Below are 72,089 nucleotides of genomic sequence, written 5' to 3'. Positions count from 1 at the left end.
GTTAAAGGTGGGTGCTCCACCTTTGCCCTTATGATTGTTCCTATTATCACCATTGTTTCGTTGTGAGAAAAAGGACAAATAGGTGCTTGGGATAATGCTCAAATTTCACTTATTACATAACTCGTAGCTTTGAAGTTGTGGGATCACTTCTTTATATAATGGAAGAGGAGGTCTGAACATAGTCATTTTAAACGACTCATATCTATCATCAAGGCCTTCAAGCAATCTGAAAACCTTATTAGCATCCAACACAAGTTCACCAATGGCATACAGTTGATCGCAAATAGATTTAAAAATTCGTGAAGATAAATAACTAAAGAATTATTCCCTTTTCTAATGTGTTGGAGCTGAGCAAGGAGATCGAACTCTCGGACGATCGAGCTTTGCTTGAAATGATCAGTAAGGGCTTTCCATACCCCCAGTGCCTTTCGGAGTTCGACGGTATGTCGAAGGACTTCTTCTGAGAGTATGCCTATGATCCATGACTTTACGAGGTGGTCAGTATGAACCCATGAGATATAGTTTGGATTGGTGGTCTTGACTCTATTTTCTGGAGTCAGAGTCTATGGTGATGCAACTATCTCTCCTCTGAGGAAACCAAGCAAGTCCTAATATTTAATCAGAGACAGTATTTGTGTCTCCCAAAACAAAAAATTATTATCATTGAGTTTCAATGTGACAAAGTTTGCCACATTGATGGTTGAAGAGAATGGAAACTTCAAGTTTGAGAAGGTAGACGGCATGATTGTATTTTTTTGTGTGAAAGGTCTCGTATCCTAGTGTGGCTCTGATACCATAAAAAGATTCTTAAGAAATAATTTGAGGTGCGATATTTGAGGGAAGAATGCCACACTTAATTCATTCATTGATAGTAAATTTATAGTACATAGGGCAATCATTATTGAAAAAAATACTTTGCAAAAATAGCATACATTCATATTGAAAGGAAGTATTTTGAATTATTGCACTATATGAAAAAATCTCTTGGTTGGTTTGATTTCCATGATCTTACCAATAAGGAAAGGTTTTGAATTATTGCACAATATGCGAGATTCTTTTAATCAATATAATCCTCCATGATTCTCTATACTAAAAAAAAAATGAATTATTATATTATATAAAAGAATCTCTTAATTGGCTTGATTTTCATGATCCTTGGTTGCATGATCTTGCCAATAAAAAAAAAATTTGAATTATTGCACAATATATGAGATACTCTATGATTCTTGCCAATAATATGGACTATTTTTATGATCTAATTTTTTGGCTTCAATAGTCCTTAGGGTAAATGGGCTAATAAGCACAATTTTCACAGTAATACCAATACATGCCCTGAAACTGAAATTAATAATACTAAAAATATTTAAAATCAAGATTCTTATATTTTCTCGGTACAATAAAATGATGTCAACACTAGTACGAAGCCCCAATCTTGCTATTTGGATTATATTGCCTCCTAGGAAAGTCATCTAGAATTATCGGTGGTGGATGGTGTGGAAATTATCGATTGTGATAGTGAAGATTGCTGGCAAAAGTGGGTGGTGGAGAATGTTAATAATATCTGGTGAAGGTGAAAATCATCAGTGTTGGAAACATTGGTGGAGATAGGACATGATAGTGAGTGGTAGAGATTAATGATAATATCGAGGGTGATGGAGACCGTAGGTGGTGGTGATTGATAGTGGAGGTCGAATATAATAGTGAGCCATGAAAGAAGATTCGTGATAGTCGTAAGCAGTAGTAATCGATGATAATAGTAAATAGACATGGCGTTCGCTTATGATAGTGGGTAGGATTGAGATGATCGATAATGAATGGCTATGGATAATGACATATAAGATGTTATAAGTGGCTCTCTTTTGTCTTCTTTTTCTTGCTTATTTTATTTTATACACCAAGCATGCACATGAAATGTTAAGAAAATAAATGCACCAAAAATAGATATAAATAATTAACTTGTATCAGTTATAAATAAAAATAAAATAAAATAATAACTTAAGAAGAATGAAATATAAAATTATATTAAATAATTGATGTAATATCAATTGATAATAGAGGATCAACTTCAAAATAAAATAAAAATAAAGATTAATAATTTGTAAAATGAGATTGAAGATGATATACAGACGGTGAAGACCTCTATAAAAAAAGAAGAAAGTCAAAATAAACCAGCAATTAGATGACAAATAGAAAAAAAATAAAAAAATAAATTGAATAGAAAAAAATATAAAAAAATATATGAAAATAATAATTATAGAATAAAAATAAAATCAAAATTTAAAAGTACAAAAAATTATAAAAATAAATTAAATTAATAAAAAATATAATTACAATAATCTATTAGTTGATATTTATGATAAATATGTAAAAATACAAATAGATATTGTCAAACTCATCACAACAAATCCTTTAAGTTGGAGCTGGACATGCTAACGGATAAACAACTCATCGCCATGTTTAAAGTATAAAATAAATAAAAATAATTAATATACGAGATCATAATTCTAATAGGGAAAAACTTATTCATATGCGTCCACGGATTTAGAAAAGCAAAAAAGGGATTCCATGTTTCCGTTAAAAAAAAAAAAAAAAAAAACGCCAAACAGACCAATTTAATTAATTACCCATTGTAGTATTATTTCAAAATACTCTTAACTATTTTTATAAAACATAATCTTTATTCCTACCTCCAAATCAAATACGATAGGTAGCATAATAGCATAGTAGTCGTCGTTGAGAAAACTTCTTGGAGCAACCACCAGCCAAACGCCGGGAACAAATTATAGCGTTCACGTGACGCATTTAATTCTCAAATGAATCGGAGGGAAGAAGGGGAACAGTCAATAAGACACCTGGAACGCTCCAGATCCGTCCGCGTTGACCCCACGCCCCTTTCCCTTCCCTTCCCTTCCCTTCCCATCAATCATCGTGCCTCCTCGTGGTTTTGCCAACCTCTCAGTCGCCCCACAGGGCCCCACCTTCACCCTCACCATCGTTTTCCTCACCCAAACCCCCACCCACGTCAACGACTTTCCCACATTCTCAAAACCATAAAAGGAAACGGAACGTGGAAGTGAAACGTGTGCGATTTCGATTCCCCTGGGACACCGTTATTAAAGCGCAAAAGAAGGGAAATCTCACAAAAAGGGTATTTAGAACAAATGGCATATTACGAGTCCCAACTATCGTACCAACATCTTGGAATTGCATGAGAGGACGCGTGTTGATGCTGGTTGAGGCGTTGACGTAATCACCAACATGGTGAGGGAGACGGCAACAAACATGGCTTTGGTATCCTATTTGGGCCTCATAAAATAAGGACTGCATTGCGATCGAAAACCCCAGGCGATAAAACCTAAAAAAACCCATTTATTTTTATACTCTCTCCCTGCTTCTCCGTTTGTTTGTTTGGTCATACGTCGTCTTGTCTCTTCTTTAATCTCTCCGAGACCCATCGAGCAACGACTCGTACGCGCCCTCAAAAGCATACACCCGCATTGGAGAAAAGCCATAGAATCCAGTCCCCAGAAGGGGAGAGAGGAGAAGAACCTTCTCTCCTTCCACTCGCCCCTTGTTCGTCGTGATCCGATCTCTATAAACCCTTCCCGGTTTGTTCGCAGATCCAAATCTCTCCTTCCACTGCTCTCGGATCCGATCTAACTCTCGTTCTGGAGTTGTTTTGACGCGAGTTGATTCGATTTCTGTCTTGCTTGGATTGATCTCAGGGGAATGGCGGATGATGCTGGCGCGGCCGCGGGGGACGGTCGGACGAAGTCGACGGCGCTGCCGCCGTCGCCGAAGAAGCAGCGGAGGGGGATATTCTCCCGGATTTGGAGGGGGATCTTTGGAGTGCGGAGTGAGGACTACGAGAAGAAGCTGCAGTACTTGTCCAAGGAGGAGGCTGCGGTCCATGCGAGGATGAAGCGGCGGGCCCAGTCCTCTAGGAGGATGGTCAGGAATCTTATTGTTTTCTCCGTGATCGTTGAGGTGCGTTCTTGATGCTATGTTTGGCCAGTATTTTGGTTCCTGGAATTGTTTGATGTTTTTCGTGTTATGAATTCATTAATGAGTGCTCTGAATTGCTTGAAGACTGTTCGAATAGTCTGCAGTGTTGGCCAGACGGTGCTCCAGTGTGAAAATTTCTTGATTTTCCTTAATTTTGCGCTCATACTTGGTGTTGCTGTGACTATGATACATACGTGAAGAAACAGAAAACAAAAGAAAAGGGTTTGGTTTTGAGAGTTATGATACCTGGTTATCGCGTGTTGGTTTCTTTTTTACAAAATCAGCTGACAGAATGCACTGGCTGTGCATCTAGAGTGTGATTTTGATTTTTGGATGGATTTCTTGAGGTGATTGAAGCTTTTGCTGAACAAGTCGATGTAGGAAAAACACTGTGAAGGTGGGATTTTGGATATATTGTTTTGCTGACCAAGTCTATGTAGGAAAAAGATTGTGAACGTGGAATTTTGGATACATTGTCGAAAAGAAAGAAAATAGTGGCATGTTTGGTTGGGGTAGTTGGACTCTGAAATGTGAATGGGAATGAGTGAGTCCCATTCCAACCATTTGGTTGAGGGTAGTCTCATTCCCATCCGACTTTAGAGATGAATGGGAATGCCCCAATCCCCCAAAACCTAATCCTTACTCTCCCCCTAGTATTCCAATCCCGTTCCAATTCCGATTCCGATTCAGGTCATGAACCAAACTCTTCGATGGATATGGCCATTCCAATTCCAATTCCAATCCATTCCACATCCAATTCCGATGCGAGCCACGAACAAAACCCAACTTAAGAGTTATTTTGTCCCGAATGATTTTTTGGGGATGGAATTATAGGCTTGAAGTTGAAGTTCTATAAGATGTAGTAGACACCCAAGAGATAACTAATAAGCGGTTTCTTCAGATGCTTGCACCTATTCTGTCCAACTTATTATGGTGAGCATATGGTATAATGTATTTAGTTAGTCTCCAAATGCAACTCCTAATCGTTAAAATACCGCTGTGATAGGATGTTTTCAGTCTTGACCCTCCAGCACATCCCTCTATATGGTACATCACTTTATAAGTATATATAAAAAAAAAGGAAAATCAATGTCAGCCTTAAATCTGTATACTCCTCTTCCATGGTAAGTCTGCACTTGTAAGTCTCTTGGGCTTCTTTCCCATCCTTAACAAAGCCTTTTCCCTTATTGCCAACAGTGCATCATTGACTTTTTGGTTGCATGTATTGCATTTCTGAAAGCTTGCCCTGGAGATTGTAAAACTAGTTATGAACCCAAAGTTTGATTTTAAAAGTTGAAGCATCATCCTTGATGAATTCTTGTGTTGGAGTCTCTGGCACCATTTTGGGTTTCATTAGTCTTAAAACCAGTACATGGATGGCTCAAACATTTTGAACTATGCTTATGTCCCAAAGCCAAGTTTGTTCTAGTAAGTTACATTAAGATAACTTGAGAACCACATTAAACAGGATTAATAAAACGTTGTTATCTCACTGAGAGTTGGTCATGATTATTTAATCATGCTAGCTAATGACAGTTTTTATTTGCTCTATATTGATATTCAATTTTTTTATGATCTCTGTTGGTGCAAAAATCCGCTTGCGCCGGAGAAGCTGGAGTCGAGGAAGTCGCGGTCGCCGCCGGGACCTGCAAAGAAAGTCTAAACCGGAGGTGGGGTTGCTCCGGCAAGACCCTCCGACGCTCAAGTCAGTTCTCTGCCTCAACAAGAATGGAGTGCTCGAACGGAGAATTTAGCAGAGTTTTTAGATGAAAGATGAGAGCTTATTGAATAACGTATCTGGAGCCCCCTTTTATAGACGGAGGGGGCAGTAGCCTGATAGCGACATCTGTAACCGTCTGGCAGTGGGCTGTCCAGGGTCAGGCGGAGTTTGCTGCGAAGAGTAGTGGAGTGGACCCGTGGCTATCACCGGGGTGTGCCACGTGGAGTCTGCCTCGGGGAGTGGAGCGGCGTCTGTTGTCGCGACTTGCCAGCGGATGGGAGAATCGCGCGGTATCCGTCACAGGAAGTGGAGCAGGATCGTGGCCGTTATTGTGGCCCGCTAGGGAGTAGTGGAGCTGCGCGAGATCCATCGTAGGAAGTGGAGCAGTGCTGTGACCGTTACTGCGGCCTGTCAGGGAGTGATGGAGCTGCGCGGAATCTGCCGCAGGAAGTGGAGCAGGATCGTGGCCGTTATTGTGGCCCGCCTGGGAGTGCAGATCCGTCGGCTGAAGTTCGGTAGCGGTCGGAGATGATGACGGAGTCTGGCTCCCGTAGGAGTCCGGGCGGAGTCCTCCTCGCGGTTGGAGTCGTGGGCGGAGCCCGGCTCCCGTGGGAGTCCGGGTGGAGTCCTCTCGGAGTTGAAGTCGCGGGCGGAGCCCGGCTCCCGTAGGAGTCCGGGCGGAGTCCCCTGCAATCAAAATCAGGTGCGAAGTCCGGCTCCCGTAGGAGTCCGGGCGGAGTCTACTTGCGGTTGAAGTTGTCGGCGAAGTCCGGCTCCCGTAGGAGTTCGGACGAAGTCTGTCTGCAGCCGTTGGAGTCGAGGACGAAGCCCGGCTCCCGTAGGAGTCCGGGCGGAGTCTTCCTGCAATTAAAGTCAAAGGCGAAGTCCGACTCCCGTAGGAGTCCGGACAAGGCTTACCGGCAGTTGATGTTGAGGACGGAGCCCGGCTCCCGTAGGAGTTCGGACGGAGTCTACTTGCGGTTGAAGTTGTCGGCGGAGTTCGGCTCCCGTAGGAGTCCGGACGAAGTCTGTCTGCAGCCGTTGGAGTCGAGGACGAAGCCCGGCTCCCGTAGGAGTCCGGGCGGAGTCTTCCTGCAATTAAAGTCAAAGGCGAAGTCCAGCTCCCGTAGGAGTCCGAACAAGGCTTACCGGCAGTTGATGTTGAGGACGGAGCCCGGCTCCCGTAGGAGTTCGGGCGGAGTCTACTTGCGGTTGAAGTTGTCGGCAGAGTCCGGCTCCCGTAGGAGTCCGGACGAGGTCTGTCTGCAGCCGTTGGAGTCGAGGACGAAGCCCGGCTCCCGTAGGAGTCCGGGCGGAGTCTTCCTGCAATTAAAGTCAAAGGCGAAGTCCGGCTCCCGTAGGAGTCCGGACGGATCTTACCGGCGGTTGACGTTGGCGACGAAGCCCGGCTCCCGTAGGAGTCCGGGCGGAGTCCCCCTTAAGGTTGGAGTCGTGGGCGGAGCCCGGCTCCCGTAGGAGTCCGGTCGGAGTCCTCCTGGAGTTGATGTTGCGATCGGAGTCCGGTTCCCGTAGGAGTCCGGGCGGAGTCCTCCTGCAATTAAAGTCAGGTGCGGAGTCCGGCTCCCGTAGGAGCCCTGACGGATCTTACCGGCGGTTGACGTTGGCGACGAAGCCCGGCTCCCGTAGGAGTCCGGGCGGAGTCCCCCTTGAGGTTGGAGTCGTGGGCGGAGCCCGGCTCCCGTAGGAGTCTAGGCGGAGCCCTCCTGGAGTTGATGTTGCGATCGGAGCCCGGTTCCCGTAGGAGTCCGGGCGGAGTCCTCCTGCAATTAAAGTCAGGTGCGGAGTCCGGCTCCCGTAGGAGCCCGGACGGATCTTACCGGCGGTTGACGTTGGCGACGGAGCCCGGCTCCCGTAGGAGTCCGGGCGGAGTCCCCCTTAAGGTTGGAGTCGTGGGCAGAGCCCGGCTCCCGTAGGAGTCCGGGCGGAGCCCTCCTGGAGTTGATGTTGCGATCGGAGCCCGGTTCCCGTAGGAGTCCGGGCGGAGTCCTCCTGCAATTAAAGTCAGGTGCGGAGTCCGGCTCCCGTAGGAGCCCGAACGGATCTTACCGGCGGTTGACGTTGGCGACGGAGCCCGGCTCCCGTAAGAGTCCGGACGGAGTCCCCCTTGAGGTTGGAGTCGTGGGCGGAGCCCGGCTCCCGTAGGAGTCCGGTCGGAGTCCTCCTGGAGTTGATGTTGCGATCGGAGCCCGGTTCCCGTAGGAGTCCGGGCGGAGTCCTCCTGCAATTAAAGTCAGGTGCGGAGTCCGGCTCCCGTAGGAGCCCGGACGGATCTTACCGGCGGTTGACGTTGGCGACGGAGCCCGGCTCCCGTAGGAGTCCGGGCGGAGTCCCCCTTGAGGTTGGAGTCGTGGGCGGAGTCCGGCTCCCGTAGGAGTCCGGTCGGAGCCCTCCTGGAGCTGATTCTGCTGAGGACTTCGGCTGTGGGTATTTTATACCCAACAATCTCCATCAAAAAAACCACATTTCTCTTGCTACTGCCATTATTGGTTAAAGCTACAGTATATTTTAGAAAGCTGATCTTGATCATTAATGTTTGTTCATCTTCTTTTCTTTAGGAACTTGCTTGTTTCATGTAAAACATAATAAGAAATGGTGCTACTTCTCATTAATAGCCATGTTTACAATTCTATATGTTCACAGGTAGCATATTCACTATTTGATCATGTTTGACTGTGACCAATTTTGCATGTGTGAGTGTCTAGCAAAATTGATAGCAACACTTCAAACATGGATTTTTAAATTTTTAATATCATTTTGATCTTTGAAGTCATCTCTGTTGATGCCCATGGAGGTATCAACAGAAATGACCAATTTTTGATATTAGGTATTGCTATCTTCACAGTTAGCATTATCTGTGACTATTAAATGATTTCTTTCATGGACCAATTTTGCATGTGTGGTACCCAAAAAAAAAAAAAAATTTAAAAAAATGTTAATTTGATCTTTGAAGTCATTTCTGTTGATACACACCTTACATTTAGGGAACTGATGTAATTAGCCTATATAAAGGATGGTTCCAAGCTCTTGTCTGTTTAAAATTTTATTTGGAGCATAGTTGTCATGGGTGCTCGCCTGGGTGCCTATGTGAGCGCCTGAGCATGCAAGTTGGCATAGAATGCCTAGGTGAGGCCCACCTAGATGGTTTGTGTGGGCGAGCACCCAACTTTTGCCTGCATGTATGTGGATTATATGCTTAGGTGGTTGACTTCTCCTAAGTGTATGTCTAACCCAGTTGGACCTCTCACTTCAGCTAAGGCTTGATCCTGACTCAACCCATTCGATTGCACGAAAACCAAAAAGAAAAATACCCAAGGGGCAGCCTTTGTTAGAGAACACTATCCAAGTAGGAATCAGGTGGCTTAATTTAATTCAAATCATTTTCAACAGCCTTTGCTACCCAACTGCTAGTCCATGTATCTTTGTTTCTGTTCCTTCTGTGCAATTATAGTGTAGGATTTTCTTGCAAGTGCAGAAATATATGAAATTTTGATATATCAATAATTTATTGACTTCCTAAATTATGTATTAGGTTGTTTTACTTCTTTTCTTTTTCCAGATTTAATAGAAAGTTCATAGCTGTAAATATTCTTGGAGTGCGTGAGCTGGTTAGAAGAACTCAAAGTAAGGTATTTGGACTTAGCTGGTTAGGAACTAGTAGTTTAGCTCGGGGTCCTGCCTTAAGTAAATCTTGTCAAAATATTCATTGCAGGTTAATAGATTGAATGATGAAGGTGTTGCATTACTAAAATTGGGTTTTAGTGTCATTCAGCTGACTTGAGAGGGATTGCATATTATCTCATGGAGCTTGCATATTAAACGAAGATAAACCTTTTTCTTTTAAGATGGTGGATTCTAGTTTTATCCTCCTGTTCCTACTTCCTCTTATCTTTCCCTTTCAAAGTCTCAGCCCCAAGGCTTCTATGACCTTTTCCTCAGGATCGCATCGATCTGGGTTAATTGGACATGCATGTGTTAATGGGGCTTCCATTGCAATGTGTATCATGGCCTACCTACATGATTCCAATGTTGATATGTGATGCATTGTTATGTGTGAGCCTATTCGGTGTAGCTTCATTCTGCAGCATGTTTGACTGGCATGCTATGATTGAAAATGTAATTTTGATTCTTTGCTTTCTTGCTTTTTTTTTTTTAAAGGTCATTTTGTGACTTACCGCTTGCTAGAATGGTGTGTGTGTCATTTTTTTTTTTTTTCCGATGTTCAGTTGAAGACAACATAGCTTAGAGGATAAAATGTCTATGTAGATCACATGTAGGATAAACACTTTTGCAGGCCAAGCATTTGGCTTGATGTGTATTTCTTTTTACTATGGTTGGGATTAGTTCACTTAGGAAGTGACTGCAAAGGTGAAAAACTATTATTGTGAATAGGTTCTTTCTGTTTTGCAGTTTTAAGGATCTCACACCATAAACGCAATTGCATGCCTGATGTTCTTGAACCTAAGATTATATTTATGAGTTCTGATTTTGTTATTGAAGGATGTTGATCCGTATATATAGAGTTTGAGGAAGCACCTCTGTTGGTGAAATGAAGGATTATGGTATTGATTTGATTTTAGGCAGAAGGATTCTGAAGCTAATCTATTGGATTTTTTGTTTTTTCTAGGCACATTTGCATTACCATCTTGTGTCTCTAGGCTCTCCTTTTTCTTGTAATCAATGAATTAACTTAGCATCAGCTTCACACTGTGCTGCTTCTGGGTTATTTTTTAATGTTTTCTTTTGGATTTAGGATCAGCCATCAATGATTGAGAATGTAGTGGGAAATTTTTGCATTTTTAATTTTTATGCTTTTTGTAGCGCATCAGTGGCCATATCAAAATAGAGGAGTCATGATGTACACTTGTTAGCCAGGAATAGTGTTTAGAGGCAAACTTAAGTTACGTCTGTTCTATTTTCTTGTTATTTTTCGTTTTTACTTCTTCTTAATCATTGTTTATTGATAATTCTATAGGTTGATTAAGGTTGTCATGGTCAGAAGTCAAATATTTGAAAGTGATTTTGGTAATGGGGAATCATTTGGAGATGGGGTTTTGGAAGATCACCAAAAAATTCGAAAAAGATTAGAAATGTTAGAAAATGATATAAATAGAAAACTCAAGAATAAGAAATGGTATTATAAAAAAAAGGAGTATTTCATATATTACCTATAAGTATTTTATAAGTAAGTTGTTGATCAGTAATAGTTATTCTAGTGAATCATTAAAGAATTCTTTTGTCAAAATTTTGTAAATAATACAACTGCTGAAGGGTATTAGGGACTCAATTGGCTAATTACCAGCTTCATGAAATTGTGACTATCTTTAACTGATATTTATGGTATATTGCTCATGTCGCATAATTATCGGACACCATGCCTCTTGGTTTTTGTCAAAAAAAAACTTGAGATCATCTAACTTTTTTTATTGTTTTCTTTCCCCTTTGTTATCAAATTAAGTTGAGTTTACTCCTACAAGAAAAATCGTAGTGGGCTTGTTTTTGGATTGCAATGGCTAAGGATTCATGTCTCAATGGTACTGGTGTGCCTTGTTGGTATCCGACCATTGTAGGAAGAAAACAGTATTCAAGACCAAGGTTCATAGTACTGGTGCATACCACCTCATACTGGGCATACTAAACCAATACTTATACAGGGGGTATACCAAGTATCTGTACGTCAGGTTGAGTTCAGCACCAAGCATGCCAACACCATACCAACATGTTACCGTTACAAGGTCCATTACCGAGATTGCAAACCTTGCTTAGGACAGGTGCAAGATATGGGTTCCCTCTTGGACCAGGATATGTTGACTATCTTAGACCATCCTGCCCATCCCAGTTATGTCTTGACACTGGGATGATGCATTGGGACAGTCAGGACAAATCGGGACGGACCAGGACTCTTTTCCGTATTTTTCCTTTTTATTCTTGTTGTTGATGACTGTTTTGGTTTGCCTTGAGAGTATCATTCTGTTCCAGTTATGTACTGCTGTAGGAGCAAAATGACATGCAGCCCAATATGGAGATTTAAACCCTTGGTAATGATTGTTGAAGCAACAATGGAATAGCTAAGTTCAAAAGGTTGGGATATTCTACAGCATTTGGTAAAATTGCCATCAGCTGTAGCCTGTGGACCCAACGATGTGAACAAAATGTGAAAGGATAGGTTAAGTGCAATGGCTGCTATTCATTTTTGGAACAAAATGGCATGGTTTCTTGGTGCAATTTTGTTTGCACTTTGCAATCTTTTTAAACCATGAAATATGTATGTTTTATGATTTACTTGATGCAACAAAGATGCACCATTGTTAGATGATATCGTGTTAAGCATCACTGCTTCAGAGATGATGCATAATCAAATAGCAGGCATACACATAATGTTGTTCATACATATAGTCAGATAAGGATTTATATAGGATTTATGCACGCACTGAAGCTAGTCTGTATCTTTGTCCTTGTTATCATGTAGGAAGCTGATGCATGAATACTCATAGATGAAAGATTCTTGTTGATTTTTTAAATAAAACCAGGAGACTTAACGCTGAGTGCTGCAGCTGGTATGTTTGACAATTTTAGGGCCTTTAATTTATATTACTAAATATGTTTATATCTGATCTATTTGATAAAAAAAAATTCTTTTAAAAGTGTTTGATTTTCTGTATTTCTGGGATGTATTCTAGGCTTGTTTTTATGTTCTCTGCACAATAGCAGGAAATAGAGATATTTGTTTGTGCAAATACTCAGCTATTAATATCACAATACTAGCAGTTGGTTGTTCCCCTAGCTATTTGGTGAAGACCACACCATAATTTGAATTTTCATTTATTTTCTTTTTCTATTTGCTGCAGTTATCCATACCTGTGACTCTGTGTTTCTTTTCTTTTTAAAATTTCTTTAGAATTCATGGTTGCAAGCACTTGTTGCAGTAGAATCTGCAATATTGCCATTTTGTCAAACTAGGCTGGTTGTTCTCCATATATGCTTTTGTTTCAGGGGTGGTGGGACTCTTAATTTTGATCTCCAAAGATACATGCTTTCCTATTTAGTTATAGAATGCATTTTCCACTGTAACAGAGTTGCTTATATCTCTTAATACTTTTGTCAGGTGATAGCAGTGGTTTATGCAATCATGACAACAAGATCATTGGATCTAAACTGGCAGATGAGGGCAGTTCGAGTTTTGCCTATGTTTGTTTTACCTGCTTTATCTTCTGTTGTCTATTCAACACTAATAAGCTTCACAAGGATGCGTAAATATCTCAAACTCTGAACTCAGCCTGAATTAGCATTTAATCTTCATATTTACTGTATGTATGTATGTATGTACCCTGGAATGTACTTTTATGATGGTGAGAAGGCCTTTTTTGTTCCCAAGACCTTTGTTTGGTTAACTTCTTCCCTTTTCTTCTGAACACTATGCAGTACAATGATGACTTTCATGATGGCATATGGCTTGGAGGTTTGACTTTTTTGTTTTTGGTTATGATTTTGACATGCAAGGGGCTTTCATGGAAATATATTTGTTTTCAGAAATAAATACCAATTCACATATTTGACATGTTTAGGCCTTTATAGGATGCTTAAGCAGAAAATTCTCCTCCACATCTCTAAATTCTAATGCTAAAGATTATTAAATATTCAAATTTTGAGTAGTAGGCATTTCACCATGTCTTGCTAATTTCTTTAATAAATTTTCTTCCTTCAGTCTTGATATATTATTCTATAGTTTCAGCACCTTTTGGCAAAAATGTTTTTCACTTAAATAAACTCTTTCAGGATACAGGAGGATCTATATTAATAAAGTTGGATGTCATAGTTGATCCTTTGTGCTGGAATATTCTCCTGGCATTCATTGTCATATTATCACCTAAAACTCCATTCAGTTTAAACAAAGGCTTGGAGCTTGCATCAATGTATCATTTGAACCAGTCTTTAAAACTATCATGGAGATGTCAGCAAGTCTTCAAAGTCCCAAAAACAACATGTGTCAGTGTTGGTTGCAAGGACTCAGGTCCCAGGGGGACGTCCCGCAGAACACTGAGATAGGATACCATCTTATGTGTCGGGACATAATCGTTCCACTAGTGTTCTAGTATTCCAATCAGAACACCTAGAGACATCCTCTGTCCCAAGTGTCGAGATGGGAAGGGACGGTGGCGCATCCTGTTCTATGAAAAAACCAGGACAGTTCCATCCCATGGAATTTAAATGCTTGGTTGGTTGTGCCAAAAAGGTGTTATTCTAGAAATATTTGGATACTCCATGATGTAATAATATGCATCATGGTCATAAATTCAAAAGAAATCTATTAGTGTCACAAAAAATTACATCCATGATAGATGATACTGGCAGATTTAATTGACTCCAAAACATCTCTGGCATACCTAAATTAGACTTACCATTCTCTTAAGATAACCATAGCTATGATGTCATTCTTGTCATTTAGGATTAATGTTGGGATAGAAATTCATGGTTTGGTAAAACTTTGAGAGAAAAAAAAATACAAATGAAGCGGAATGTCCCTACAACAGTAGACATGCTCTTAAGATTATATCTCGGTGAACAATGATCTTCATATAAAAGTTTATGAGATTTGGGTAAAACAGGGGCTTTTCTGTGTTATATTTATCATAGTTAGTACGAATGTGAATGGGTTGGTGGACCCCTTGATTTTACATCATCACCTAAAACTTCGGTTAGGTTGGGCAATCTATGTGCCTAATAAGTTATCTCTTGCATGGAATCCCTATGTACGGGATTAGTCATTCTTGCTCTGCTGAGTCCACTTTCTTAATTTTAAGCAAGCTCCGGAGAAAGCCTAGTTGATCATGATTTATGATTAATCTTTCTTTTCTTTTTGTTGTTTTGAGAAAGATATCACCTGGCTCTTTTTCTATCGATTCCTTTCTGTGCTCTCAACAATACTCCAATCTCCCCGATACCCAATATGAGGGTGAAATGAATGCCTCTAGCAGAAGGATAATTTCATTACATCTTTGCAAGCCAACAGAAATGATAACTGTATCCACAATAGACAAATCAGTCCTGCTTTATTTGTGGTGGCTGCATTATTTGTGGTGGCTTTACTGAGTCCGGTTAATATTTATTAAGTCCTTGATGAATTCAAAAAACTTTAATCCTTCACATCCCCAATTTAGTTTTCTTAGCTTGCTGCTGTATTCTTTAACCCTTTATTTTCCTCTTTCTTCCATGTGGGTCCCTTGCTTTTCTTAGGCTACTGCAGTTCTTCATTGTATTCAGTCTTCCCATCCCAAAGGGCTCTGTTTCTTTACCCTTGATTTCTGAAACTTCTGCTAAAGATATAATTCACTGGATGAGTAACGGCATGTAACTAGTCTCCTAAGATGCATGTTTTGTAACAAAGTTTTGCAAGATATCAAATGAGTTTCTTTTTTTTTTTCTTTTCTTTTTTTTTTTCTGTGCTTGTGAATATGGCTATGCAGATGTGGTCTGCATTGAGTAGATCATTTAAACCTGCTTGCTTCAAATATTTTTTTATGCAGAATTTTCTTTGATGGTCTTATCAACATATATCTGAAAAGTGCATCTTTTTTCCTTTTTCTTTCTTTTCTTCAATTATTTTTCTGTAGAATCTCTTTGTTCCAGGTGTCTGAATCTCTTTGTTTCAGGTATCTTAAAGTATTTCTGTTTGCTTAGAGTTGATATTTGTCTTATCAGAATGCGTGTTGATGTTTATGTTGTTGTACCTGATATCCTGTAACATTTCTTGGGGTCAGATATTATTTGCAATTTATCGAGTTTCTTATAAATTTCATGTGTAATTTAACCTTTCTAGCAGTTTCTTGTGCTGACATATTTCCTGAGAATCGATGGATTTTATTGGTGTTTTTTAATTTTTTTTCTTTCGAGCTTGTGAGATGCTTCTCAAGGAGCTTGCCGATTTTTACAAATTTTGGTAGTGGTTTATGTTGTGATTTTGCATGATTCATTGTGATACCTTATTTGATTGGGCACTCAAGCTGATTAAGATTGTAATTTCCTGCTGGTAGTTGATCGCAAGGACCAGAAAATGCTTGAAAGGCTACGTGCTGAGAGGAAAGCAAAAATTGATGAGCTTAAAGAGAGAACGAATTATTACACAACACAAGAGCTTATTCAGGTGATTAGCTAAAGTTGATCATGTACGGCTATGTTCTTCCTTCCTCTGTTCATCATATTTGCAAAGCGACGATATGTGCTTGAATATTATATGAAGCACATTTGTTATTATTATGTATTATTATGTTTAATATATTGCATCCAAACTAAGTTCCTGCAATTAACATCTGATGTTATATCTTGTGTATTATCCTGACAGCGGGATTGATAACTTAGATAACAAATAAATATACTCTTAATTCCATTATTGTGTATAATAATAATAATATTACATTCATCTGCTAATGTGAATTAGGCTCGGACTGGTTATAAAATGAAGTCTTTGAGAGCTTGGGTCTGATTTTTTATGTTTACTAGGATGGTGCTGGGTTACTTTCATTTAGTACTGACTTGGTGCCTCTTCATTTTCAGAAATATGACCTTGATCCTGCTGCAAAAGCTGCAGCAGCAACCGTTCTCGCATCCAAATTAGGGGCAGATTCTGGTTTGAAAATCTCTGTCGGAGATGAATCTAAAACCAATGCACTGTCAGCAAAAAGCAGTGATGTTGAGCTGGTGCAATTTGATGGGCTCCGGAATAGGAAACAATCTCATGCAAGAATCAATAGCACTGGGAGCACCAATGCTCAAGTTGTCAATGAAACTGTAGGGGAGTCTGGAGGTGACAGCCAAGAAGTTGCAGTTCAGTCTCAGAAGGTTGTCGAACATTTTAAAGGTTCAAGCCCTAACAATGGTGGATGGATTGCACGTATTGCTGCTCTGCTTGTGGGCGAGGATCCATCGCAGTCTTATGCACTCATATGTGGCAACTGCTACATGCATAATGGTGCGTAAAATAAATATCATGCTCCTTTAGTAGTTAATTAAGAATAAATCCATGCCACATTCATTTATTCTATATAATGCTAGTAATTGATTCGGTGGTTGGATATGCAGGACTAGCCAGGAAAGAGGATTTTCCATACATAACATATTACTGTCCACACTGCCATGCTTTGAATGCATCGAAGCTATCGGTAGAGCATGCCTCAGGTTCCAGTTCTGGCACTACTGGTCCATCTTCTCCGATTGATGGCAATCGTGCTTGCCATGTTGCGACGGGGACTGAAGTCATGGGGGACATGACAAATGCTCAGGAGGCCTCTGTGGGAGGGAATGATGAGAAATTACGTGCCGTTCAGGCTAGTTGAGGATTTTGCATGAGTACACGTAAAGTGTTTCTTTTTACCTTCTCTCTTGTGATATGCCTTGCTTGCTGGAAAGGAAGTGTAATAGGACTGCTTAGTCTTATGTTTTTTAATTGCATATGGTGAAAGGAGAGTAAGGTACCTGGTTAAATTTACTTTCTGTAAATTTATGTCCCATATAACCCATGATTCCACATGAATACACCATGTTATCTTCAGCAGCTAGGCAGAGACTACTTGTCGATCATTTATTAGGATAGGATCTACTTGTCTGACCCCTCATAGCTGTAGGTGGGATTAAAAACAACTTGCAGTTCACTAATATAAATTATCGAGGTTTCAGCCTCGTAGGTAATTGTTGTATTCAAGTAGACTTGCTAGTTGCTTTGACCAAGAGTCCTCAGAGCTTTAACGCTAATTCACTGCCAGGCAAGGAAGATTCTTTAGGTCATAGAACCTGTGAAGGGTATGTTTCGTTCTTTTCTTGGTGAACCGGTAATGGAGGGATTTTTCTTGTGATTGTTTTATTGTGCTTTTAGATCTGTTTGGACTGTCATCCGATAGCTAGTGAAATAAAAAAGGAGCGTCTGGTGGAATTGTCCACGACCGCTGACCTCCATTTTCTAAGCTTCATCTTTTACCTCATCTCGTCTTCATTCCTCAACTCCTTAACTCGTTGTGGGAAATCTCATAAAGCTTTTCTGTGCATGTAGGTAAATAAGGAGGAGCTACTCTTCATTCAATTAAAAGAAGAAGCTGGGCTGAAACAAGTAGATTACGAAAAAAAAAAAAAAGGCAAACAGAGGGTGAAACAAGTAGCAAGCTTCGAGGATGCCATCCGAAACGAAGTTCTACCCCTTGTTTGGGCCGATATCTCCCGTGATTTAAAGGTAGATGTGGCTACCAAGAGGACCTGTTGATTGTTAAGGAAGATATGGCAGTTTTGTTCTTGCTAGATTGTCCAGGTGACCGCCGTTGCAAGAGATATCCATCCTGCCAGAAACAGCGTAATAATGGTGGCTTTCGAGGTTGAGGCCGTTGCAGAGGCTCACTCCCGGAGATCAAGCAATTGATCTCCATATGCTCACTCCATCGGCTCATCAATAAGATATCCAAACATGCCTTAGAAGTTCTTTATTCCAGGTCGTTGTGGCAATGGTTAGTGATAATCGTCTCCGGTCCTCATCTCCTGGATAGCTTGCTACCTAGATTTGGGCGCGTTGGGTGCTTAAATCCCGCAATCCAAAACCGGCCAACTGACGGATCCCTTGTCGGTCCTCTCCTACCATTAAACCAAAAAAAAAAAAAAGGACTAAATTACAGCAACATCTTTCAACCTTTCACAAAAGTTCTAATTTTTTCAATTAGGCGTCAAAACTTAGATTTTGTTGCAATATAAACCAACCGTCCATCTCTGTCGGGATACATGAATGCATAGTAGTTATGTGAGATAAGAAATACCAACAATATCCTTGTTAGTTGGATTATAAGAATGTTATGTACTATGGTGGGAATGGAAGGAGGTCAGGTGGCAATTATGTAACCCTTCCATTTCTCTTTTTTCCTGATTAAGTAGGGACTTCGAAAATCTAATTTCAATCTTGTTAAGAAAGAGGAGAAGAGAACAAAGGGAGAATAGAGCACTACAAAAGTGAAGGGGGAAAAAAAAAGAGAAGGAGAGAGCAGGGGGAGAAGAAAGGAACTTGAAAACTCCATGGTTTCAAATTTGAGCTTTGTCGAAAGCCTCCTCTAAGACTGCTTTTAAAACTCTAGCTAAAGCTCCAACTTCTTTTTTTCTGCAAGTATTGGTTTAGAGCTTCATTGAACAAATCTCGAGCACCAAATCTATAAGTGTTCCATATACGAGATAAGAAAAAAAATATTATATTTAATATTTTTTTTATAAATAAGATCTCTCACAAACCTCTTAAATATAATCATAGCTCGTTAATATTGTAATGGAGCAAAGTGAGATGGAATGGGTGTAATTTTTTGAAAGTTTTGTTATATATATATAAAAAATTATGAAATATTGATGGGTATCTCTGTAATTAATTTTTTGATAAATTTTTTTTTATTTTAAAATAAAAAATAATTTAGTAATTTGATGGCTGCCGTTAATGGTGTTAGACCTCCATTGGATAACTATGCTACGTTATGGGAAAAAAAAACCTTGGTTTTGAGGCCCAGTTAAAAAATTAGAATTTTTGGGCATAAGTATAAATCATAAAAATTTGAAAGGGTGACTCTACAATTTACTTCCAAAAAAAAAATTTGAAGATCAAACTTATATGCAAGGACAATGGTTTGCGTCAGTGGGAAATTATTTGGGTATCAGAGCCCTAAAACAGAAGGAAGATGAGGGGACAATTACAAAAATGTGTTGAGCGTAGATTTAGGAACCAAACATGATACTAGGAAAATAGTATTCCATAGCATGTGATTTATATATCAATCAAAGAAAATATACGCATCAAACTTGGAGGCTAGGCCAACCCTAAACCCTAATGAAAACTGGCCGAGATTTATATACTAGGTTTCTCTGCAAACAATTTTATAGCCAACTCCCAATGATGAACGAGTGTGCAACCAGTCATGGATCCACATCCTCTCGCTTCTGTCATCAGTCCTGGGCAAAGAAGAGAAGAAAGGAGGATTCATGCTTGCTGGGTGAACACAAGCATATAGGACCAACAGGCTCCAAATCTTTTGTATTTAGGAAAAATTATAGAGACATTTCTTGAACTTTAACCCATTTACACTTAGACTCCAAAAAAAAAAAAATTCAAATAAATTTTAAAATTTTAAAAAAATTACAAAAAGATCCAACCATCTATCTCCGACCTAACAGCAACAACAGAAAAGAAGAAGTAACTAAAATACCATCAATACATAGGTTGTTTTTTTGGATAATATTTTTTTTCTTTTTCTTTTGAATCCTTCCGAACCCTCTTGAATCTGTCTCGAGCCCTCACCTACACCACCTTCGTTGCCACCTCCTATCGATCTCTGCCATCATCTTCCCCCTTGTGGATGCCCACCTCCTCTCTACTCTCCTTGTTGTCACCTCCCGTCGATTTTCGTCATTGTCTTTCCTCTCGTAGATGCCCATCTTCTCACCGCTCTCCTCGTTGTCACCTTCCACCTCCACCGCCATCTCCCATCGATCTTCGCCATCGCCTTTCCCCTCGTAGATGCCCACCTCCTCCCTTCTCTCCTCGCTGCCACCTCCCACCAGTCTTCACTACTACCTCCCGCCGATCTCTGACATTGCCTTTCCCCTCACAGATACACACCTCCTCCTTACTCTCCTCACTGCTACCTCCTGCCAATCTCCATTGTCGTCTTCTCGAGCCCTCGTGGATACCCATCTCGGCTGCCACCTCCCGTCAGTTTCTGTCGTCACCTTTTCCCTCGTAGATGCCCACCTCCTTCATGCTCCTCACTGCCACCTCTTGTCAGTCTCCATCGTCACCTTTTCGAGCCTTCACGGATGCCCACCTCCACCACCTCCTCCTATCGGCCTCCGTCATTGCCTTTCCTCTCACGGATGCCCATCTCCTCTCCACTCTCTTCATTGCCATCTCTCATCGGTATCCGCCATCACCTTCCTCCCTATCTTCACCAGTGTCAACCTTCCCCTTCAATCTCCCTCAGTGTTTTCTTTCCACAAGTCTATGAAAAAGAGGAAGAAATGAGAAGAAAAAAATGAAAAAAAAAATTTGATCAATCTATACGGGGAAAAGGAAAAAATTGATAAATCAATTTTTTTTTTGTTTTTCTACCCTTTTGTTTTTAGTGATTTTTCTTATGTTTTTCTCAAGTTTTTTTCTATTTTTTTTATTCTTGGGAATCCCGATCGGGCCATGTGTCGGGCTTTGGTCACGCCAAAATCAAAACTTCTGAGAAAGATATTTATGGTATTTCGTAAAATTTTACTTTCATATTATAATATTTCCTAATGGAGACAGACGGCTGATCTTTTTGCAACTTTTTTAAAGTTTTGGGATCTATTTGAATTTTTTTTTTGAGTCCAAACGCAAATGGGTCAAAATTCAAGGATATCGCTATAATATTTCTTTATATGAGAAATTCTTTGTACACTGCGGGCGGTGTAAAAAATCTGACATTGAGTGCATCTTCTCATCCGATTGGTCTACGTAGTCATCATTTTTCAATGCGCATTTAATATCTGCAGGTCAGTTTTTTCATTTAAAATTTTTGTATGATGAAAATACTCGTCTTTTAGAAAAAAATTATGATATCCTGTGGCGTAATATAACCCAGAATGTCATAATATGAAAGGAATATTTTTGTCCAACTACTTTCCAATGCGCATTTAATGCCTACAGATCAGTTTTTTCATTTATAAATTTTAAATGATGAAAATATCCCTATTCTTTAAAAAAAATTATGACATCCTGTGCATATTATGGATGCAAGATGTCATACTATGGACATAGAATGTCATAATTTTTTTAAAAGACAGAGGCATTTTCGTCATACAAAACTTTTAGATATTAAATGCGTATTGAAAATTGATGACTATGTGATCAATCGAACAAGACGGTATATTTTCTATACTGTCCGTGGTGCACAAAGAATTTCACTTCCTTATATTTATTAAGGGACAAGATGCCGTACTATGGACATAGAATGCCATAAATTTTTTAGAAGGTAGAGGCATTTTCGTCGTACAAAACTTTTAGATATTAAATGCATGTTGGAAAGTAATGACTATATAGATCAATCGGATAAGATGGTACATTCCACATCAAATGTTCTATACTGCCCACGGTGCACAAAAAATTTCACTTCCTTATATTTATTAAGGGACTGAGCCATCTTGTTGGACCGGCCAGCTTCAGGTCAGATTTGGGCCTGAATGTTCAGCCCGAAAAATTTTTGGGCTGAGCTTGGCTTAGCCCAAGCTCCACTCGAAGCCCGACATGAAACAAGGTACCAAGCCGGAGCCCGAAACAGGCCCGAGGAAAAAACCCACGCTCCCTCGCTCCCCCAAATTCTCTCTCTCTCTCTCTCTGCCCTAGGCGACTATCTCCCCTCTCCACTCTCTCTCTCCCCTCTCCGCTCTCTCTCTCCTATATCATTTCTCACTCTTGATCTCTCTCTCTCTCTTTTCTCTCTCTCCCTCCCCGCCCCCTTGCGGGAAGAGCTCACTTGTCGCCTTCTACCGGCGAGCCTTCAGCAATATGCGAGGGTTATTTACTGTTGTTGTCCGGTTGCCAAGGATTTGGCTTCCAGGTAGCACCAGTTCCGAGTAATCAGCCATCACCTGGGTTCAAAACAAAGCATGGCAAGAAGCCTCGCTGAAAGAGTGCAACATTAATTTACCAAAAAAAAAAAAAAAAAAAGAGTGCAACATTAAGGGTCATCTTAAGTGACACGTGGAGAGTATCGCACAAGTTATATCTAGTTGTTGTCCATAACTATGATATCTTATCCAAATAGACTTGGATGAACACAATTCCACAGCCACTCAGGACCATTTAAAAATCTCACAAATAAGGATGGCATCTCCAATGGCACTGCAGCTCTGCTCCACAATCCCCTCCCCAAGCTTATCCAGCCCTCAGAGGAGGTGCTCCAGACCAGGGCACACTACCCAAGATCTCCAGAGGCAACTCAATAGAAGAAGATTAACAGCAGCAGCAGCTCTGACGACAGCTTTCCTAGTTAAGGAAGCCTTCTCAAATTCCAACAATGCTTCATCTTTTGAATTTAGATTCACAGTTCCAGACCAGACACTTGAAGAGGCGGATGCTGGGGTAAAGGTCCATGCACGGGACCTCCTGCAGATAAAAGATTTTATAGATTCAAAGTCATGGAAGGAAGCGCAGCTTGCGCTCAGGCAGAGATCTCCATATCTGAAACAAGACCTTTACACCATCATTCAAGCGAAACCGGGAAGCCAGAGGCTGCAGCTAAGAAAGCTGTACTCCAATCTCTTCAACAATGTTTCTAGGGTGAGTTTATGAGCCTCCACGCATTTTAAAAAAAAAAAAAGTACTGGTTTGTGTGCGTTCTGCCGTGGTCATTCTAGTTTGTGCATGGTTGAGAAAATATTCAAGTAATATGTTCTAAATTTTTACCTTTGCAGCTGGATTATGCAGCAAGAGACCGGGATGCGCGTGTAGTGCAAGAATGTTATATGAACATTGTCACCACTCTAGATGAGATTTTTTCGATAATCTAACAACTTCAATGCTTTGAGTTTATTCAAAAAGCAAAAAAATGGCAAGAAAAACCTAAAAGCAAGATAGGAGCTAGTAATGCATGATCCAGATAATTTCATATGACAACCACAATCCTATTATTTTATGAAACCGCAGCAAGATTTCAAGCAGAAATAACAAGCCACATGACAAATAATTCATTCACAGATGATGAGTAGCTTGGTTATTTTTCTTTCCACATATAGTTTCAGATTAATACAGTGAAGATTAATTCTTTTTTTCACTAAATCCTGGTCATTGTTGAATGCTGAATGGACATGGAGATGAAGCAAAAAGAATCACTTTATCTGCAAGCACCAAGAAATGTTATCGTGCAAAAGTTCCCTCTTGGATGAAGCATATACATGGTGAGTCTATAGCAGAAGCTAAAAATGTGCAGTGTGGGGTCAAACTCAGCCCAGGAAATGGATTACTTTCCTGATGCTTGATGTTCCTCAGATATTCCAAGATGGAACTTTACAGATTGCTCTTGATAGTGTTTGCAAGGGAGACATCTGTGACCATTTCCATGCATTTACAGAAGAAAATTTTGTAATTACATAGATCTGATGGCACCTCATCTCACCGTCTGTTACCAGCATTTTGGTTCTTCCTTCAAATTACTGCAGCCTGGTGCATAAACCTTCACAAAGAATACAATACCAGGGATAAAACAGAGTACTGTCAGTGCTTTGGACAAATGATCGCTGGGTATTTGTAGCAAATCAGGAGTTTGACCATGTGTCTTTATTTAAAGATTGTAGCTACATGGAAAACCAGAGACTAATTGATCTAATATTACAGACTTCCACATTCTAGAATAAGCATGTTCAGAAAAACTTCCGTACAAAGAACACTATATTCTAAAGTATGCTTAGTGAAGATTTTAATTCAGATTCACATAAAATGTTAAGGCTGGATAACAAAGCGATACATTTGGTGTCAAAATGCAAAGACATGGACAATAGATTATTAAGGAGTTGTTTCAATGCCTAGTAGGCCATTCTATTTCGACAAAAGACCATACCCAAATTCAAGAGCTTTGCGTCTACTATTTTGATCATGATTTTGTTACCTCCAGAGGTAAAAGAAAGACCCTTCTCTTTTTGGAAGGTTGTGGGTGAGGAGAGATTCAAAACCCCGACACCGTGGTCCGTAGCCACATGCTCTAATCTTCTGAGCTACATTCCCCACCCCATCTCCATTGGATTTGTTTCCGGGAGTGCCCTCACCAAGGAACCTTTCCTTTCCTCAACCATTTTGGGTTAAGATGTCAAAGCATGTTGGATAAATCCAATTGAGATCAACAGTGAAGGAAGTGGTTCTTGCATGGAGCGATGAAATTCTCCTCAACAATGGCAGCCATGGAACCCACAATCCTGAAAAAATGGAGATGCTGAGTTCCATTGAAAAGGAGATTTATGGTATCTTGCTTTTTAGGGATTATTTATTCGACAGTTTTCCCAATTAGGAAAACTCTTCCTGTCTCTGTATCGAACTCTTTACTCACCATAGTATATGCCCTTCTATTGCTGGCTCAATTTTCTTAAATTCAAGGAGTAACCTAATTCAACATGCAAACAAGACCCAGGTGTCAATCTGTAGCAGTTGAGGACAGAAAGGCATCACATTTGATTTGTTATGATTTAGTTTACATGAACAAGCTATTTTGGAGACCCTTTAGGATAACAAATACACTCTAACAACAGTGCATCAACTTTAGATGGTTAGGTGCTGATAGCAGAACAGGCTAACGGAGGCATAAACTGAAGGATATGATTTTTTTTTTTTCCCCTCTAGACTGCAGCCAATAGCCGCATAAAAAGTCCAATTTTTTGGTAGATTTCTATTGATTTTTTTAGAAAGAAAATCATCCCAGACAAAATCATCAGAATCTTCGCTTTTCTTTCCCTTCAACACAGTTTAGTCATAACTGGATTGTGTGTGTGTTTGTTTGCCGGTCTCGCTGATTTACTGGTCTGCCAGCAGGCCACCAATTGGATTTTAATTGCTATGTCTTACTGCCAAAGCTATTCTGTCTCACCATTTTTTGTCTGATTTATTGCTTAAATTGTCTAGGGTGTATGATGGTATTACATGCTGAACTGCAGTATCACACAGCATGAATCTAGACAAAGGGGTAACATTAGTCTAAATATGCAGGTGAGACAATGACAGTAACACGAGAATGTGAATTAATTTATTTTGTGTTAATTGTTTCAAGATTTGCTGGACCCCTCTTTATGAGAGTTGCCATCTCGGAACGATTAACATGTAATGGATCTAAAAATAGCTGTGGTGTCATCTAGGAGCAATAGTACATGTAGCTTGAAGGTTCTGCTTCATCTATAACTCAGACATTTGCAAAATTGGGCTTGCTAACTTCTTGAAAAATCAGACGTAGGGTCTTCAAACAAGCGGCCCTGCCAAGTGAACTTTAGGCATTGGCCCAGTTTGGGTCAGGTCAAGATAACAGCTATGCCTGCAACTTACGCTCTGGCATAATGTACTTAAATTTGGAACATACAGAATTGTATCTGCATGGTCAAGATAGGCAGTGAGCAGCAATTTTAAGCAGAATTTAACATAATGTTTACAATCAAAGTTTATACTTTACCACAGAATCCTAAATAATCATAACAGTCCTCTAGTTTTTAAGATTCTAGATTGCACCTACCAGCCACGAAGCACAGTAAATTTAAAGAAATAACAAATACAGAAACCATGGATGATAAAGAGAACTTGGTGAAGATAGTGACTCAGGCAGCCTATCCTGTTCACTTTTTGTGACCTATTCCATTTTGATCATTTTCATGGGTGGGTGGCAGTTTATTCTATGACACTTAATTAGAATGTGAATGAGGGAAGGACCTAAAGTGATAATTGAATTGTTGTAGCAGTATCTTGAACTCAAAGTTTATCAGGTCAACGAAGGAAGAGCCCTTCAACAAGCTTTCCATGAACAATAACTGGTATTTATGATGCTGATAGATGATGCAGACCGAGCCCAACTTGCATCCACGTCCAAATTTTAGGTCTATCAAAAAAGACGGCACAAGTCAGCACCCGAATCCACTATCTGGATTTGAAGATTTTGCTGAATTTTCTCTTTAAGAAGATTTTTTTCATCTTCCTTTTCTATTTAAAAAATTTTATCATCTTTTGTTTCTATTTAGGAAGATTTTATTCTATCATCTTCCTTTTAGAAAAAGATTTTAGTCTCTCATCTTTTTTTTCTTGCTTGGGAAGATTTGGTCAAATTTTTTTTTTCTGTTTAGGAGGATCTTGTTTGACCATCTTCCTTTTTTTTTAGATAAGTCTTTAAGTTGCAAATATTTTCTTTTTATTCTCAAAGATGTTGGTCTATAAATAGCCCACAAGGCTTTAGCTATAGGGGAGAATAATTATTGAATAACATTCAAATTTTGTTAAAGAGTTGTAGTGAAAGCTTTGTTTCTTTCCCGGGGTGTTATCGATTCTAGCAAGATCTAGAGTTTAGTTCTTCTTTAGATCTGTGTTCTCCTCTATTTTCTATGAGTTGTGATTACCTATTAATGAGATTTGATCGAGATTCGAGAAAGTTTGAAGATTTCACTAAGTAAGAAGAAGACGGAGATTGAAGACGATCTTCTTTTCCCTTCTCCTTGTGCGTGCTATCCGAGACGTTCGACCAGCCATTCGTACCAGCAATCTAGACCAACTTCAGCCCAAAGTCAAGTATTAGCTTCTATTTGCTTCACAAAAAAAAAAAAAGGTTATCGTGCTAATTTTTCTACCCAAATCCAGATCTACACGTATCATCTATTGGTAATAAAAGCTGGGTTCATAGGATAGTTTGATTTCTATTTTCTTTCCTCGAAAAATTTATCATATTACTTCTTTCCAAAAAAAAAAAAAATCTGAAAATAATTCAGTCCTTTCCCTTCCTATATGATACTTGATTGCGATTGTTGAGCAGGAATTGACTACATGGACATCTACAAGCTTAGCTAAGAGATCGTTGTGGATAGACTGCGAATTGATCCAAGTTAATCGTAATAGCGTAACTGCGTGCTTGTTGGACATCATATGATATAATTCCTTATCTGATTTAATCTCTTTACTTTATTATTTTCTTTAGCCGAACATTCTTCCTTTATTAAAATTAATTTCAAAAAAAAAATGCTCATTTAACCTTATTTTGCAATCAATTTTGTATGCCACATCTAAGGGATAGCAACCAATAGGATAGGTTTGACATCTTATGTGCTGCATTGATGCATAACATATAGAATTTTGGACCGTCCTGCATCAATAGAGCTTGGAGAAGCTCTCCTTTGTGTATGTGTTCGTGCATGAGTGGACATGAGCGTGCATTTGAGTTTGATTCAAGTATAAGAAGATAAGAACTAACTTCTGATTAGATTTTAATGGCATCCTACACTAACATAGTTATATTCTCAAACTAAGTAGTCTTTTGCACTCCAAATTGTCCTGCAACATTTGAAGTATGAGCCTCTTTAATCATCATGCCCAAGCAGCAGCTTGAGAGACACACAATTGTGTGCCGCTATAAGACAATCCATCCTTCAGTATGCATTCTTTCACTTGTCCTTTCTTAAATTCTCTATCTCATCTTTAAAATCTGAATCTACCATATACAATCATGTATATTCCATAATGACAAGATGTTTGAATCTACATTCTACATAGCAATCAATCTGGAGAAAATTGATGGAAGAGACCTAGATAACATGTCAGCTAATTACTTGTAGCCCTCTGCTTGTATTTTCTCTCTGAGTTTAATTGTTGCAGATAGGACATTCATTTCATGTGCCAAGTTTACTGCAATTTAAACTACATATGGAGAAATTAAAATAGTTTTTTATCTACATGTATGATGGTCTTATTTCCAAATAAATATCAAGGCAATAGTCACATCCTGGTGAAGAGCAAACAACTCCTTATTATGGGTAGGATAACTAAGTTGCACTCTCTAAAACATCTCCAAATGGTATATTGTTCCTAGCTTCCACAAGAACTACTCCAAGCACATGCCTTGAAGCATTGGCTTCTATCTTAAAGGGCCTTCATATATTAGGCAACATAAATACTAGCACTTTGCATATCTTCTTTTCCAGAAGCTGAGAAGCCACCTTATTTAATAAACCATTCAGTCTTCTGGTTGGCCCTTATCAGATTATGTAAGGTGCTGCAGATCATTGAAAAGTGCTTGGGAGCATATGGGCATGCTCCTATAAAGCTTTGCAGTTTTGTCACTGCCTTAGTTTTAGACTAGTTTGAGATGACATTTACTTTCTGCGGGCCAATCTTAATTCTCATCCTTTGACTACAAGTGCAAGGTATGCCAGAGACTGCTTTGCAACTTCGCACTTCTTGAGGTTCAACCTCAATTCTTTTTAGCACTTTGAAGACCTTTGCAGAGTGTTGGACATATTCCACCCAGCTAATACTATAAATTGGTGAATCATCCAAATACACAATCATAAAGTCTTCAATAAAAGGCTGCAATACCTCATTCATCAGTTAACAAGGGAATTGCACATGCCGACTGGTGTAACCACCCAATCAAACAAATCCAGTTTTGTCAATCTTGAATCTGGACCTAATAAATCATTAATATCTTAAATCCAGCTTGGGAAAGTAGTGTGCATGTCTAAGATGGTCTCGTAAATCATTAATTCAGGGTAGGGGTCATCTATTCTTGATGGCAATTGGCATACATCCTTCAATGACCATCTTTCTTCAGCAGTAATACCATATGATCCACAGGTTTAACTACCCCATGGTCTAGGAGCTTGGTCGTCTGCTTCTTTATTTTCTTATTCTCCATGACTCAGTTGCAATAAAGGCTATGTTTAAGTAAAGGAGAATCCTCAACCAATTGAACTTAACAGCCAATCATTCATCTAGATGCTAGTCTCTTCACTTCCTGAAATAGATTCTTACATCTTTTCACTAGCCTTAGCTTTCTAACCTGAAATTAAGGCCCCCCCTAGTAAGCTCACTCTTCATTGAGTAGCATCTAGTTCTCTTAACATTAGTGTAGCAAATTATTTACAAGCATCAACAAACCTTTTTGCTCATACATACATAAAAAGCTGTTGTAGAATATCCCATCCCATGTACTAAGCTTGTCTTGTCCATGGCCTTCCATTCATTTTTTACGCGCTAAACCACATATATGCCACTTTAATTTTGCATTGAGGAAAGAAGTTATCTTGGCTCACAATCAACATAAAGAGAGATACAACATAAAATTTCCTATATTAATGGAAAATATCAACAATACTCCCATCTCAACCAAGAATATATATGCCTATCTTTTGAACGCGTTTTCTTTTTAAAAAAAAAAAACAAAAAGGTCTTTAGGACCGTGGAGTGAAACATATCAACATGGGTTCATGTCAACTCCTTATAATTCCTACTTTAGCACTGGGCTATTCTCAAAAGTTGAATGAATTATCCTCTAAAGCACAAAGCAACAATTTTATTTTAAGACTCAACTACTGCACTATTAAAGATTTTAAAGCTAAAGCTCCAAAATGGAATCTTAATGTAAATAATTCTCCATATATGATTTCTGGGAAGTATAATTCCTTACATTTAATGTTTCACTAGAGATCCCTTCTAAATTTATAAACACTGTCTTCTTTAAGTAACAACAGGATGAGATTTGGATTTACCAAGTTTTACATTGGTCTAGAATATTAATTTTGATGGAACCCTGGCTTCAATAGCTTTTGGAACTCCATGATCATCAAGCCATGGTTTAAAAGCCTCTATTCACCTTCATGTTTAACATATGTATTCTTCTTGTAACCCCCATAATGTTATATTGATTATCCCCTAAACATTATAGGATTTCCATCCTGTCATGTTCAGATCAATAGCATTTGTTATGAAGGTTGAGCGATGTCATCCTTTTGTTATATTATGTGTGAAGAACTAATATGTATATTACATGTGCAGAAGATTTGATTTTTGTAATTAACCCTCACAAAACAGCAGCTATTAATTTGAAGTTGAACATATAATCTTAACAGAGCAAATCCTCAAGCTGAGTCATTCCTAAACTTACATGAGGAAGAAAAACAACCGAATCCATTCATAATTCTCAACAGTGTTGCTAAACTTTTCAAAGTGGTTACCCTTGTATACAAATTCTACCGACAAATTCTAATTCATGTCTGGTACTTTCCAAACAAGTAAATAGGATCCAAGATTCCTAATTCTACTATGAATCATGATACAAAATATATGTAATATATATCTATATTGGTATTACTCAAACTACTAAACTGATCCCATTGCTGGACTTTGACCTTGTCTAATAATAGGGAAGAAGTTAGTGCAGAGTGGTACAAAAAGTCAGCTTCAAAGTGAATACCTGTATGTGCAAAACAGACATTAACATTTCACTATTTCTCCACAAAGGATAGCTAACTTGTTCTGCCATGATACCCAATAAAAATCTTAAACAAGGCTTCAAGTTCCAGCCATGCAGTTTAAAGCTGCTAGACAGGTATCGTGCAGGCAACTGCCAACACCCAGCACAGATAGGCATAGAACCTATTAGTTCTTTTATAAATATTTTAATAAGAAAAATTTACTAGGTCCTTTTTTGTAATTTCAGCACAGCATGCCTGTGCCAACACAGCATAACAAAGTATGTGACATGCTTTCCAGCAACTGGCATGCCAACTCACACCGATAGTCGAGTCCTTGATACCAATAACAAAAAAATAATAGAAAATGGGCAATAAAATCCGAAAATTAACAAAAAATATGAACAAAAAAAAAAAGAACTCATTTGTGCTAAAGTTCATGTTGGAATATTGTTATATTTGGAAAACATGACAATTCCTTCGTTGGATAGTTGGAAAGCATGACAATTCCTCCATAGGCAAGTATATAAATTCCTCCATCAACTCTACCATCCTTGATTTTGTATCATTTGAATTTCTTCTTTATTTGTTTCCCATAATCATGGGATTGTATCTTTTCTTTATTTGTTTCTCACAATCATGAGATTTTGGTGGATCTTGGTATATTATATATATTTATAAACGAATGCAATAGAGGAACAAGCTTCATCATTTACCATGCAACATGGTATCAAAGCCAAAGTGAGAATACTCTGAGCCTACTGCTCACCATCGGTGCTCTTCCCCACCGTGCTTCTATTCCAATGGCGTTTTTCTCTTTCTCTTTTAGCTATATATTTCTCTTGCCAATAGGACATGACCCAGACTAGAAGGGGCTGAAAAAATCTACTATAGTTTGCTATTTGGGTTTGCCGGAACTATCAACTTGCGACTATCTGGATTAGATCCCTCGGTGCATGAATTGAGAAAACATGTCCAAGTTCGTTTCAACCCGACTCAGAGACTTTCTACCTGTTCTGAGAATTGCCTTCAATCCAAACATGTATGTCACAATCTGAGGTTACCTCCACTACTCCTAAAACTAGTAGTTTTATCTCTACTTTTTCTGGATCCCCTATTATTACTACTGAAAACTTGATAGGCGGCTCCAATTACCTATCCTGGTCTGCCTCTGTTGAGTTGTGGTTCACGGGTCAAGGTTATGAGGTACATTTAACTAAGAAATTAGATAATATTCCTGATGATGATAAACCAACTTGGAAAAAAGTTGATGCTCAATTATGTAGTTTACTGTGGATGTCCATAAATTCTAAATTATTGCCAATTTTCAGGGCCTATAAGACTTGTTATACCTTATGGGAAAAGGCTAAAACCCTATACACCAACGATATTCAGCGATTTTACTCTGTTGTTTATAATATGGTGAACCTGAAATAGCTAGACCTGGATATGACAACTTATTTAGGTACGATTCAGACACTTATGGAGTTTAATAAGTTGATGTATATAATTGCTAGTACTGTTGAACAAGAGAAACAGAGAGGCAAATTTTTTATGATATTTGCACTGCCTGGCTTTAGATTTGATCTTGACTCAGTTCATCATCAGATCTTAGCCCATCCTACCATTCCTTATATGGAGGATGTTTTTGCTCATGTGCTGCACGTCTTCTTCATCAGTCACTACTACTAAAAATTCTTCAACAGTCTTTTGTTCTGGCTTCACAAACTGCTGATAAAGGAGGTCGTGGAGGAGGATGAGGAGGTAATCGCAACCGTGGCCCTCATCCTCAATGTACTTATTATAATCAAATTAGTCATACTAGGGATCGCTATTATTCTCTGAATGGCCGACTACCTCATATCGTCAATGTCGCCCAAACAGATTCCATTGAGATCGTGAAAGTTCAAATTCCTCCAAGGGACAATCATCTCAAACTATTCCCTTATCAAATGCAGAGTATAATGAATTCTTATAATATCAGGCAACCAAATAGTCTTTTTCTCCTACTAAGATCGGTAATCCAGTTGTTTTCCTTTCTTAGTCTTCTTCACTTGGACCCTAGGTTTTTGACTCTGATGTCTCTGATCATATCTCTGGTAACCAAAATATTTTCTCACATATTATCAGTTCTACATCTCTTCCTACTATTACCTTAGCTAATGGTTCCAAAACAGTTGCCAAAGGCATTGGTCAGGCCAAACCTCTTTCTTCTTTATCTTTGGATTCTGTTCTTTATGTGCATGGATGTCCCTTTAATTTAATTTTGTTAGCAAATAAATCCGTGCTTTTAATTGCTCTATTATCTTTGTTGATAATTCTATTCTTGTACAGGATTGGGATATGGGACTGATGATTGACATAGGATGTGAGTCACAAGGTCTATATCATCCCATTGTTCCTACATCTCCAGTGGCCTGCACAACTAATGAGTCACCAGACCTTATTCATAGTCGTTTGGGATATCCGAGCCTTTCCAAACTCCAGAAGATGGTTCCTCATCCCTCCACTTTGTCATCTTTAGATTGTGAGCCATGTCAACTTGGCAAACAAGCACATGCTTCGTTTCCAAGACGTAGTAACAGTAGAGCTAAATCTCCTATTTATCTTATTCACATAAATATTTGGGGTCTTAGTCATGTCAGTTCTACCTTAGGTCTTCATTATTTTGTTATTTTTATTGATGATTATTCTCGTTGCACTTGGTTATTTCTAATAAAAAATCATTCTGAGTTATTTTCTATTTTTCAACAATTTTGTGCCAAAATTCGAACACAATTTGGTGTTTCTATTCATATCTTATGCAGTGATAATACATGTGAATATTTTTCTGCCCCCTTCCAAACTTTTATGACTTCACAGGGCATCCTTCATCAGTTGTCATGTGTCCATACTCAGCAAAATAGGATTGCTAAGCACAAAAAACATCATTTAATTAAGATTGCCCGCATTTTATTGCTTCATACTTATGTTCCACTTCGTTTTTGGAATGATATTATACTTACCGCCTGTTATTTGATCAACCGCATACCATCTTTAGTGGTACAAAATCAAATTCTCTTTTCTCTTCTATTTCCTAATCAATCTCTTTATCCTCTTCCCCTTCATATTTTTGGTTGCACATGTTTTGTTCACAATCTCACATCTGGACAAGACAAACTTTCTGCTAAAACTTTTAAATACATATTTTTGGGCTACTCATCTTCAAAAAGGTACATATGTTATTCCCCAGACATCAACCACTATTTCACCTCAGCAGATGTCACCTTTTTTGAGGAATCTCCCTTCTCTTCTCCCACTACTGAGCACACTATCATATCTGAGGTCCTTCCAGTTCCCTACTTTAGACCTCTTTCTGATCCTGAATCAATTGTGTCTTCAGTACCTCCTCTTCGGACGTTATCATCGATGGTCTCAATCTGGCCCTCCCGCCAGCCCTATAGATTTCCTGATGACTCACATCTTGCTCCAGCACCTGTCCCTACTACAGACCTATCTTCCCCTATCGATAGTCCGTCCATTGCTCTTAGAAAAAGTACTCGCTCTACTCGTAATCCCCATTCCATTTATAATTTTCTGAATTACCATCATTTATCTCCACCCTATTATGCCTTTATATTCTTCTTGTCTTCTGTTTCCATTCCCAAGACAACCAGTGATGCTTTATCCCACCAAGGTGGTGCCAAGCTATGATTGTTGAAATGGCAGCTTTACATTCTAGTGGCACTTGGGAACTGGTTCCTCTTCCTCCTGAAAAATCTATTGTTGGCTGTCATTGGGTTTACACTATTAAAGTTGGTCCTGATGGTCAACTTGATCATCTTAAGGCTCATCTGGTTGCTAAAGGTTATACTCAGATTTTTGGCTTGGACTGTGAGGACACTTTCTTACCTATAGCCAAAATTACTTCTATTTATTTATTTTTGTCTATGGCTACTATGCGCCATTGGCCTTTTTATCAGCTGGACATTAAAAATACTTCCTCCATAGGGAGCTCGAGGAAGAAGTGTACATGGAGCAATCGTCTGGCTTTGTTGCTCAGAGAGAGTCTAGATAGAATGCAAGCCACGCTGCTCTCTTTATGGATTGAAACAGTCTCCACGGATCTGGTTTGGAAGATTTAGTACTGTTATACAAGAGTTTAGTATGATTTGCAATGAGGCCGATCAGTCTATTTTCTATCACCATACATCACTTGACTGTTGTATTTATTTGGTGGTTTATATGGATGATATAGTTATCACAAGCAGCGATCAGGTTGGTATCCACCAGTTGAAACCTCTTCAATTACTTTCAGACCAAAGACTAAGGTAAACTCAAATATTTTCTGGGAATTAAGGTAGCCCAAGCTAGTTCTAGTGTTGCTATCTCATAAAGAAAGTATGCATTAGACATACTAGAAGAAACTAGCATATTGAATTGTAAGCTCATTAATACCCTAATGGATCCAAATGTTAAACTTCTTCCAAAAAAGGGAGAGCCTTTGTCAGACCCTAGTAGATATCAAAGACTTATTGGAAAACTAAACTACCTCACGATAACTCGGCTAGACATTTCCTTTACTGTAAGTGTAGTCAGTTTTTGCAGTCTCCCTGTGACAGTCATTAGGATGCCATGATTTGCATCCTCAAATACATCAAAAGAGCACCTGGCTAAGGATTATTATATGAAGACATAGGACATACTCAGGTAATTAGTTACACTGATGCTGATTGGGCAGAATCTCCTAATAGATGCTCTACTTCAAGATACTATGTTCTTATTGGAGGCAACTTAGTATCCTAGAAGAGTAAGAAACAAGATGTTGTTGCCAGGTTAAGTGCAGAGGCTGAGTATTAAGCCATAGCAATGGCAACCTATGGAATTACATGGTTAAAGCAATTGATCCAAGAATTGAAATTTAACGACATAGACCAAATGAAACCAATTTGTGACAATCAAGCTGCATTACATATCACCTCCAATCCAATTTTTCATAAAAGGACTAGACACATAGAAGTCGATTGTTACTTTATTAAAGAAAATTTTTTCAGGAAGCATTGCTACTGATTTTGTTAACTCAAATGACCAACTAGCAGATACATTCACTAAATCTCTTAGAGGTCTTCGAATTGGCTATATATGTAATAAGCTTGGTGCACATGACATATATGCTCCAGCTTGAGGGGGAGTATTAGAATATTGTTATATTTGAAAAATTATATTTGGAAAGTATGACAATTCATCTATTGGATATTTGAAAAGAATGACAATTCCTTCATAGGAAAGTATATCAATTCCTCCAACTCCACCATCCTTGATTTTATATCATTTGAATTTTTTCTTTATTTGTTTCCCACAATCATGGACCGCATCTTTTCTTTATTTGTTTATCATAATCATGAGATTTTGGTAGACCTTGGTATATTATATATATTTGTAAACAAATGCAATAGAGGAAGAAGCTTCATCATTTACCATTTAACAGTTCAGAATATGTTTTTAGATTTTCCCTAGCTTGTGTTTCAATCCAAGCTTATGCAACACACTGACAATCCTCAATATAGAAAAACATCCCAATTTTGCTTCTCTTAGATTAAGAGATATGAATGTAGATACTGCAGATACCTGAAAAACCTCCAAAATCTTTTTTCACTTTTTTGAATATAACAAAAAAAAGAATATATCATGGGTCCAGTTAGTTATAAGGACAACTAATGACTCCACAAAATTCTATAATTAGAAAAAAAAATCACTCCAAAATTTAAGCATGTTAAGCCAGATATACATTATTGACCCATTCCCTAATAGTTTTAGCATTTGGCTTCATCTGGTTAGTTAAAATGGTATCACAGTCCAGTTTACTGGAGGTCACGACATCTAAGCCAATGTTTGTTAAATAACCGGTTGTTATCTTGCCCAACTTTCAGTCTCTGCATGCATAATCCAAACCACACTTAAGCCTAATGTACATATTCGCCTCATTCCCAAATTGCTTAAGCTTTTGGCATCAACTGGCTAGTAAAGAAAGCAACAATACAAAGCATACACAATTTAACCTAGAGACCGTTGCAAAATAACAAGTTAGGGAGAAGGTGGCAACTTACTTGATTGGCATTTGGGAGAATGGAATCAACAAGATCCTCATTTATTGACACGGGCAGTGGAGGCATCTGACTCATAATACCAGGCATCTCACTCATGCTGTTAAATAAATGAATTGTGTTCACAAACTAGCAGCAACATCCAATAACACATTTATTAACTAACAGATGCTTAATAAAATTATTATGGCACTATACCTATTTATAATGGCTGTAATGTTGTTACTTGCGCGACAAAAGAGTTCAACATTATTATGCATCTGCAAATATGAAAATATTTCAATAAAAATTAAAAGTAAATATATTATTTGTTGTCAAGAATCTCTGCACTGAGATGCATAATGATTGGAGAGATGGAACAGGCATGCACACTGAAAGAGAATCCATGTTCTTACACACAGATAATTTCCTCTTAAAATATGTCAATACAGGAGCCCATTGTGAGGGATATATTGGAATCTAGAGGGATGAAGCTAGAATGCAAGTTACTTATGTACCCATAACATTGTGAATGGTGATATACCTTGGATCTCCTCATGTTTTTTCCTGGATTCTCTTGTTGGCTATCAATCACCAACGGTGATTCAAAAAGAAAAAAAGAACAACTACATCAACTAAAATTTTGTGTTGGCTCTCCTTCAAAGGAGATGCATTGCATCAGAAATGAGGATCTGCAAAATTGGCTAGGAATAGGCCTTCACCTAATATATCTTTTATCAATGATAAAAGTTGTAAAGGATTGTGGTGGAAAGATAATTCCCACAGAAGTTGTTCATCCATGTTGCTTATTTTTGCTTAATTACTTATGAATCCATCGACTTTATCTCTTTCTTCCATGATGTAATACCCAAATCCCATATTACAAATCTCAGAGCAGCAAAAAAAAAAAAAAAATTGAAATTGGGCCAGCACATGCGTTTGCTGGAATTAGCGTGGAGGGAAATACACAGAAGAACTCCTTAGGGAGTTCTTCTCCGATTCAAATTCCTAAAACCCTTAGGATTAGAGGTTACCCTAATTCCTCCTTGTTTGAAGCCTATCTAAAGGCCTCAATCTCATGGGTTTTTCCTCACAAAAATCGACAGTTAATCGCTGATTTTCTTCCCTCCTTTCATCCTATTTGCCAACAGATTAATCTTCTTTTGGCCACCGGAAATCGAGTCAAACCCCATCCAAATCAGATAAAATCCCTTCCATCTTATTCCGTCAATCTTTTAGGGGTTTATCTTGGATTTTACTGACTTTTCTGCTGAAAATCCCTTCAAAAATCATTGTTTTCCAAGTTTCCTATTTTTTTGTTTTGTTTCTTTTTTTTTTGCCACCACTTGTCACCGTTGGTCACCGAATCTAGCAAGTTGGTAAGCCCCTCCGGCCTTGAGGGTCACTAGTGGGGATGGTTGCCATCCTGGCTTGGGAACAATGGGGGAGAAGAGCTCCCCTGTTTCTTGAAAGAAAAAAAAAAAGGAAAAGAAGAGGACCGCGCGGGTCCTCTGCTCCTGTGAAGAAGAGAAAAAAAGAAAATGAAGAAAAAAAGAAAAGAGAGAGTTTCTCTCTCTTTCATCTCTCCTTGCTTTGACTCTGAATCCTGCCTTTCTCTGTCTAGAAGTTTTACTTTCTCTTTGTAGAATTTTCTCTCTCTAGTCTTCCTCTCTCTTGTTTGTCTTGTTTGATATTCTTCTCTCTTCTCAAGTCTCTTTTCTATCCTAAGAGGACAATTGACTCAAAACCTATCTCTTGTAAATTGAATTATTTTAGGCACAGGGGCTCTGACCCATGATCGTCAGATGGTACACCGACTCCCACCCGAGTTTTATTAGATCCTTAAAGATTTGGACACCCTTAATATAATTCATCTAGGTTCTTCGAGATTTTTAATTTGTTAAGAATTTTAAGTCATTGATAACAAATTAATTAATTATTGATGGCATTGAATAGGTGAAGTCAACCTATCTAATTGAAGCCGGACTTTGAAGCGTGACAAGTGACCTAATGCTTCAAGTGTGTTTTCAAATGATCCTTTGAAAATTATAATTAGTTGTTTGATCTATGCTCTCTATTTTCAATTTAATAAATGGGTCAAACATGTAATGTTTTATTCATGAAAATATTTTGTTTTAAATATATGATTTATTTTGAGAAATATATTTGAGAAACTTGATTGAAAATTTGTGAAATTACTTTTATATGTATGTTCTCAGCATGGCTATGATATGGCCCCCGCCAATGGAGATTATACATTGGACTTGTCAACTTGTAATCTGAGAAACTAGTTTTGACACCGAGCCGCTAGTGATTAGAATAGTGGTATCTATTAGCTTGCACTTTATATAACGTGTTTCTGTTATCAGACCCATGTCACTGGGTTACGTGGCCGTAGCTTGATGTTGAGTTTAGTATCAATATATGAAAATAATTATTTTCAAAAAAAATGTGTTATTTGAGATTTACTCCTCCTAGTCAATAACATGTGATTTATCTTTCTTAGCATGCTTAGACCCCACTTTGATGTGTTATGTTGCTTACTGGACTAGTATAGCTTATTATTCTTTTTTATTTTTTTTTTAGATCATGAATTATGACTACCTGGGATAAAGGCGAGTGTGCTAGATCATTTGGAGATATTCAAATTTTCTAGATTTCTAGCTTAGTTTGACTTTATTTGGATATTTTATTTGAATGAAACATTATGATTTATGTTGCATAAAGATATTTGCTATGTAAAAAGGATTTAATTATTTTTAATTAAGTTTAAGAATTAAAGGCTTATTATTATTATTTTGAAATGTTATGTTGCAATTTGTAGCCTTGCATGCTTATACGACCCAGCCTGCAGGTATGCGGCATCTGTCATGTACTCAGTTTGGAGCGTGACAGATTAAGTAGTATCAGAGCTTAGGATTAAGATCATTAGGGATTATAACAAGAAATAATTGTATGTTATAGGATTCTATGGTTTATCGGAAAGATTGAGAGTTGGGTAGAAATTAGGCAACAAACATCTTTGCTTGCTCTCTTATTAATGATTTTGTGATATTTTGTTTGAAAGTAGTTTTTAATGTTTGTCTTACTAAATCAAAATGCTGTCTTAACGTGCCCAAAGACGAAGTATTAATGAGATCGTTGGGGGCTCTCAAGATGGAATCCCTACTAATTGAGTGACTGAGGCACCACCAAGTCAAGAATGTAAAAATGTCACCCCAAGTACTCACCAAGAAGTGAGGGTTGGTCCATCAATAGCAAATCAACCGATTGTTGGAAATGAAGCACCAGTTCTCGAATTAATTGAGGAGGTGGTAGGATTGGTACATCAATAGAGACAGCAACCTCAGCAGCCTTTACAATGAGAGCAGCCTGATGCTGGTGGTCCAGTTGAGCATAGGAGGGGTATATCAGAATTCAGAAAAATGGCTCCTTCGGCATTTAAAGGTACTACAAATCCTTATGAGGTTGAGGCCTGGATAGATGAGATGGAGAAAGCTTTCAGGGCAATGGAATGTACTGATGAGGAAAAGGTTAGATTTGCCACTTATATGCTTCAAAATAAAGCCCATCATTGGTGGAAGTCTGTAGAGCGCACATTGGCAAATGATTATGAGCTAGTTACCTGGCAAAAGTTCCGCACTGCTTTCTATTCTAAGTATTTTTCCTTCTAGCCAATTAAGAGAATTAGAGAGAGAATTTCTTCATTTATCCCAAGGTAACATGACTGTAGACGAGTATGAGGCTGAGTTTGATAAATTATCTCAATTCTGCCCCACCGTAGTCATGGATGCTACGTCTAGGATGAGCAGGTTTGAAGAGGCGTTGAAGCCACATATACGTTGAGGCCTTGCTGCAGTACTCTCAAAAAACTATGATGATTTGGTCGATAGGGCTAAGAATATGGAGATTATTTGGAAAGAAACCTATGATGCTATGGGAGGCAAGCAAAAGAAGAGTAGAGATATAAATGCTCAAAATTCTGATGGATCTACAAAATCTCATGCTAAGTCTTGGCATTCTAGGAAGCAAGGATCTTATGAAAAAACAACTCAGCAAGACAAGCCTAAGCGCGAAGCATATGGTGGTGTTCATAAGACAGAAAACTGTAGATGGACAACCGGTGCTTGTTTCAAATGTGGTCAACAAGGCCATAAAATAGCCGAGCGCCCTCAAATTCTTTAGGAGTCCCAATCAGTTCATAAACCTCAGGCCATGAGGACCCAGTCGATGCAAACTTCTATAATTCTGACCCCTACTACTTCGACTCAACCAATTCAGGGTTTATCTTCAGGACAACAAAAGGGTGGAAAACCACACACTCAGGGCCGCATTTACGCATTGACTCAGCAGGATGCTCAGGCATCCAACATCGTGGTATCAGGTATATTATTACTCTCATCTGTTTATGCTCATGTGTTATTTGATTCTGGTGCTACACACTCTTTTGTGTCTTCTATATTTGTTCAAAAGCATAATATACCCTATGCGCCATTGGGAGTCTAATTTATATATTAGCACCCCTGTTGGGGGTAAGATGATCTCCAATCGAATCTACAAATCTTGTTCAATTCAGATAGAGGGCAGAAAATTGACTGCAGATTTGGTAGTCATTGATATTCATGATTTCGATATATTTTGGGTATGGATTAGTTGGCATCACATCTTGCCACTATTGATTGCTATGAGAAATGGATGAATTTTCAAATTCCTGATGATAGAAGTTTCAATTTTATTGGCAAGGGCGCCTACACTTCCCCTCAAGTTATTTCTACATTGCAAATTACATGACTACTCAGGAAGGGGTGTAGGGTGTATGTAGCCATACTGTCTGATACTAAACAAAAGAATCAGAAACTTGAAGATATTCTTGTGGTAAATGAATATCCTGATGTTTTTCCGGAAGATCTTCCTGGATTGCCTCCAGATAGAGAAGTTGAGTTTGCAATCAAGTTGATTCCCGATACAGCACCAATCTCCAAAGCTCCATATAGAATGGCTCCTGCTGAGATGAAGGAATTGAAGGAGCAATTGCAAGATCTTCTTGATAAAGACTTCATCAGACCTAGCATTTCCCCTTGGAGAGCTCCAGTATTGTTCATAAAGAAAAAGGATGGCAGTATGAGGTTATATATTTATTATCAGGAGATAAACAAAGTAATAATAAAGAATAAATATCCATTGCCCAGGATCGATGATCTTTTTGATCAGTTAAAAGGTGCTCAGATATTCTCTAAGATTGATCTTCATTTTGGATACCATCAATTCAAGATAAAAGCTGAGGATGTGCCCAAGACAGCTTTCCGCACGCCATACGGGCACTATGAATTCTTAGTCATGCCCTTTGGGTTGACAAATGCTCCAGCAGCTTTTATGGACCTGATGAATAAAGTATTTAAACATTTTCTAGACAAGTTTATGGTTGTCTTTATTGACGATATCTTGATTTACTCCAGAAGCCAAGCAGAGCATGAGCAACACTTGAGCCTTGTTCTAGAAACTCTAAGACAGAAACAGTTATATGATAAATTGAAGAAAAGTGAGTTTTGGCTAGACAATGTGATATTCTTGGGGCATGTAGTGTCTAAAGAGGGTATTTATGTAGATCCAATGAAGGTAGAGGCAGCGGTGAACTGGAGCAGACCAAACAGCATCTCTGAAATTTGTAGTTTCTTGGGGTTAGCTGAATATTATAGACGTTTTGTAGAGAGTTTCTCTTGTATTGCTGCACCTTTGACTCTACTAACTCATAAAGGAGTTAAGTTTGAGTGGTCAGAAGAATGTGAACAGAGTTTTCAAGAGCTAAAGCAACATTTGATAACAGCCCCTATTCTTACCCTTCCTTCTAGTGTTAGAGATTTCACTATTTATAGTGATGCTTCAAAGAAGGGACTAGATTGCGTACTAATATAGAATGGCAAGGTAATCACGTATGCCTCTCGACAACTAAAATCTTATGAGGAAACTACTCTACCCATGATCTTGAATTGGCAGCCATCGTATTTGCATTCAAAATTTGGAGACATTATCTATACAGTGAATCTTGTGAAGTGTATACTGATCATAAAAGCTTGAAATATCCTTTTGCTCAAAAGAAACTTAATATGAGACAAAGGAGATGGTTAGAATTGCTCAAAGATTATGATCTATCTATACAATACCGTCTGCAAAAAGCTAATGTGGTGGCTAACGTACTAAGCAGAAAATCTTCGAGTAGCATAGCCTCTTTACTCACCTCTTAAAGAAGCATTTTGGAAGATTTGAGATGAGCAGAGATTGAAGTCCGTCTGCATAATCCTAATGTGCAATTGGCTAACTTGCATGTCAAGCCTACTTTAATAGATAGAATCAAGGTTGCACAAGTAGAGGATCCTCAACTACAAAAGATTAGAAGCAATGTCGAGTCAGGTTCCCAGACAAAGTTTAGTATTCATGAGGATGGATCATTAAGATTAAATAATAACAAGATTTGTATTTCAAATAATTCTAAGTTGAAAAGAGAAGTTATGGAGGAAGCTCACAACACAGGATATACAATGCACCCTGGAAGCACCAAGATATATAAGGATCTGAAGAATATATTTTGATGGAATAACATGAAGAGAGAGATTGCACTGTTCGTGGCACAATGTATGACATGTCAGCAAGTAAAAGTAGAACACCAGAGGTCAACAGGATTGTTGCAACCCCATCCTATTCCTAAATGAAAATGGGAGCATATTACGATGGACTTTGTATCTAGGCTACCCCATACTGCCAAAGGTTATGATGCCATATGGGTAATTGTAGATAGATTGACAAATCAACTCCCCTTTTGGCACTCAAAACAGGCATGACATTAGAAAAGCTTGCAGAACTTTACATTGAGCAGATGTGAGGTTGCATGAAGTTCCTATATATATTGTCTCTGATAGGGACTCACAATCTGTGGTGCATTTTTGGAAAAGTCTGCATAAAGCTTTGAGAACTACTTTTAGCTTTAGTACCGCCTTCCACCCTCAAATTGATGGCCAGTCAGAAAGAATTATTCAAATTTTGGAGGATATGTTAAGAGCTTGTGTAATAGATATGGGAGGTTTTTGGGATCGTCACTTGCTTCTGATCGAGTTTGCTTATAATAACAGTTATCAGCAAGTATTCAGATGGCTCCTTATGAAGCCCTTTATGGAAGGAACTACAGATCACCCATCTGTTGGGATGACATGGGGGAAAGAAAACTGATGGACCCAGAGATTATTCAGCAAACAATTGAAAAGATCCAATTAATCAGAGAACGCCTTCAGATAGCTCAGAATAGACATAAAAGTTATACAGATAATAGAAGGCAAAAATTAAAATTTCAGATTGGAGATCATGTATTTTTTAGAGTATCTCCCTCTAAAGGGGTAATGCGATTTGGAGTTCGTGAAAAACTCAATCCTCGATATGTGGGCCTCTTTGAGATTTTGGAAAGGATTGGAGCTGTAGCATATAAATTGGCACTTCCACCCTTGCTAACAGGAGTTCACGATGTATTTCATGTTTGTATGTTAAGAAAGTACATTCCAGATGCAAGCCATGCGGTAGATTTGGCACCTTTACAGCTTAGAGAAGATATGTCTTACAATGAGCAGCCCATACGTATTGTTGACAGGAAGGAACAAGTTTTAAGAAGGAGCACGATTCAATACGTCAAGATTCAGTGGAGTAATCACATCGAACGTGAGGCTACTTGAAAGTTCGAGGATGAGATGAAGGAGAAATATCCAAAACTTTTTTCCAATTAAGGAACACTAAATTTCAAGGACAAAATTTCTTTTTAGGAAGGATGTAATACCCAAATCCCATATTATAAATCTCAAAGCAGCAAAAAAAAAAATGAAATTGGTTAGCGTAGAGCGAAATACACAGAAGAACTCCCGAAGGAGTTCTTCTCCAATTCAAATTCCTAAAATCCTTAGGATTAGAGGTTAATTCCAACCCTAATTCCTCCCTGTTTGAGGCCTATTTAAAGGCCTCAATCTCCTGGGTTTTTCCTCACAAAAATCATTGGTTAATTGTTGATTTTCTTCCCTCCTTTCATCCTATTTGCTGATGGATTAATCTTCTTTTAGCCGCCGAAAATTGAGTCAAACCCCATCCAAATCAAGTAAAATCTCTTCCATCTTATTCCATCAATCTTTTAGGGGTTTTTATTTTGGATTTTGCTGAGTTTTCTGCTGAAAATCCCTTCAAAAATCATTGTTTTCCAAGTTTCTTATTTTTCTATTTTGTTTCGTTTTTTTTCCGTCACCACTTGTCGCCGTCGGTCATCGGATCTAGCCGGTTGGTATCGTTGGGGACTGCCCCTGCAGCCTTGAGGGTTGTCAGTGGGGGTGGTTGCCGTCCTGGCTCAGAAAAAAGGGGGGAGAAGCACTCCCCTGCTCCATGAAAGAAAAAAAAAGGAAAAGGACCGCATGGGTCCTCTGCTCCCGTGAACAAGGAAAAAAAGAAAATGAAAGAAAAAGAAAAAAATAAGAAAACAGAGAGTTTCTCTCTCTTTCATCTCTCCTTGCTCTAACTCTGAATCCTGCCTCTCTCTAGAAGTTTTATTTTATCTCTCTAAAATTTTTTTCTCTAATCTCTCTCTTGTTTGTCTTGTTTGATATTCTTCTCTCTTCTCATGTCTCTTTTCTCTCCTAAGAGGATAATTGACTCAAAATCTATCTCTTGTAAATCGAATTATTTTAGGCACAGGGGCTTTGACCCATGACCGTCAGATAGTACACTGACTCCCACCCGAGTTTTATTAGATCCTTATAGATTTGAATGCCCTTAATATAATTCATCTAGGTTCTTCGAGATTTCTTAATTTGTTAAGAATTTTAAGTCATTGATAATTAATTAATTAATTATTGATGGCATTGAATAGGTGAAGTCAACCTATCTAATTGAAGCCGGATTTTGAAGTATGACCAGTGACCTAACGCTTCAAGTGTGTTTTCGAATGATCTTTTGAAAATTAAAATTAGTTGTTTGATTTATGCTCTCAGTTTTCAATTTAATAAATAAGTCAAGCATGTAATGTTTTATTCACGAAAATATTTTGTTTCAAATATATGATTTATTTTGAGAAATATATTTGAGAAACTTGACTGGGAATTTGTGAAATTGCTTTTATATGCATGTTCTCGACATGGCTATGACGTGGCCCCGCCAATAGGGATTATACGTTGGACCTGTCAACTTGTAATCCGAGAAACTAGTTTCGACATCGAGCCACCGGTGATTAGAACAGTGGTATCTATTATCTGGCACTCTATGCAACGTGTTTCTATTATCAGACCCATATCACTGGCTTACGTGGCTGTAACTTGATGTTGAGTTCAGTATCAGTATATGAAAATAATTATTTTCAAAGAAATATGTGTTAGTTGAGATTTACTCCTCCCAGTCAATAACATGTGATTTATCTTTCTTAGCATGCTTAGACCCCATTGTGATATGTTATGTTGTTTACTAGGCTAGTATAACTCATTATTCTTTTTTTATTTTCTTTTTTTCAGATGCTGAATCATAACTACCTTGGATAAGGGTGAGTGCGCTAGATCTTTTGGAAATATTCGAATTTTCTAGATTTCTAGCTCAGTTTGACTTTGTTTGGATATTTTATTTAAATGAAACATTATGATTTATGTTGCATAAAGATATTTGCTATGTAAAAAGGATTTAATTGTTTTTAATTGATTTTGAGAATTAAAGGCTTATTATTATTATGATGAAATGTTATGTTGTGATTTGTAGCCTTGCATGCTTGTACGGCCCAACCTGCAGGTATGTGGCATCTGTCATATACTCGGTTCGGGGCGTGACACATGTAGCTCATATGACTTACAACATAAGGTCACTATAAGTAAGCCATGCTCATGTTCTCGATGAATGAGATATAGACCCTGCACCAAAAATAGTCCTACTATCACTGTATTTGTCTGGTAATTATAATTTTACCCATTTGTTCTATAATGTCCACATGCAATGTCCAATAAGAGATGAATGTAGTTAATTGTGCCTTCATTGGTTCTCTCATACTTTCAAATCTCTATATTACTATAATATAAATACAAGAATTAGGTATGCTCATTCTAGGAATGGACTGGTATTGCAAGAACCTCGAAGTCCTAGCATAGATATATTGCTATGTCTAGGTTTGGGTAAGTAATGCCATCAACTTGTTAAAATTCATAAAAATTTCAAAATGAATGAGGTTGTACTAATTTGGCTACTGCAATCACTTAATTAAGATCCAAATTTTATCTTTTAACAGATCATGATGCTTAACTCTAACTTTATTGGAGGTCTCTGAAAAGCATGGGATGCTTTAACCTAGTATGGCCATGTTCTAAAAAAGGCTGAGGCAACCACCTAAGTGCCCAACATAGGCCAAGGCCCACTGAACATATTTCCTAGTACTAGGGCAGCCTATCGGCCAGCCCCCCTGGCTAGCATCAAGTACCTTGGCACAAGTAACCACAGCTGCTGCAGGTAAAGACCGCCAGAAGCTAATGGAGGCAGAAGTGGCAGTCAATGATGCTGTGGACAGTGTGGTTGTGGTGGCTGCCATTAGCAGTGGCAGATACTATTGCAGTATTGCTTGACCAAAGAATGAAGAACAATTATAATTTTAATTCTCTCCTTTTTTGAATGCTCAAAAGAAATACTTAGATTTTTGTATCTTTCTTCTTTTCTTTTTTTTTCCAAATGCCTCAAACTATAGGCACCCATCAGAACGCACAGCTGCCATCCTAGCACCTATAATCTTTCCCCAAAAATTAACCATGGACAAAAAAAATGTTACAAGGCTGGTTATACAGCCTTTGCTCATTAAAATGCAGTTAGAAAAAGGAACTCTTTTTTGGGGAAAGCAAGGGAGGCAATGCCATACAGAGTCATTTTCCATATAATGAATAAAAAATTATAAAAGAGAAGAGAAAAACAAAAGAAAAGAGATGGAAGAAGGGATAGAGGGAAGTGTAATCAGAATAGACTTGAGAAACAGCAGTAAGAGAAGAGGGAAAGAGAGGCCAGAAAGAAGATAATGTAGACCAGTGGGCTAGGGGCAGAGCAGGGTGGCAACCACAGTGAATGAGGTGGCCTGTTTGTCAGGGGCTCTTGATTTTGGAAGGAATAAAATTAATTGTGATAATTTTTTTTCAGAAAGGACTTAGTTTTGATTTTAATTTTTAGTTTTGATTTTATTTTTTTCACAAAATTATGCTCAATAATGAATTAAGCATATTACCAAACTCGCCTACCTCAAGATGAACCAGTAGCTTTTCAATGAAAGAATTATAACACCAACTAAACAGCCTATTGACCTTGAATTTTTAGGCATCCAACAAAAAAACGAACATAGCTACAATATAGGTATAAACTTTTTTCAGAAATGTTACCACATTAACCTTTTTTTCAGATATAAACTACATCGGACTACTTTACTGCAATGAAAATATACATTTTGGAACTCAAAAATTACTTATTCTTATAAACAAATCAAGCTTCATGAATTCTGTTATACATGGATTATTTCTGTGATAACAGCATGATTCCATGTATACAACACCATACCGTTACTCCCAAGTATAAATCAGCATCATATCAACATAAATCTTATAGTCAAAACATAACACTGTGTACCATTCAATATTTTAATAAGTTATAATAAAGAGTGATGCAGACCGATAGTACTTTAATATATAACTCCCTCATGAAGGATTGATATATTGCTGTAGAAGCCAAGTCAGCATATATTTTACACAAAATGGTCTGGTAAGTGCATATACTTAAGGTATTGATTTAGATAAGATGTTACGTATTGTCCCCATGAGAAAATTTGATAACTTTTTTTTTTTGTGAAAAAAACTGTTAAATGTAGAGCTTAGAAGCAATAAGCACGAACCCATTGACTACTACATAGACTCAAAGAACAGTAAGCATGAACATAGGGCATGAGAAGGTCGAAAAATTGGTGAAATGCCAAGGTCTTGCAAAATTGAACAGATAGTATAATAAGAAGAGCAAACTAGTATAATTCTTATTGTATCAGGTGATATCTTGAAACATATAGCAAAATACCTAAGAACTAAAATATTATTTTGGCATACTGGGCATTCATATACACATGCATAACTCTAAACACCACCAAAGCCTTCAGCAGCTGATTTTAACCCCCAAGCCATAAAAAGGAAAAAAAAACAAGGATTCACAGCCAAGGTCGGCGGAACCGGTACCGGTGGCCGGAACGGCCGGCCGGCGGTACGGTACGGCACGCCTTCGTTCCATTCCGAACCGAGGCGAACCGACGAAGGAAAACACGGACGAACCGGAGAAGAAAAAGAGAGAGAGAGAGAAATAGAGAGAGAGAGGAATGAAGAAAAAGAGGGAGGAGAATCCATCGAAGGGACCATCGGAGGGCAGCCGTGGCCGTCGGGCGGCGGAAAGGGCTCCCGTGGCTCTGCGCGAGGAACAGGGGGCCGACTTCACTTTGAAAAGGCTTTTTTAAAAAAAAAACTCAAGAAACATGGGCGGATCGGCCCTGTTCCCCGCGCGGAGCCGCGGGAGCCCTTTCCGCCGTCCGACGGCCATGGCTGCCCTCCAACGAACCTCCGGCGGCCCCTCCGATAGACTCCCCTCCCTCTTTTTCTTCCTCCCTCCCTCTCTCTCTATTTCTCTCTCTTTCTCTCTTTTTCTTCCCCGGCACCGGCATGTGCCGTTTTGCATGCCGGAACCGTCTCGGTTCCCCGTCGGTACAGTTTGGCACATCCCGTACCGGATGGTTCGGCCCGGTACAGCATTCCATGTTCCCAGCAATTAAAGTTAAACTGATGTCTCAATTATGCCTATGAGATATTGTTCTGTATTGGACAACCATGGTATAAGTTAAAATGCTAATCAGAACTGTGATGACATTACTCTCAATTTGAGACCTTCTAGTTCTTGCATCTAGAATAATGCAAACAGAAAAATCTCAGGTGCAAAATCATTGTTTTAGCCTTTTAGACCAACTTTAAAAAATCTGGGAAAACAGTGAGATACAGCCACTTTGTTCTGGCAGTAGCTGATTCCAAGCTTAGTAGCAAAATGAATATGATGACCACATCTCAAACAGTAAAGGGAAGGGGGAAGATCTAAGATACCAACCTGGAATGTGGCAATATTAGCTGCAATTTTGTTAAAAAGTTGAGCATTTTCGTCTAGAAGATGCTGTGTTGCACCATCAATTACAAGGGCTACTTAAACAAACAAAAAATTATTATGATTAGAGCAAATGTATGAAAATCAACAACAAACTATCCTATATGAGTAAGCAAAACTTTGATATAAGCAAATTATCAAGTACTGGACCAGATAGTTTCGTGTTTGCTATGGAATGACTATAGCAAAACATACTAAGGATAACAACATGAAGATGCCTAAAATTTTCTACCAGGAGTCGTCAAAAGCAGTTCTGTTGATATTCATCAATATCCAAAACAAAGATAACAAATATGTTAAACAGCACAAAGGGGGAAAATAGGACAGGACTTTAAAATTCTTTTATTCAAAAAGGTTGCAACCACGACCTGCAGAGAGGAAACAAAAGCTCTACAATCTAGTAAAAACTGAACATCAAGAACATGTTTCCCCAACTTTATTCGAACACCGAATAAGCTACAAATAAACAGCCATAACTTGAACTTCAGAAACTTCATATTTCTATTCTCATTAGCTTCCTAAATGCTCTAAGGGCCTGTTTGGATGTCTCGGCCCAAAATCCCATGGGATTCATGGGTTGGGCCAACACAACCAACTAAATTGGGCTGGGCTAGGCCTATCTTTATAAATACCCAAAGAACCATTGGAGTGGGCCAGCCTGAATCCCAAAGGGAGAAAAAAAAGACCACCATAAAAATAGGCCCTTTGAAACAAATAATGCCAATCTAATCAAGCTTCAAGATGAAGTAAAAGGCCAATGTTCTTTTTGAGAGAAGTAAAAAGCCAATGTTAATTTTTTCCAGAATTCATTTTGAGCACACCATCTTATAAAGTGTTTTGACTTTCAAACCACTGAGGGATGGAAAGTTGGGAATATGATTGACTGAGGTGCTAATGAAATGAATTATTTCTCAATCTATGGAAGTCAGGCATGAGCTACACATGCGATGCCTGGACATTATTCAACTATAGCAAACCACAGCAAGAAGTTCATCCCAGGTTTGATTACCTGGTACAACCTATTTCATGTGAATTAGAACTCCCAATGATTCCCCAAATACACACATTCTCACTCTTAATGCAAAGCACTAGCTAATTTTGAGATTTCTTTCACATCTTCTCTGCTACCTACTTAGCATATGGATCACAAGTAGCTAGGCACGTATCCTATCCATTTTGGCATTTCATTTTTGTCATTATCTTTCAAAGACAATCTCAATTATTCTGTTGTGCCTTAAAGTAAGCCCTTTTTGGCCTTGTTGCATCTTGTTCTTCACCACACAACCACAGTTTCTTTACTGTTATGGCTTTAATAATTACTGGTCACTACTCAAGAACTCAGTTACTTTCTTACAACAGCTGATCATCCGACCCTACATTCTTAATTTTCTCTTCATGTTCGCATGGACTGAAACTGGTATCATCTTATAATAAAAATGGTACCACCCTATAATATTTGCAGGTCAATTTGCAATTCCATCTGTGGCAAAATTTACATGCAACATTTTATCCATGCTCAAAAATCTATATATGCATATGTATGTGTGTGTGTGTGCGCGTGCGCACACACAACACACACACACACACACACATATATATAGATATAGATATGAGTTAGACTACACACTTTATGTTAAATCTTTTGTAAGATATTTAATGATAAAAATCAATGCTAGACCCTTCAAATATACTATCGATCATCATCTAATCACTAAAAATGTCTGGAAAATAAAAATTATTTGTGCATCGAATGGATACAAATTGGCAGTTTTAATGATATGAGACATATTTTGCTGCAATCTAAGCATCAAAATTTACCTATTTTCAATCTATACATAGTTTAACATGTTTAGATCATGATAAATAAAGTGATTCTCAATTGAAAAATGTCCTATCATTTATTTTAGCACAATAGTACGATGGGCACCATCCATTTTACCCATGTAATGCATAGGTTAGATACCTCCAACAAATATAACTTTTTATCCTTAGGTGCTTTATAAGTGTAATCATAACCATCTTTGATTCGGATGCCTCAACATTAACTTTAGAATTGTTAAATCTTTTATGAAAGAAGCATATAATGTGTCATCCAGTCAACTATATTTGAAGTCAAACTTGGCCATGTGAAATCAGAAAATATGGATTTGATAATGATGATCCAAGCTTTCTAATGTGATCTACTACCTCAAATTGCTTAGAGACTAAAAATCATATACTTTAGAGACCCCTAGAATATGCATCATGTCAAATATGGTCATTTTAAATAACATGATAGAATGCATATTTTTAATGACTCAATGTATAAGCTAGGGGTCTTCAAATTATATAATTTTTGGTCTATAGGCCATTTAGAGATAGTAGATCACATTCCATAGCTCGAATCATCATTGTTGGACTCCTATCTTCTGATTTTGCCTGATTGGATGACTTCAAATGCAAGTGACTGTATCCGAGTTCAACATTCTCTACATATAATACATAATTCTTATTTTTTTTCCCCTAGTCACACCTGTGATGCATAAGTACTCACGACACCAACAACATTTTAACCTTTAATCAAATTAATAGCCATTAACATCATTTATCCCTTTCAGATTTATAATATTATCCTTAATTTTATCCACTGTAGTTCAAAACTGCCGATTAAGTCCCTAGCCCATACAAGAAACATAAAAGGTTGGGCTTAGATTGACAACCAATCATATTAAGATGATTAAACTATGAAATAAACCATATCATGATGCCATATATTATTATTCAGGAATTTGAAAATGGTTAAAAGCTTTCCTTCTGAACATAAAGAGCATGGATGTTATGTGATGTCCATATAACCAATGTAAAGTAACAAAACCCATGTTCAACACAGTGTTTGCATTCATACCTTCTGAATAGCTGTATTATTTATGCAGTTTATCAAAATTCCAAGTTGTTTAGGTTTTATTTGTTCATACATAACCAATGTGAAGATAACAAAACCTGTGTTCAACAGAGTGTTTGCATTCATACCTACTGAATAGCTGTATTATTTATGCAGTTTATCAAAATTCCAAGTTGTTACAGTCTTATTTGTTCATATATGACACTAGTAACAGCATTTCTTCTTAATTACAAGAAAAAGATAAGAATAATATCATCCAGTTAACAAAATAGAAATATCCTTATCCAATTTTGATGTGTATTATGAATGAAAACCATATAAGCATAAGAAGTTCAAGAAAAAATTTATACGAATAACAAAGAAATAATGTACATTTAACTAAAGAGTTGAGACTTGAGATAAATATTGATTATCCAATGAAAGTTAACTTGGTAAATTATCAGCTCAGATTAAGCATTTCAAGGATATGAACAACCAACCTTCACAAGAAAATTGATCATTGTGGTTCACATGATTCACCATAAAAGAATAGACAGCTGCATTTTCAGGTTGAATGGGATGTATATTAGCTCTTGCAGAACAATCCACCATCTTTTCCTGAAAAATGCACTCATCATTTACATACTGGATCCATGAATTATAACAGCAGACTACAAATGTTAGATGTGCCAACAAAGAAAACCATATCTCCAGTCTAAAGGAATTGCATATATGCAAATTCTTTCCTTTGACTGATAATTAAACATATTTTTCTGATGGATTCTTCTTAATCAACAAGATAGAAGCATGCAACTTGTTAAAACATAAAATGAAATAATAAACCCTCCACATTAAAGTAAAACGGACAGTTAAACCAAACAAGCAAGAATTTGATATCATGATCTCTTGAGGCTGCATACTTGAAAAATATAACTAAAAAATGGCCATTGATAGAAACAGAATATTGTATAGGAAAACATATATAATTAAAATGGAGTTCATTGGAGCGGATAAGAATGTTACCTTTCTGTCTTTGACTTTCTTTCCTGCATAATATTCTTCTTGCTTCCGCCGTTTACTATTCTCCTTCTTCTATAATTAATACCAGAATATTAGTTCAAAATCACAAATTTCACATGAATATGGTAAGCAGGTGTCCATTTTAACCATAATAAAAGCATCTGAAATAACTAGAGAAAATTAAAGAATTCTTTTTATTTAAATGAGATGGATCTGGGTTGGTAGGGTGTGAATGTTCCAATAATAGCCAATTCAAGGAAACTCTTCCGACTATATAATACAAAATTACCATCTGGAGATCAATTGTTGCCTCTATAGACAAGAATTATAATGTAGTGTAACACGACATGATTATTTGTATCTTGATTAATATGTAACATTACATTAAAATAGATCTGGGCCATGTGCAAGGAAGCAAGTATGGTTGCGATCTCCCATTTAATTAATTTTTTTTTTTTTACTATTGTTGAAATAACTTGATAAATAGATTTCCACCATTAGCTAGTGCACTTGTCTTGTTTCTCTCCCTTATAGACAGAGCAAGAAGGGAGCAAAATTAGTGTATGGAGTAAAGGTTGATGTTTCTATAGATGTGTAGAGGGTGGAGACTTGTAAAGTCAGATGGTGTGTATATACGCATTCTTGAAGGCATGTATCTATGCATGTATGTTTGTATGGTACTCTTGGATGGGGAATTTTAGGGGGAGGTGGGTTGTGACTCCCAGAGAGGCAGTCCAGGCCTTTTACAATTAAAAACAAGCATAATGTTTCTTAAAGAGGAAAAAAGCACCACATGTTAAGAAAATTTATAACAGAAAAGGGAAAAAAATTCTAAGGGGATGCATTTCTGTCGGCTGCTGTCATCTAATAATTTAAGACATTCTAAAATTCATCTCATTTGCTTATCAGCAATGAAATCCTTTTCCTATCTAGGTTTAAACCGTCTTGGGCTATCATAAAAAATAAAAAGACAAAAAAAGGAAAAGGGTGGTGGTGAGATGTGTTAACTAACCACCAGCCCTGAAAAGCTTAAGCTGATGAGGGTCAACTATGTATATCAGGCTTAGCATCTCACATCACATGCGGGCCAGACCACACATAGAGGGACAACTAAATCAAGACAGACTAGAATTAATGTAACAGATAATTGGGTGTGATTAAATAAACAACTAAACTAAATGAGATTCAAACACATGACCTCTAGGAAACATGAGGTCTGATACCATGTTGAGCAACAAATTGACCACAAAAGCTTAAACTAAAAGGAAAAGGGTCAATGATGTGTATCAGGCTTCATAGAATGTAGACTTAAACCCTCATCCAAGAGCAGGGCAGATATTTTCTTCCTTTTTTCATTAAATTATTGTCCCCCCTTCTGCCATTTTTCCTTTCAACAAATTGAAAACTCACAATAAAACACTTATACTTGTTAGCTCTTGAGAAGCCCACGAGAGATGTTGTTAGCAAGATTCTGTCCAAATCAAGATCCACAAGTCTCATAGATTTTCAGCATCTGCTATGCCAATGCTGCTTTTTTTTCATGCAATAACTAAAAACCTCTAGTCTTAACTATCAAGATCATCCTCTGCGGTGTCAAGCTTATTATTGGACTCAAAAATCAATTTTAATAAAAGTAGAATAGCCATTCAAAAAGGAGACAGATGTCCTACTTTCCTTAATTGAGTCCAGATGTCCCTGCCAGTCACTTATTTGGGAATCTAACTGAATTGTTCCTGACTCAATGAGGAGACTAAGCTTTTTTCATTGAAAAATTTGAAGAAAGGTTAGCATGTTGGAAAAGGAGATTTTTATCTCTTGTTGAACGACTATTTGCGAAAGCAGTCCTATCATCTCGTCCCTACTAAATTGATGCATGTTTGGTACATTCCTAAATAGGTTATCAAGAAATTGGACAGCCTAAGAAGAGCATTCATGCAGATTGGCACTGAGAAAGTTAATCAAGGTTTATTCTTGGTAAAGTAGATCCAAGTCTGCAAAGGAAAATCAAGGTAGATTAAGGGTCAAAACCCAAAATTATGCAGCTTGCTAATAAAGTGCCATGATATGAGAGTTCGTAGAGATTCTATAATTTTGACACCAATCCATAGATAGAAATAATCTGACAGAACTACAACCACAGAAGAAGGAATGAAGCGACATCCCTTATTGAATCGCCCGTGCATCTCAAGTTTGGAAAGGAATCATGAGTACAGAAAAGTGGCTCCTTAGCAAAATCAGATTTCAGTTCAGGAGTGGTTCAAACATAAGATATGGAAAGATAATTGCATTGGCATGGAATCCTTTAATCTACACTTAATCTTGCATCTTTGGCAGCCAATAAGAAAATTATTGTTGCAGATTAGATTAGATAGCCAGCTACTGGCCCTATATGGATGGCAAGAATTAGATGAACTATAAGCAAGGACCTTCAAGAAGAGCACACAAATCTATAAACTTTGTCACATCAAGTTGCGCCAGGAGCATTGGAAGACCATCGAAATGGTGGACGTATAGGAGAAATCATTCAGTGTGCAAGTTTCTTGAGGCCTAATCCTAAGCATTAGGGATAGGTCTCAATCTTTTACCAAGCCTGATGGTGGACTTCTTTAGCAAGAAGTAGTATTACACAGTCACTCGCTTCTGACTTTGAAAATCCATGAAAAGTTTCAATTGTTTTGATGGCAATGCTGGGCATGAATCAATATGTCCAGAGGTAAATGCATTTACTAGTAAATTTGCAAGGCATGAAGAGGCAATCAAGAACAAGACATTCACATCAACCTCCACAAGAGCAACAATACAATCATTTGGAGATGTGAGAGAGTTTAAGTTTCTATTTGAAGCAAGCTTATGTGTAAAATCAGGAATTAAAAAACCACAAGTATTTGATGTAACAAATCATAATACGAGTGCAACAGGAAATTTGAACAGCATATGGATGAGGTATCATGCAGGAAAAAAATAAAAATGCAATCAGTTCTATAGCATATGAAATACTCACAGTCATCCACCGACACCTCATTGCAACATCCCTTACAGTCTTATCACGTAGACTAGCTGCTATCTTTATATACTTCATGATATTAGGTTCATTTGCATGTCTGAAAATTTCCACATGGAACAGATCAATGATGTGAAGCAACACCCAGTATAGTTCGAAATATGGATGTGCCATATGATACTAGAAATTTAAAAAAAAAAAATCAATAAAAAGGACAAACATCATATGTTTGAATGACAGAATTAGTTAAATTAACACTACTGATACAAGAAAAAGCATGACAAATTCAGCTTTAATCAGATGACATCGAGGGTCAGGTGATGTAAGGAAACTCAAAGAGAAGAACCATTAGCTGAAAGTCCCCGAATTTATTTGCTGACATGAATAAAATAGCATAGCAGAAGGAACGGGTTTTGTGAAATTAGGCCCATACTGAACAAAGGAAGAATCAGAGCTTGGCTTGGGGAAGTGATTGGAACAAACAGAAAGTGACACACAGATATCAAAAACCATAACACTCAAAAGTGGGCATGTGATCTTTATATATATTCCTTCATTCAATCAGGACAAGCAAGTTTCCTGGCAGAAAAGGAAGTAACTAACAGATTGTAGGAGCCATAAAGAAAGAAATACTGGGAAGTGGGAACAAATAAACGTTCAGAGAAAGGGGAAGAAAATTTAAAATGTGTACATGGAGTGAAGCAAATAAACCAAACCAATGGACAACCTACTTGGCAAGACCTTCCTTCAACACGGCCAATTCTTCATATGACCAGTCCACAGCCAATCGTGTACCATGCTTGAGACGAGGCACTGGATCAGGAAAGATATTGCTAGGAGGAATCATCAAAGAAGCATTATTCGTCATCATTTCAGGATTGTTGGTCAGAATCATCCCGCCATGCCGCTAATTCCACTCATATTATTCGTGCCGATCATCCCGGTCGCGCTGTTTACTGCCCCTGACTGAAAAGAAGCCACTTGGTGACTGCAGAAAGATTGCGGGAGAACTCCCCCATGGTGAAAATTCGCGTTACCATCTGCTGCCATCTTCATAACAAAGTAGCTCACGGAAGCACAATTTTTTAAGAGACAATTCAAATTTTCAAATTCAGTAGCCTCAAGACTTCTTCTAAGCCCTCAGTCAGAAATGCAACCACAAAATTTCCACCTTTAAACACACTCAGAAGTCAGAACCTTGCGTCAAGAATCACAAAATCACCTATAAAAACTCAACAGCCAGAACTCCAATAATATCTCCCAAACCATCACCAAAAGTACCAGAAAAGATCAAGGATGAATGCATCAACAGTCCAAGACAGTAAAAAGCCAATCTTTTAGCTGTAACAGCTCTGCCCAGTGATTCAAGAAGAAGCTTTCTCCCTTCCTGCCCTAATCAAAGCCAAGAAAGATCGCATCGGAGCACAAGATGAGCCCACTCATCTCACCAAATTTAAAACTTCACTTCAAAAAACTCTCCTGAAAGAAAGAAAGAAAACGATTAAACGGAGCTCTGAACCCACCAAAATCCCATTCAAAAATAAACCTTTTCAACTCAAACCCACTCAAAACCAGCATAAAACCCGAAACCGAAGGAAGAACAAATAGAGGGAGAGATAGAGAGAGAAAGACCTGCGCGAACTCTCTTCTTCCTCTTCTGTGGTAGAGAGAGAAATTGAGGCCCTAATGAAAAGAAGACGGGGCGTCGACCCTCCAATGGGAAGGCGGGGAAAGAAAAGAGAAGCCGCCGCTCCCCAATTTATCACCCACAAAAAATAATGATAAAACAAACAATCTAGAAAGAAATATAAGAGAAAGAAAGAGGAAAAGATATCTGGAATTCAGCGGAACAGTGGAAGTCCGGATTCCGGCATCGATGCCAATAATTGTTGGATCCTTCTCCACCTTTTTTTTAAAAAATTGGGTTTTGATTTCTATAATTTAAAAAAAAGTAGGGTTTTAATTTCTCTGCTTTCCTTTCTGTTTCTTTTCCACTTTCTTTCTGCAACGAGCGTCGTGCCCACCCCCATTCCACTTCCCCAGCTTCCGCTTTGCTTTTGTAGGGACTCTCCGTTGTTGCCACTTCTTTCGGGCAATTTACCAAAATAATAGTAAAAAATTAATAATTTAACACGTGGTCCTTCCATGGACCAGTGTGCGAGACAGAGCCAGTTAGATTAGATGGATTCTTCACTTTCCGATCAATTATTAAAAAAAAATCACAAGATAAATTAAAACGTGACGTTTTGTTACAGACCAGTCCACGCTGAATTTTGTTGGCCATCCAAGCAGACCTGGAATGCTATCATGTACAGAGACTTCTTCTCAGTCAAAGCCTCCTAACGTTAATTATTGAACATTTTAATTGTATTGGTAAGTCATCACAACAAAAATTGGTGGAAAGCTTTTTATTGAAAAAATTGATATTCAGAAATTTTATTTTTTCATATCTTCAAATAATCTATCTGATTCAAGGTACTCAGGTGTTCATTTTACATGATGGCCAGACAAAGTTGTGAAAAAGAATTGACGGAGCTTTTGCTGCACGAGGATGGATTCAAAACTTTTCTAATTACTAGATGCATCATCTTCTCTGAATTGCTTTAGATCATTATTCTATTTTTATTAAAACTATTCTCGAAAGCTCTTGTAAATCTCCATTTAAATTTAAAAATTTTAATTGTATTATCTCATTCTTGAGATATTATTCGTCATATGTAGAATATTCCTGTCAAAGGTGATGCCATGTACCTTTGACATGAAGATTGGAGCTTCTCAAAAGAAGGTTGAGATCATAGAATAAATGGGTGGTGGAGGATATTTTTAAAAGACTTGAGAATGTTGAAAAAGTAATGGCAGAGCTACAAAATTGGTGTGATGAGGGAGGCCTTTCTATAGTGATTGATATGTTATTCACTATAATCTTGCTCAACATAAGTCACTTGTAAGCCAACAAAAAATTATGTAGAGACAAAAAAGAGATTTTTTTTTCATCAAGCTATGATTATTTGAAGGTAAAGGAATGGAATTTCTTTTTTAAAAGATGGTAATGAAAATAATATCAAGGATGACAGTGCAACTAGAAATGTATTGTTTAATTTTTTTAATACCAGATGGTGAAGTGATGAGTGGACTATAGATACATATATTATTCCTTCACTTAACATCGTTTTATTTGATTCTTGTAATGAGATGCTTCTTAAGTTGGGTTTGGTGCATCGCCAGACAATCTTGGAAGATAATCTGGGTTACCTTCAAAATAGATTGGTACTATTAAATTGTCAATAATATTGATTACTGTATTTGATACACGTAAATAATGTTATAGTGAATTACTGAAAATCTTGATTAATATATTTGATATGACAATTAGATTATTAGTAATATGAAATCAAGTTTTCAAAATATTCTTACAAAATTTTATGAAATTTTGAATTATAAGGGAAGAGCCAGCTCTTAAAAATTCGGTGGGCTAGGTCACAGGCATCACCGCACTCACAGCGGCCAGTCTTTCGGAACTCGAGATGATGGCTGGGTCATACGAGAAGGGAGCAACAGTGATGGAGGTGAGGGAGGAGAGGTCAATGCCGGTATAGAAGTGGAGGTCATGGCTGGAGATGATGAGGACACGGGTGGAGGGGAGGTGGTCGACGGCAATGAGGGCATGGAGGAGTTTGGAGAAGAAGGTGAGGATGAGAGCCATCGAGAGAGGGGGTAGAGTGGACTTTGTGTGATTTTTTTTTTGAGATAATTTTATCCAAATTTTTTTTTGTAACATTGCCAAATAGTAATCTAAATAACCATCTCTCCCTAAAATTATTTGGATTGCCTCCTGAGATGCAATCTGGATTACCATCTAAAAAGAATACCGAACATAGTAATTTGATGGGTGCTTTAAATTACTAGCAATCTGAATGGATTGCCAACTACCAAATGCAACCTTAGAGAGATTTTAGAGGCTGAGATTAAATTCACATTATGTTCTATTTAAGAAAATAAAGCTTCTAAGCCCAATGATTTTCTGCCTTTCTTCTTCAAATATTATCGATCGACTATTCAAAGCGATGTGTATCTTATAGTATAATAGTTTTTTATGCCATACTCTATGCTAGCCTGATGGAAGCATACTTTCATAACTTTCATCCCTAAGAGGTCGAATACATTTCATCTATCTCAGTATCACTTAATTAGTCTATATACTATATCTAAAATTATTGCTAAATTGATAGCTAACATAATGCAATATGTTTTATATCCACTAATTAGTTAGGAACAAGATGCTTTCATCAAAGGTCAAAGTATTTATGATAATGTCTCGTAGCTCATGAAAATATGTGTGATTTACTGCGAGCTCCAGTTAGATGAAATTATATAGCTATTGAATTGAATATGAAGAGAACGTATGATAGAGTTCGATGGAATTTTCTATTATCTTCTCTTCATCAATTGGATTTTCATGATGCTTGGATTAACTAGAGTAGGGGTTGCATTGTATCTCCTTCTCTTGTAATTTTGCTCAATAAAATTTCTTCTACTTTTCATTCTTCTATTGAAGTGTGACAAGATTGTCTTTTATCTCCCTATTTGTTTACTATTTATGCAAATATGCTTTTAAAAATACTAAAGGTGGTAGTTGAAAATAACTCATTATTTGTTTATTGGTCTACTAGAGTAACAATATCTATATCTTGTCTTTTATTTATCAATAATTGTATATTATTTGCCTGGACCCCCTTAAAAAATGCATGTATTTTATTGGCTATTTTATGAAATTATTGTATAATTTCTAGATAAAGGGTTATTGTTTTAGAAGTCGATGGTTAAATTTAGCCCAAAATTTAATATTCTTATAAGACAATGCATCAAAAATTATTTACATATTTACAAGTGTGATGGTACATGGCAATATTTAAAAATTCTAATATCTAGTAAGAGATTGTCTTCATTGTAATGGCATTAAACAAAATTTCTTAAATTGATTAGATGGCTGGAAGTAGAAGGGTCTATTTATGATGGATACAATGATTCTTATTAAGTTGGTACTTTTTGCACTTGTTATATATTTATTATCTTATATTATTATTTTAAGAAGAGTGCTTTTGAAGTTGGAATATATTATCGAAGATTTTCTTTGGGGGTTTCAACTAATAATTCTAAAAAGGTACATCTTATTTCTTGGGTCATGTTTGTCAATCTACTCAAGATAGTGGATTGGATATTTTCTTTTTGGTTACTAAAAGTGATGCTCTTATGGCTATGCATATTGCATAGTATCTTTTATAGCAGAATAGTTTTTGGCATTCATTTACGAGGGTGAAGTATGGTTCTTGATCATTTGCATCTCTTTTGGCATGTATGCATAATGCTTGTCTAATTTGGAAGAAGATTTCTTCCTATGCTTCTGTTATTTATCCTAATATTAAATGGTATGTAGGAGATGGTATATCTAAAACATGATCTCTAGTTGTCTTCCCTATTGTAAGGCTATATTATATCATGTGGTTTTATGTTTTATATTATTGTGATCTTGCCCGGACATGGAGGAATCTGTATCTCATATTATTTTTTTTATTGTACGCTTGCATTGTATGTATGGAGATAAGCTTTTTTTCAATATTTATCTATTCTTTCATATCCGATGCTTGATGAGTTTCTACAAGTTGTTAAAGAAAATTTTTCACCAAGAATAAAAGGATAGAAGCAACTCTAACTTATATTGCCTATATATCTATTGGCAAGGAATGATCACATGTTCCAAAAATCTACACAAGGTGCTAGATTAATTTTTTAAAAAATATTTATCTTAAGCTCATAAATTCCTTCAACAGGAGGTTGCAAAGGTATTTATGATAGCAAGGGCAATCTATGACTCTCCTCTTACGGTCTCTATATTTTTTCAACTAATTTATTATTCTTGGGAGCCACCACCCCCCCTCCCCCCTTATTTCTTCAAAATCAATTTTAATGGTAATGTGTGGGATCAAAGCAATTTTAGTGGATCCAAGTTTGCTATCAAAAGTGCTACTGGTGTATTCACTATTGTAGGAGGTGTTGGGATTTTTAATTCTACAGTTTCTATAGTAGAATTGCGTGCTGTATAGAAAAGTTTTAGATATACCGTATACACTTTGCAAGCATCACAAATTTTGTTAGAATGTTACTCTATGACAGTGGTCAAATGACTTTCTACTCCATAATTTTATAATTATAATTCTTTGCATCTATTTTTATAGGATTATTGGAGAATGATGCACTCTTTGACTGCTTTTGGCATCTCACATATTTATTAAGAAATTAATAATACTGCTAATTAGATGACATCTTATGTGGCTAATCATACAGAATCAATATTTTGGATGTCTTAGGTGGGTCTTTTTTTTAGATTTTTAATATTTTATTTTTTAATTCCTATGGATGTGTTTATTCATGTTTAGTTTAATTTAATACATTCATTCTATCAAAAAACAATGGACTAGGCGTTAGGTTCCCCAAGCAAAGATTGTCTAGTCTTTAGTTTTTAGGTCTTGTGCATATTGTATGTAGGTGGTATTATGAGTTGTGAATTTGTTTCATGGAGTTGGAGGGAGGGCCAAAATGAGGAACAAAAATCATATAAGGCACACACCAAAAGAACAAAAACCATATGGGGCAAGCATTAGAGAAAAAGTATGGGGTAAACTTCCTATTTTGTCATATTTTTTTTTTTAAATCAATCTTAAATAAGAAATTTAAAAGTCAAAAATTTCTTCTATCAATGAAGTTGTTGGTCTCATAATTAAAAATAAAAAACATAATATTCTCTCTCTTTCTTATTTTCATAATATTATTTTATCAATACATATTATATAGCCACATGATATACACTAAATAAATTAATCATGAAACAAATTAATAGACACATCCTGATAAATCGATATATGATTTTCTAATTATAGAGTTCATCAATGCACAACATATGATTTTGAAATATAAAGTTCATCTATATACAATGCACAATTAGATGATATATATTTATTAAATTAGCTATCTTACAACCTAACACTCATCTTTGAGTAAATTGATATATAGTTTTTAGAATATTATATTCTCTAGTACATATTATATGGGATAGTGATATATACCGATTGATTTTTTTATATATAGTATAAGCTTTTTTGATATATATTTAGCAATGATTTAATACATGCCTCGAAATAAATCGAAATACAATATCTAGAACATGAAGTTCACCAATATATAATACATAGTTAGATGATATACACTTAACGAATTAATCATCTGACAATATAATCCACATCTTTAAAATAAATTGATATATAATTTTTAAAATATTATATTTACTAATATGTACTATATAGTATAGTAATGCACACTCATTAACTTTTTGTTATATACTGCAAGCCTTTTTTATATATATCTAGCAATGATCCAACATACATTTTTAGATAAATTAATATATAATTTTTATAATATATTTTTTATCTGAAGATATATATTGGATCTCTATTGGATGTGTATTAAAGAAGCTTATAATATGTTTAAAAAATTATTGAATATATATTATTAGATCATGTAGTATATATCAATGAATAGAATATTCTAAAAATCATATATGAATTTATTTAGAGATATCTATTAAGATATAACTAATTTATTAAATATATATCAACTAGTCGTATAGTGTGTATTGGTAACTTTATATCCTAAAAATTATATATCAATTCATTTGAAACTATATGATAACTTATTTTATGATTGATATATTTAGTACACATCATATAATTATATAATATATATCGATAAATGATATGTACTTGAAAATGAGGAAGAAAGAGAAATTTTTTTTTTAAATTACGAGACTGACGACTCTTTTAATAGAAAAAATCTCTCACTTTTAGATTTCTTCTTTAAAATTAATGTTAAGAAAAACATAACAAACTATAAAGCTCATCTCATAATTTTTTCTCTAATGCCTACCCAAATGATTTTTGTTCACACCAAAAATAAGAAATATGTGATGCTCTTCCTATTTTGCCAAATTTACCATGTTGCCCATCTTTAAAAATAAATTCAAATGTCAAAAGTACCTACCAATGAAATCATCGGTCTCATGGTTAAAAAATTAAAAAAAAAATATGCATAATATTTTCTTTTATCCTTATTTCTAACATACTTTTTATTGGTATATACTATATAACTAAATAATATACATCAAGTAAATTAGTCATCTATCAAGTTAATATATATTTCTAGACAAATCGATATATAGTATAAATTAATTAGTTTTCAAAATACTTAACAAATTAATCATCTAGCAACCTAATATACACCTTCAAGTAAATTAGTATATAATTTCTAAGAATATTATGTCCATCAATATATACTATATGATCAAATAATTTACACTTATCAACTTTCTAATATATACTATAAACTTCTTTAATACACACCTAGTAGTAATATAATACCTACTTCCAGATAAATCAATATATAGTCTATAAAATATGCTTTTTACTAATACATACTACATGGTCGGGTGATACACATTAAATAAATTACTCATTTAATAAGATAATGTATGCTTTCAGATAAATTAATATATAGTTTTAAGAACATAATATCCATTATTATTGGTTCGCAATGAATAGTTTGTGTCTAATATAAAATATATATATATACATATCTTTCCTCAGCTTTCATAAACTTTTAGTTGCAAGGATCCCGAAAACAAAAGAAGAATTTGGAGGAGAAAGAGGCTCAAGAAGAAGGAAGAAGGAAGAAGAAAAAAGATCCCATGGATAAAAAAAATGTTTTGACGAAAAAGAGGATGGATGGAGAGACTGCCATGTGCAATCTTTTTTACTTTTTTTAATCATGGGAGCAATGACTTCATTAATTAAAAAAATTTTTAACTTTTGGATTTTTTCTTTAAGATAGGCATTGAGAAAAATGCAGCAAAATAGAAAATCTATCCAATATTTACTTGTTTTGTACCCACTTGGCCCACATGATTTTTGTTCCAAAAGGAAATGCATTTTCCATCCTCCAGCTGTCACGCCCCCGACCCAAGATTGTGAATCGAGGGTCGCGGCAACCGCCGCATACTCATGAAGAACTCTCTCCATAAGCATGCAAGGCATCTCATCACGATATCAATGCATCACAGCGGAATAAATTCAAATAATTACTATTCAACTGTAATTCAAGTAATTAAATCAAATATCTTACATCCAATAAAATTTTTGCTAACAATAAAATAAAAACAATAGATCTAAGTTCAATGAAGTTGACAACGCTAAATCTCGCCTCTAAAAGCTCTGTCCCAATATTTCTTCCCACGCTCGAAATTAATTATCTGAATCTGAAAAATAGAAAGAAAGGTAATAAGCTAGACAGCCCAGTAAGTAACAAGTATCTCTACCAGATATTTCAGATATTATATAATTTTCAAGAATAATGCTGCAAATAAATATATTTCATACTGATTTAATTCAATATTTTTAAATATTCACATATAATATAATCATAAATCTGATTTGATTCAAAACACTCGTAACTCAACAGCCTCGACTATGACCAACGTTTAACCCCCATTGGCGGGGTCCACAGAATACCAGCGCACAACCCCCACTGGCAGGGTCCACAAATACCAGCGCACAACCCCCACTGACAGGGTCCACAAATACCAATGCACAACCCCCACTGGCAGGGTCCACAGAAACATAGTTAGGCTGAGAGCATAAATTCGATCTGTATCAAAATACTTTGTACCATAATATATCATAATTTTTTTTTTTCACTGAACATGTGCATAAATCGACATACCATAATACTTCAAAAGTACTTTTCTTTCAAAATATAATTTCATAAATCATGCATAATTTCAGAGAATAATTATTTATTTTCAGAATAAATATGAAATATCTCGAGAAGATGATTCATTACTTACCTTTCACGGAGCACTGAATGAACGGATCGACTAACTTCTAGGAGATTCTTCCGTGCCTATTATCCAAAATTATATTTTTACATTAATTTTAATTCAAAATTAAATCTAACAAATTCTAAAATCAAAATCTCACTTAAAATCAGACTCTTCGCTAAACTCGATCAAAATCATCAATAAAGCCTTCCACTTCGCTAATCCTAGAGGAATAACTTTAGAGAGAGAGAAATCCATCAGGAGAGAGAAACAATCTAGAGAGAGAAAATTCTACAGAGAGAAAGTAGAGAGAGAAAGTCCAATTCCAGAGAGAGAAAGTCAGGGTTCAGACTGAAAGAAGAGAGAGAAGAGAGAGAAACTCTCTCTCATCATTTTTTTTTATTATTTTTATTTATTTATTTATTTATTTGTTCATATATATATATAAATATATATATATATATATATTTATTATTATTATTATTTTTCTTTTCTTTTCTTTTCTTTTCTTTTCTTTTCTTTTACTCTTTTTTTTCTTCTTTTTCTTTTTTTTTCTTCTTTTTCTTCTTTTTCTTTTCTTTTCTTTTCTTCTTTTTCTTCTTTTCTTTTCTTTTTCTTTTCTTTTCTTTTTTTTTTTCTTCTTCTTCTCGGCTCTTCCTGTGCCGGAACAGGGGACCGGTGTCCTCTTCTTTTGCCGGACCGTTCAGGCCACGACCGCCGTGGCAGAGGCCGACGACAGACGGGGGCCACTCCCCCGGTCACGGAGGAGTATGGCCGGCAGTCGATTACGATCGCCGGTGCCGGAAAATCAAAAAAAAAGAGGCTAAAAAATAGGGTCTCTTTTCCGACCGAAAATCGACGACACTCGTCGCCGACCGCCTCAAGCAAAGGTACGGGAAGATAGGAAAGGAAGAGAGGAAGGAAAGGAAGACTCACCCCGGCCTCCGGTGACCTCACCGGCGAGCAATCACGGCAAGAAACCGAATGGTGTCCGCGGCTTCGATCGAGAAAAATGGAGAGAAAGAGAGAGGGAGGAGGCCGATGTTCGGTCTCAAGGGAGAGGGGGTCTTCTTATAGGAACCCTAGGACTCCGAGGGGTCCTAGGAGTCCGATCTCGCCCGGATCTCACCGGAGAAGAAGACTCCTATCGGGAGTCTTCTTCCCGGTTTGATTCTCCTATTTTTTTTTTTTTTTGGGCTTGGGTCTGCTGGGCTGGGCTGGGTTTTGGGCTATAACATTCTTCACCCCTAAAAAAAAATTTCGTCCTCGAAATTTTTCATACCTGTCACCATTGTATTGGAAGCCTGTGCATTCTGTTGAGTGAGCGCATAGACTCTTCCCTGGGTTTTAAAAATCTGTCCGCCACCCTTATGTTGTCCTCCATGAGTTCTTTTGCCAGCTTGATTTTCAGTATTTAGCGGGCAGCTAGCAATTTTATGATCCATCTGACCACATTTGAAACAAGCACCGGTATTCCAATAGCAATCCTTGTCTACATGATTTTTGCCACATCTGGAGCACGGCTCACCATCAATCTGTGGAGTCTTATTGTCTACTGCTCCCTTAGCTGATCTTTTGATGTTTTTATTATTCTGCCCTTGTGTATCATTTGATTGTGCTCTCTTTCTTTGCTTTCTTTCTCTTTCCATGCGTTCTTCATTGACTTCCCTTTCAATTATCAGTGCTTTGTTTACCACATCTGCATAAGTTGTCAATTCATATGGAACTACTTATTTTTGAATTTCAGTTCTCAGTCCCATCTCAAACTTGTGAACACGTTCTTGCTCACCATCCACTAATCTCGGAGCAAATTTTGCTAACTCTATAAATTTTGCTTCATATTCAGTCACACTCATACCCTTTTGCTTCAAATAAATAAACTCTTGCTCTTTCTGAATCCTTATACTCTGAGAAAAATACTGATCATAGAATGCAATCCAAAATCTTTTCCAAGTAAGTATTTCGCCGTCTTGTTCATGCTTGCGCTGTAGTCGCTGACACCAGTTGTATGCTTCTCCTTGTAGTAAATAAGCTGCATATCGAATCTTTTCTTCATCAAGACACTCTTGGACAGCGAAGGTCTTCTCCATCTCCATTATCCAGTTATTAGCCTCCAAAGGTTCAGTAGTCCCCTTGAAAGCTGGAGGAGCAAGCTTTTTAAATTCTGAAATATTATTCCGTTGTACTGGTTGCTCTCCATGTTGTGGTGGTGGATGCTGTTGTGCATCTCGTTGTATCTGCTATTGTTCAAGTATTTACTGCTGTATTTGTTGTTGTGCTTGTACCATTCTGATTAGGGTCTGCATTAACTAAGCCATATCTGGTTCTTGACGTGCTCTCGAAGCACTCCCATTAGGATCTACGACTCCCTCCTCCTGAGGGGTGCCACTGGTCAGATGGGGTGTGCTACCATCCCGTGGTTGTGATGTCTCTCTTGCAATTCCTTGAGTAGTTCTTGTCATTCTACGGGGAGGCATGATAACCTTGTAGTAGTAAAACCTTATTAGATTCATTTATCTATTTGTTAGGATGGGTTTATTATGATGCTCATACTCTAACGTCCCAATATTCTTAATGTTTACCCACCGACACTCATACTATGTCAAATTCTATGTGTCATAATTTATCCACTTATGCTCTGATACCAAATTAATTGTCACGCCCCAGATCCGAGATTGTGAATCGAGGGTCGCGCCAACCGCCGCATACTCATGAAGAACTCTCTCCATAAGCATGCAAGGCATCTCATCACGATATCAATGCATCACAGTGGAATAAATTCAAATAATTACTATTCAACTGTAATTCAAGTAATTAAATCAAATGTCTTACATCCAATAAAATTTTTGCTAACAATAAAATAAAAACAATAGATCTAAGTTCAATGAAGTTGACAATGCTAAATCTCGCCTCTAAAAGCTCTGTCCCAATATTTCTTCCCACGCTCGAAATTAATTATCTGAATCTGAAAAATAGAAAGAAAGGTAATGAGCTAGACAGCCCAGTAAATAACAAGTATCTCTACCAGATATTTCAGATATTATATAATTTTCAAGAATAATACTACAAATAAATATATTTCATGCTGATTTAATTCAATATTTTTAAATATTCACATATCATATAATCATAAATCCGATTTGATTCAAAACACTCGTAACTCAACAGCCTCGACTATGACCAACGTTTAACCTCCATTGGCGGGGTCCACAGAATACCAGCGCACAACCCCCACTGACAAGGTCCACAAACACCAGCGCACAACCCTCACTGGCAGGGTCCACAAATACCAGCGCACAACCCCCACTGGCAGGGTCCACAGAAACATAGTTAGGCTGAGAGCATAAATTCGATCTATATCAAAATACTTTGTACCATAATATATCATATTTTTTTTTACTGAACATGTGCATAAATCGACATACCATAATACTTCAAAAGTACTTTTCTTTCAAAACATAATTTCATAAATCATGCATAATTTCAGAGAATAATTATTTATTTTCAGAATAAATTTGGAATATCTCGAGAAGATGATTCATTACCACGGAGCACTGAATGAACGGATCGACTAACTTCTAGGAGATTCTTCCGTGCCTATTATCCAAAATTATATTTTTACATTAATTTTAATTCAAAATTAAATCTAACAAATTTCAAAATCAAAATCTCACTTAAAATCAGACTCTTCGCTAAACTCGATCAAAATTATCAATGAAGCCTTCCACTTCGCTAATCCTAGAGGAATAACTTTAGAGAGAGAGAAATCCATCAGGAGAAAAAAACAACCTAGAGAGAGAAAATTCTAGAGAGAGAAAGTAGAGAGAGAAAGTCCAATTCCAGAGAGAGAAAGTCAGGGTTCAGACTGAAAGGAGAGAGAGAAGAGAGAGAAACTCTCTCTCTCATCATTTTTTTTTATTATTTTTATTTATTTATTTATTTATTTGTTCATATATATATATATAAATATATATATATATATATATATATTTATTATTATTATTATTTTCCTTTTTTTTTCTTTTCTTTTCTTTTCTTTTTCTCTTTTTTTTTCTTCTTTTTCTTCTTTTTCTTTTCTTTTCTTTCTTCTTTTTCTTCTTTTCTTTTCTTTTGCTTTTCTTTTCTTTTTTTTTTTTCTTCTTCTCGGCTCTTCCCGTGCTGGAACAGGGGACCGGCGTCCCCTTCTTTTGTCGGGCGGTTCAGGCCACGGCCGCCGCGGTGGAGGCCGACGGCAGACGGGGGCCACTCCCCCGGTCACGGAGGAGTATGGCCGGCGGTCGATTACGATCGCCGGCGTCGGAAAATCAAAGAAAAAGAGGCTCAAAAATAGGGTCTCTTTTCCGACCAAAAATCGGCGACACTCGTCGCTGACCGCCTCAAGCAAAGGTACGAAAAGATAGGAAAGGAAGAGAGGAAGGAAAGAAAGACTCATCCCGGCCTCCGGTGACCTCATCGGCGAGCAATCACGGCGAGAAACCGAACGGTGTCCGCGGCTTCGATCGAGAAAAACGGAGAGAAAGAGAGAGGGAGGAGGCCGATGTTCGGTCTCAAGGGAGAGGGGGTCTTCTTATAGGAACCCTAGGACTCCGAGGGGTCCTAGGAGTCCGATCTCACCTGGGTCTCGCCGGAGAAGAAGACTCCTATCGGGAGTCTTCTTCCCGGTTTGATTCCCTATTTATTTTTTTTTTTTTTTTTGGGCTTGGGTCTGCTGGGCTGGGCTGGGTTTTGGGCTATAACACCAGCACTTTGAGAGGTGGGCTGATTCTAAAGCATCATAAACTAATGGAGGGTTTGTCAAATATACCACCAGTTTTCAAGAGGGGTGGTTCTCTTGCTAGATCAGATGCCCTCCAATTTCCAGTGGTAATATTTCTAACGATCCTTAATGTAAGATTGCCAACGGAATTAACAGGTTTAGGTATGCCTTCTACGGATCTGGAGTACATTCATGTCATAACCAAGTTGAGGTCATAATAAGCTTGAGCTACTTGAATATTATTTGTATAAAACATTTGGAGGCATCTAAATTTTTGTTAGCTAGTGAGTACTCAATCCATTATATTTTAATTTTTAACAGATAATAATCATAAATAAATATAGTTTAAGCTTTGTACTATATATATATATATATATATATATATATATATATATATATATATATATATATATATATATATATATAGTTAAAGAATTCTTACATTCTGCTCATTTGTTGATTGTTGACCCGAATATCAAGCCCAGCACATTCTCTATGGGAGTTTAAAACCCAAATAATCTACCTTGCTAGGGCTTGGTTGAGATCTTTGTTTTGGGTAAGATAATTC

The 72,089-nt window shown here is 37.2% G+C and overlaps 2 protein-coding genes and 2 pseudogenes across 3 annotated transcripts; 3 read left to right on the top strand and 1 right to left on the bottom strand.

Annotated features, from left to right (window-relative positions):
• Positions 1–3,474: 3,474 nt before the first annotated feature.
• Positions 3,475–18,025, top strand: LOC105053706 (uncharacterized protein At2g24330). 2 transcript variants are annotated; one of them, XM_010934965.4, is made up of 7 exons: positions 3,475–3,608; positions 3,726–3,987; positions 12,849–12,993; positions 15,775–15,884; positions 16,295–16,709; positions 16,820–17,092; positions 17,784–18,025. In XM_010934965.4, exons 2-6 carry the CDS (start codon positions 3,730–3,732, stop codon positions 17,071–17,073), a joined length of 1,182 nt encoding a protein of 393 aa, XP_010933267.1. In that variant the 5' UTR covers positions 3,475–3,608; positions 3,726–3,729; the 3' UTR covers positions 17,074–17,092; positions 17,784–18,025. The 2 variants fall into 2 exon arrangements, with proteins under 2 accessions (XP_010933267.1, XP_073101858.1); XM_073245757.1 differs by lacking the exon at positions 17,784–18,025 and having other exon boundaries at positions 16,820–17,236.
• A 4,417-nt stretch (positions 18,026–22,442) lies between these two features.
• LOC105053708 (uncharacterized) lies at positions 22,443–58,895 on the bottom strand (annotated as a pseudogene).
• LOC105053709 (psbQ-like protein 3, chloroplastic) lies at positions 22,599–24,099 on the top strand. Its single transcript, XM_010934966.4, has 2 exons — positions 22,599–23,054; positions 23,189–24,099. The coding sequence occupies exons 1-2, from the start codon at positions 22,599–22,601 to the stop codon at positions 23,282–23,284; spliced, it is 552 nt and encodes a 183-aa protein (XP_010933268.1). The 3' UTR covers positions 23,285–24,099.
• Positions 37,265–42,349, top strand: LOC140852340 (uncharacterized; annotated as a pseudogene).
• Positions 58,896–72,089: the final 13,194 nt, after the last annotated feature.

Source organism: Elaeis guineensis, chromosome 11 (genome assembly GCF_000442705.2).
Source record: "Elaeis guineensis isolate ETL-2024a chromosome 11, EG11, whole genome shotgun sequence".
Lineage (NCBI taxonomy): Eukaryota > Viridiplantae > Streptophyta > Magnoliopsida > Arecales > Arecaceae > Elaeis > Elaeis guineensis.
This window is presented reverse-complemented; position numbering and strand designations above follow the sequence as displayed.

Bases quoted from the DNA above. Each gene is read 5' to 3' on its own strand.
- LOC105053706 (XM_010934965.4), top strand. From the start codon at position 3,730: ATGGCGGATGATGCTGGCGCGGCCGCGGGGGACGGTCGGACGAAGTCG. The intron at 3,988-12,848 runs GTGCGTTCTTGA...TACTTTTGTCAG, and splicing joins TTTTCTCCGTGATCGTTGAG to GTGATAGCAGTGGTTTATGC. The intron at 12,994-15,774 runs GTAAATATCTCA...TCCTGCTGGTAG, and splicing joins AATAAGCTTCACAAGGATGC to TTGATCGCAAGGACCAGAAA.
- LOC105053709 (XM_010934966.4), top strand. From the start codon at position 22,599: ATGGCATCTCCAATGGCACTGCAGCTCTGCTCCACAATCCCCTCCCCA. The intron at 23,055-23,188 runs GTGAGTTTATGA...TTACCTTTGCAG, and splicing joins TCTTCAACAATGTTTCTAGG to CTGGATTATGCAGCAAGAGA.